This window comes from Callionymus lyra, chromosome 5, assembly GCF_982586985.1.
Source record: "Callionymus lyra chromosome 5, fCalLyr1.hap1.1, whole genome shotgun sequence".
NCBI classification, from domain to species: Eukaryota; Metazoa; Chordata; class Actinopteri; order Syngnathiformes; family Callionymidae; genus Callionymus; species Callionymus lyra.
Window position 1 is genome coordinate 15286489 of NC_141822.1, and position 72089 is coordinate 15358577.

The following is a 72089-nucleotide window of genomic DNA, read 5'->3' on the forward strand; positions in this document are numbered from 1 at the left end:
GGATCATCATTGTAAACTATCAGGAGGTTTCCTCACCATCATTTTTTCATCATCTTCGGCTTCATCCCTTCAGTTGTTACGATGCACACACTGTATGTGGGCCGGGCTGTTATTAATATATACCTTATACATTTAAAACATATTTTTTGTGTGTGTTCTCTGTGTGGTTATTCATGAAAGTGACGAGAAAAAGTCTAATCAATAAGTTCAAAACTGCAAAGATTCAAAAGTTCTTTAAAACCCAAACTAAAAAAAAACATTTTTAACCTTTGCAGGTTACAAGAGCATCTCATTAAATTACTTTTCCTCATGAAGGTGTTTTTTTTTCATCTAATGACCTTTGGGCTTTGTTGACAATTCCTGTTCCAGCAGGTATTTGTGAGGCATTTTGGGAGATGATACTGAGTAGGATATATGTAGCGACTACTGTCTTGACTTGACTTTTTCTTCTGACAAACTATTGGATTTACTTTTATGTTGATAATATATACAGTACAAATATATATTGTAGTTTGTAGTGATGGGCTGATGAAGCTTCATGAAGCAGTGTCATGTTGTTTGGAGGTCAGTAGGTGGCGCCATCAGTTTAAAAATAATGTGATGTTTCATTAGATCTGTTGTCCAAAACAAAGGAAAATATTGCAGATGTCGCCATCTAGTGGACTCTGAAAATAATGACACTGCTTCATGAAGCTTCATCAGACCATCACTAGTAGTTTGATTTGGTTTAAAATCTAACTAAAAGTCAATCAGAGGTTTTTATTTGTAATTAAAATTATTTCAATTATATGATAAAAAACTTAAAATAATCCTAAATAATTACTTTTTTTTTTGGCATTCACACTAAGACACATAAGACACATCTAAGGTTTACAGAAAGATTAATGAAGCAAATAATATTGAGGGTTAGTTTAGTGGAGATCTGTTTTCACTCCATGGTTAACATAAACTTATTTGAGCGAATCATATCTTATTTTTCTATTAAAATATTGTTTTTTTAAATGCTATATAAATAAATACTTCTGTAAATAATCAACTAATGTGATATTTCTGAGCATACCATATCATTTTCTCTTTTAAATATTTAAAAGCTGCTGTTCGGATATATTTTTTATTCAGAACAGTTATATTAAATATATAGGGGAGAACAAAATAGGAGCAACACACTTGCGTAAACAATAATGCATCGTGTGCGTCGTATACGTTTAACAAGCGCACTTTCGTCAGTTTCAAGAAGCAATTAAATAATAATATAATAAAAGTATATATTTGACTGTGAAAAATATACCTAAAAACCTTACCTAACTATATAACCTAAACAAAATGAAAAGTATAACTTCTCGACGGGTAGCATATTTTAGAATAATAAGTTGAGCCATTGAAAGTGACGAAAGTGCCGCTCAACCAGGCTCGTGTTTCAAACATGGCTGCCGACAGCGCTTAGAATGTGTGCCTGAGGAAAACATTACGGAGTTTTGTCGAATCTGGGCCACATGGATCTAACCAGTTAACTTCAAACGCTAGATACTGTTTTAACATTAATATACGTTTCCTTTTTGCGAGTCTTTTTCGCGATGCATCGCCGCGGGGGGACCAAGACGGACCCAAACAACAAGCCAGTGAAGAAGGATGTTGGTGACAGCGACAAGTACGCGGACCTCTTGGTGTTCGGATATGCCTGCAAACTGTTTCGGGAGGACGAACGGGCTCTTTACCACGATCAGGGCAAACATCTCATCCCATGGATGGGGGACAAGCGCATCATGATTGATAGGTCGGTTGAACATTGTGACCGAAACACTTATGCTAACCCTCTGTGTTGTGCGTTAGCTTGTTTCAGAGACAACTTGGCAACGCTTTTGCAAATGTTCTGCAAATATATATGACAAACCTGTGTTTTTTTTCTGTTCCCTCGCATGCACTGAAGAAACTGTGATATGCTCCAAATGTTCTGTAAATGTGTAAATGTTTATGCTAACATGAAATGTCCCCATGCCTTTGTTTGGCCCCCAAAACATTACACAAACAAACAATTTTAGCTGTTCAAACATGTCACAGGGCTTGTTTATTGACGATTCTACAAATAATTGACTATAAATCTGAATAACAAAAGTATAAGGAGGGCCTTTCATATTGGTATTTTGAAAGAATTATTTCTGGTAATAAAACACGTTTATGTGTTAATGTATAAACCTAAACCAGAGACAATTCTTGTCCAACAAAAATGCCACTGCAGCGTTTGAGGATTCAGACTATTCATTTTAAAACAACAAAATACTCTAGTTGGATACATGTAAACCTCCTAATGGCTGTAGATGACCCACAACATACTGCAGTGGCCCCCATCCCATTTTCTATGCTCAGCATCTACATGTGTCTTTATCACATAACCCAGTTTCCTCCACAGCAAGGTAGGCTTAAAGGGTCCTGCCAAACCCTGAATGCCAACCACAGCGTCCCGTTTCTTCGTGAAGAAGATGTGGCCTAGAGAGACGCAGCCAGGAAAATGCTGTCCATTTGAATTCTTACGGATAGGTATTTATGTACCCGGGTTTGTGTGAATGTAACTTTCTTTTCAGTTAGAAGTAATGATCAATGTTACAGGGGGGAGTTATCCCTGTAAGGTAAGGGGATGTTGCTTTGTTTGTTTAACTTTAGGACCACTGGTTTGTTACATGAAACAAGCTTATTAACTGCCCGAACAGTGTTTAAACACAGTTTATTATATCAGTTCTAAGATGTTTTACTTAGGCGGAATAGATGCTATTGATAGAATTATCTAGAGCTTTTTTTTTCCCCAAATCTTGGGTAAGTAGGTTCAAATGTATTCAAAGTTTTCTTCGTACCCTCTAATGCCGATTATCATTCAACAGGTATGACGGTCGTGGTCACTTGCATGACCTCTCAGAGTACGACAGCGGCTCATGGAACACCTCCTACCAGTTGTCGGAGGAAGAGGCAAGAATTGAAACACTGTGCGATGAGGAGAGGTACCTGGCTCTACACACGGACCTCCTGGAAGAGGAAGCCAGACAAGGTTTGTTTGTGTACTTAAGCTCGTCATTTAGCAAAAAAGCTTGTGACACTGTCTTTGTCAAACAGGGAAAAAAGTTAAAAGTGAAGATGTCATTTTTCAATACTAATCAAGCATCTTTGTTTGCTTATAAGTTTGTTTATCTTGCTCACTTTTGAAGAATGTTTTAGTTTTTTAGATTTGTGTTAATGCTGATTCCTCACTGGTATCAGTGCCAAAACAAATTACTCTGAAAAGCACATAGGATTATCTTGATTTATTTTAGCATAATCTCCAAATAAAATGTAAATAATGTGCTTAAAAGCAGCAAATTATTCGTGGGTGAGTTTTTAGCAATTGTAGATTCCTGCTATAAGTCCTTGTATTGTGTCTGCTACAGAGGAAGAATACAAACGACTGAGTGAGGCACTGGCTGATGAAGGGACCTACAATGCAGTGGCTTTCAAATACAGCGCTGATTATTACGACCCCTCTCAGCCCACCGAGGAGGATGGGGCAAGGAAGGAAGCTGGTAAGTATCTCAACCCCAACATTTTGAAATCACAGTCGATAAATCCTTCCTCTTATAAATGAGGCGCTATTTTTTGCTGAATATTTTTACACTGGGAGCTGCAAAAAATAGGCCGTATATAAGCTCTCTCTTGCCGACTCCATTCTTTGACCAGTCAGGAGGCTGATCAGGGAGAAGATCTTGACATCAGAAGAGCTTAAAGAAATGTCAAACTTCTTGTGAATATAAGATAGATTTCAGATTATGAGAAATTTACCCAAGAGCCCCAATATAAGGTTAGTAATATATGGTGGCTTTAACCAATAATTTTAGACTTAAAGTGTTTTTTTTAGTTTTTTTAGTTACTGGTTTAAAATAAAAAATAATAAAAAATTCTGATCATCTGATTTCTATCAAAATTTAATTTTAGCTGAAGCTGAGCCTGAAGAGAATGAAGAACCGTTTGTCGCTCCAGAAGGTTTAATGATTCCTCCGGATGTGGAACTGGTAAGTTTGACCTCCTTAATACAGTCACTTTGAAGCACATGTGTGATCACTTTAAATGTCTTTTTGAAGTTCTATAATATTCCTTATCGTTAGACTCATAACTTCAAAGCAAATGGAAATCTTTAAGATGGACCAGGTTGGGGGAAAGCTTTGTCTTGTTTTTTGTCAATGAAAGTTATTATTATTTTCAGTTTCCTTGCCTGAAATGTACTTGTAGTCGCTACACATTCGTTTGAAATCACAGGATGTGGTAGCCATTTCATTTAATGTATTTACATTTTTATTGAAAAACAGTCGGGCACATACGGGATTTGTCAAAATGTTGATTTATATTCTCATGCAAATGAAGCATAGTTGATATTCACATGACAACACAAGGCAATTAATGTGGCAAATAGCTTTGTGATAAAAAGTATTTTCTGTGGCTCGGTTTTGTTTGGTATTTTAATCATTTTCATCCCACGACAAGATCCCTCAAGTGCTTCTTTCTTTTATTATTAAATACCTTAACTTTCATAGACTTAAAGGTGAAACAAAATTAAGAAGTTCTTTAGCCCTTACTAATTATTTAATGATTTAAAATATCCATGTGTATTTAGGGTGAATTTCACTTTTTTGTGCAAATTCTCTGTTTACATGTTTGACAAATAGATACACTTGTACTTGCCATTATTTTGCATACCTCCGTTTCATTATTCCAAATTCATTTTGGTTACACTCCTGTTATAACCCTCAAGTTCAGTTGTTGTGCACAAAGTGCATTGTGAGGTAGTAGTTCTTCTTTTGCAAAATAAAATGGTACAAAAGAGTTTACCTAAAGTTTTGACTCCTGCAACATGGCTGGGATGTTTTCCTATATGCCACTCCATCTTATTTATCCAAGAGCCTTTTTTGTTCTGCTCGGTTACTAACCTGAGGGTGTAAAATAAATGCTTCTTTTTCCACCTCTCTTGTAGCCAGCGACTGTCAAAACACACAACATTATTGAACGGACGGCAAACTTTGTTTGTCAGCAAGGGGCACAGTTTGAGATTGTGCTGAAAGCAAAACAGTCCAGCAACTCCCAGTTTGACTTCCTGAGTTTTGACCATTACCTGAATCCATATTACAAACATATACTGCTGGCCATGAAGGAGGGACGCTACATCCTTCCTTCCACTGGAAAACAAGACGAGCAAGGTGAGCTGATCTTTCTTAGCTTCGCAAATGTTTAAAAAGAAGAATAAATGCAGCAACTTCCTACCTTGGGAGTTGCTGACAGTAGCCTAGAAACTTATACCAAAGTTTTTTTCTTACATTTTTGAGGCTTTTATTTGTGTCTGCAGATCAATCCTCAGAAGATTCTGATGATGATGGGGATGGCAGCTACTTGCATCCCAGTTTGTTTGCCCCCAAGAAGTGCTCTCGCTTTGAGGAACTGCTGAAGGTGATTATGAGAGAAAAAATATATATATACAAACAAAGAGATTAAATAAATGCATTCTCAAGCTGTATGATAACATTTCCTCTCCCAACTGCCTAACCTTAGTTTTCTTCTGCAGCCCCTTCGAGTGATGGATCCGGACCACCCTTTGGCAGCGCTTGTTCGTAAAGCCAAAGAACAAAATGGCACATTGCAAGTGGAAACCAAACCGGAAGAAGTGGAACAAGCTGCTCCCAGCACACAACCACCACCGTATACAGCTGAAGGTAGTTGTTGTTGGCACTTAAAACTTGCTCCGTATGTTGACTATTTTCAATGGCAAATGTTCCAATAGTCCAAGTGGAATGGTCAGATTTTGTTTGATTTAAGCCCAGAAGTCTTCTTGCTGTTGAGCGAACCATCTCGCACTGAATCACGGCTTCCTTCTCAAAAATCGCTCATAAAACTCCATGATCGTTGCCCTCATTCATTAATAGATGTCCTCTAGACGAGATGTCAATTCATACAACCTTTAGACGGTTAAAGTGGGTGCCCTTCAGCAGAATGCATGTCTGAGAAGCGGAGCCGTTAAAAATAGTCTGGTACCAACTGTATAGCTTGTTTCTGCCTACGGAAATTATATTTTATTAACTTTAAAAGAGAGTTTTGTTGAATTTTTAAATTCTTGGAAAAATGAGAAGTGTTTTCTATTTTTTACTTTAAAAATGCAGTCTGTTTGATGTTGGTGGGTAATTTAATATATGAGCTATAGAGTTGTTAAGGTCTTGAGACTTCAAGACTAGTAACCCTCGTTATATATCCAAAACAAATGTACTTGTGGTATCCCTTGTGTTTGGGTCAAGGTGAATGACCTCCCTGGCTTTCAGAAATACATTTGCAGTGGTGGAGGATGTTCATCTTGACCCAAAAGCACCACAATGGATATCTCAAACACATTTGTTTTCGGGCATTCCGGGCACCTTGACCAAGAGGTGAAACTATGGTTGATAATCAACCGTGTTTATTAAAAAATGTGATGTAGTTAGTAGTTTGTGGACTATTAGGTGATATATTTTATATCACTTTAGACAATTGTTGAAATAAACATTTCTGCATAGTAGTGGCCAAATAGAGATACGTTCTTGAGGGGAAAAAGACGTATATACCTTTTTTGGAAGTCTTCCTGGACTTTTAATGTCACAGTATATTCTGGATATTGTGAGCGTCTTTATTAGAATCTATTATTTAATGACTTTAAAGCAGGCCTGACACTAATTGCTTATCGACAACTCTTGCAGTCAATCCCTCCCCCCGTAGGTTTATGCTCAACCACCCACACGTATTATAATACAACTGAATGCTTGTTTTACAATTAAAGTGAAATCCGGAGCTGCCACATAATCACACCCACAACATAAAACGACTAAATACCCCTATTGATGTCAAAGTCATGTTGAAAGCTTTTTTCATTGTTCTTCTGATTTGCATGCTGAACTCAGAGAGCGAATGGTTTGGTCGTTAAAGGACCATATATATATATATATATATATATAAAATGCAATAATATGTGGGCTAAAGTAGAATAGACTGAATTGTCATGTTCTAATATCTAATAAAAACAACATGTATTAACAATGCGTTTTTTACACTGTACAGTATTGCTAGTAAGATAGTTTAGCAGTTTTTTTTGTTATTCATTCCAACATCATCACCAGGAAAAGGGGAACATTCACTTGGTATTAAAATGATAAGTGACCAAGTTTTCTCAGTAGCCTTAAGCTGGGCTCATACCAACGACCAGCTTTGCTTTAAGTGTGCTGCCATTAAAAAAAAAAAAGAGAAGAAGTTATTATAATAAAAGTAATTGCCACGTAAAGGGTCACTTTTCATCTTTGAAAGCTTTTCTAAAAGTCATTTTTGCCACACAGGGCTGAGTCTTCATTCAGCTCTTTTGTTTCCTGACTTGACAGGGCAATATCCGCACCGTGGCCGATTACAAATGTTTTTCTTTGTTTGGCTGCCGATTTTCCATTTCCAGTCACAGGAGCTGCTTTTTCTTACTTCATAACAACCACAAGTTAAATCCATGACTACTGAACATTTATGTGCCACATTTTCCCCCCCATTTTTGAAAATTGAAGGTTTTTCTTTGAACTTATTACAAACCACTGAACCAATCGTGGTCTTCACTTGAATTATTGTTACAAGAGTTTCCTTCCTTTTTCTACAGTGAGCGCTCCAGCCATGTACTATGGCTACTACATGCTACCTGATGGCTCATTCTGCTTGGCGCCTCCTCCGCCTGGAGTGGATGTAACCTACAACTATAACACTTCGGATCCAATGGGCCCTCCTACCTCATCTGGAGATGTTCCTCCTCCTGGAACTACTTCCACACTCACTGAACCCACATCACTAGTTACTCAGGTCAACGCATTTGCAGCCCGTGATACCAGGTATGAAAACACATGATGAACTCATGTTTTTATAGTCATGTAAATTGCAATATAAGGATTTTGGGTCAGCTTTGAAATAACTTTTTTATTTTGCTGTGGGCACAATACCTTAATCACTGAAGTTGTTTTAAACATTTGATGGTAAGCTGTGTTTCTAAAACTTCATGAGAAACAAGTACCTTAATGGAGTCTCTCTGCTTTACTAGAGTTTCTAATATGTTTTTCATCTAATGTTCTGCACATTAGCTTGCGTATTCTTAAATGTGATTATGACTCGTACAGTTCCAGGCTAAAAAACTAAGATGCCATAGGTCCTACAATTAATTTAGTCAAAGTTTCACGGGGTGCTTTTAAGCTTTTAGATGTATCAAATCATTGACTTAAGTGCCGTTAATCGACTTGAGCAGCAGCAAGTAAAAGCTTCGTAAAACTGGAATTTGTCAGGTATTTAGCCCAAAGGCTGTTACAGGGATTTTTTATTTCCAGCTAAGTATGAGTAAGCACCACTTTGAAGGAGAGTCTATAATGAAATTAGAGGAAATACGTTATCATTGATGACATGATGTTAATGTTTGAAGGTATTTAAGATGTTTTTGGTTTTTCTTTTATCCACCCAGCATTCTAAAAGCTAACGCCTCAGCAGCAGCACCAGCAATCATTCCTCCACCTCCGGACATCCAGCCAGTCATCGACAAGTTGGCCGAGTATGTCGCGAGGAACGGGGTTAAGTTCGAGGCCAGTGTGCGAGCCAAGAGGGATCCGCGGTCAGTCCTTCATCTAATAAATATGCTAAACACGTTTTTATTTTGTTTCCTGTTCTGATACTGTCATCTGTTCAAAATACTTTTGGTGTCTGAATTTAGATTTGTATCTACCGTAGGTTTGACTTCTTGCAACCTTGGAACCAGTTCAACAGATATTATGAGTATAAGAAGAATTACTTCATGCAGAAAGAAGGAAAAAGCCTGCCAGAGGTAAAGTGGATTTTTAATACGGTCTTTGGTCTGAGTTCATTTTTTTAAAATCTTCGTCACATTCGTAACCTTAGATAAACTTCAGTCCAGCTTGTGTCACAAATGTACCTTGCTGTTATGGTCCATCCCTGTGAAAGCCTTATGTTTGGAGGCCGTTTTTATTTCACTCACAATTCACATCACTTTTCTGTGTCCCTCACACCGTTGCCTTGGAACCAAACTAACAATCGACCAAAAAATGTTTCAAACATGGTTCCAATAAAGATTTATTTTTTTCTTTACCAGTTTTCATTTTTATTTGTATCACATGTATCAAAGCTGTCAGTCACTTGAGTTTTTCCTATTGTAATCTGGCATTAAACTTTCAAATTGAAACAACTTTTACAACATTAAACTGTTGTTGATGTTGTCGATCTTTTGAAGATGATGAGGCAACAAGTGACCATTGCAATGCCATTTATGGTCGATGAGCACTCATGGGCTAAATGAGCTTCTAACTGCTTAAAAAAACTAAATTAATTTGTTAATTTTTTTTTTACTGTTTCTTCACAACGAACACTACTTTGGTTGTTTTACAATACAAACTGGTGGTAAATAAGTGGTGCCATTGTGACCTACAGCATTGTTTGAGTGATAAATGCTTCAGAAAGATAGTTAGTACATGCTTGTCTTTATGCTTTATGGACTATTGTGTAAAAACTAAAACATAATCAGGGTATTGAAATAGTAGGTCACTTAAAACTGGAAAGTTTTAGATGTAAATCTTAATTAAAAAAAGCCGGTTTAAATTACCGTAACTAAATGTGTCGTACCTCCAATACATGAACTTGTAACTCTAGAATACAATCGTCACAAGTGTGTTGAAGTTGTTTTAAATGTTTAATTTAAGATTGTTTTAAGGAAATCTGGTCAAGTTAATAAAGGTTTGGTCACAACAACATTAACATCACCAATAACAACATATCAATTTGTTTGGTGAAATGGAAAAAAAACAAGCTTTAATATCTGATACGATTACAGTTGAAAATTGTGTAAGGTTAAATGTAAACCTCAGATATAATAGACATTTTATTAGTGATTTACAACATGACATCTATGTCTTGTTTTTTTTTTTTACAATACTATTCGGGTTGATCAATATAATTCCAATTTTTCTTACACTTTGTGGGGCTTTTTACAACGATTATTGCCTTGTTCAGCTTGCTAAAATAAACATCTACAGTATTCATATTCACACTTCACATCACCAGTAATGTGCAATTACTTTGTACTTTCTGTTAATTTCTGTGTTGTTGTTGTTTTTTTAAATAAAGAAAGAAAGTGAGCACAACACAGTTGGAGTTTTAATTAGGATGAAGCTGTATAGGAGACTTGAGAACAGCAAGGATTCACTTAACAGCCTATGATGATAAATTATATGAGCTGTGGTTGAGTGTGCCCTACAAATGTATGAACCTATTTCTGTCATTCTGCATTTGCATTGCTATGAGGAGCATGCTGGAGGACTCTATTGATTGTTTTAATGGGTCTATCGGCTTATAAAAGCCTCCTATTTTATGTTAATGACAGTCAAGTCTTCAAAGTTCACTTCTTAAATGGGCTGTGAATTCAGTCAATCCCTTTGAGGCAGTGTGGGCGGAATTATTTTTTTTTTTCTATGATTAACTTCTTGTCCGTGTACTCCAAGTGTAAAATTACAATTGAAAGAGAAAGAAGGCAATATATATATATATATATATATATATATGTATATATATATACAATTATTTTGTCTCTGCTTTTCATATAGGGTTGTCAGTCTTGCTATGACTATGGTAGTTGAGCTGGATTGTTTTCTGTATACTGCTTTAACTGTGTAATCTGTTCTTGCATTCAAGAAATATGCCCTAGTTCTGGAAATAGTCTGATTTAAAGCCTCACAAAAATCCCAAAATATTCACTGATTGTGACAGAAATGAGAAGGCAAAAAAAAAGCAGGATTGCATTTGGCCAATTAGATATAAATAATTCAGCGACGTGACAGCCTGGTTACGTGCACGGTTCACTATAGATGTTCGGATAAAACAAGGAATCAAATCGGGGCACGACAGCAGAAGCTTTTTATTGAGATACAGCGCAGCGATCTTATTCTTTCAGCTGTCAGATTATCCCAGATTTAAGTCAATAAACATTCCAAGTCAAGTCTCCTAAAAAATTTTCTCTTAGGCATCGCCGAGGTTTGAATACAATTAATTCTTCCACATCTCACAATAAGCATGTCTAGCAAACTGAGAAGCTTTGAATAGTTGTCATCATAGAATTGTGCCTTTTATTGAAGCAGGTCTAAGCATAGAAAAAAACCTTTTCCATATCTTAAGTTGTCAAAGTCTATACATTTTCCAAATGTGTATTCAATCATTTGAATGTAGACTAAAGTCCATCATTGAAAAGCCAAAATTTCCCCCACATTTTTAAAATATTAACAGCGTAATAATAAACTATTAAGCATGTTATTTGTACTTGTGCGTTTGTGGCACAAGTTAAAACATTTTTTTATTATCACATGTTTGTTTTAATGAGCAACTTGCTTGTGTGATAATCGTTACCTACCATTTCTGTTAAACAATTAGGGAGTATGAACGAAAACTGATGACTTTTCTGAATCTAATGGTTCCAATAGCCATTTGAAGGAAAACATGATTACCAAATGTTACTTCTCGACCTGGCTTGTGTTGAAGCATCTAATAAAATGACCACTACACATCTGCTGTTCTGAAAAAAAATGCAGTGTCCTTCATTTGAGAGCAATATGCTGGAATATATGACCACTTGAGGCAAGGACTGGTTGCTGTAAATGCAGTAAGCGTTCTTTATGCTGATGTTTACTGAAGAGTACAGATAATGGAAACAAGTTATTTACATGAATGTACAACATTTTTCTGCCCACACTTCTGGCCATGAAAAACAAATCTAAATAGATGTGGTAGACGTAAGCAAACCTCTTGCCTCCTTTTAAAATGTAAGAGAAGGAAGACATGAAGGTGCTTTTCCATTGCCAAGCGTATATTGCACTTCTGCACTCAAATACTCAACAAAGTGCTTTCTAAGTATTCCTCAGTCTGTAGCTGTCTCTGCCTGTTTTCTTCAAACGTGATAGAAATGTACCTTGTGGTTCAGACTTCATTGTCAGTCCTAAGTAAGCATGTCAGCAGTTTGAAAGAATTGGTCCAAAGGTTTTACAGTACAGAATTGGTCGGTTATCTCCGCGCGAAGGCAACAAAGGCTGCGGTGGGAGATATTTGAGTATTAAATATGAGAAGTAGGAGAGCATGAAATGGAATGTTTGGCTGTATTCACACAACAATAATGCTTGAATTGGGTCATTCCTGCCATGTCGTTTCCTCCCTTTCTCTGCCCCTTGTTTGAAATTGCAACCATACTGCCTTAAAAAATGAAGAGAGACAAATGTTATGTTGTCAGTTCTTTCACACCAGTGATTCTTAACAAGTCAGTCGGTAACCGATGGAATCGCTAAGTAAGGTCAAGTACCATCATTGTCATAGATAATGATAGACCAGACGTTCCCATTTTAACACTTACTCCCGGGCTATTATCACAATCGTTGCCTCCATCTGGCTGGTGCATGTTTACTTTAATAAAGGTCAGTTTCCACTTTACAACTTAATTGAATTAATATTTTGATCAAACTGACTTTTTAAAATTTTTAAAGCAACTGTTTTATTTCCAAAGTCGTGGGACTTGCAAAATGAATTCCACGGAAACTTTGCTGCTCCCACACATCCTAATTTGCCAGGAATGCAAGGAGTAATTTAACATCAACAAGAAACTGGAATTCTGTATAAGCAAAATACAATAAAAGTGTAGATAAAAATATCACGTCACGTAACACGTGTGTCGACCATGATCAGTATGGTCGAGGGAAGTCTCTGAGTCTTTTGGCAGGAAAATTGGATTTTGTGCGGAGGAAGTACAATACATACATTTTGAAAAAAAAAACAGACTCCGACTCATATAGCGTAATAGACACTCTCCCAATTATACGCCCACCTTCCCATTTCATAGAATTTCCTTTTATCCCTAATACATTTTCTTTTTTTATTTAAGTTTCCAGGCATTTATCTTCAGCTTTAATTTCCACTTTCTTTAAAACGGGTTTGAGACTATGCTCTTAGACTTTTATAATGGATGGATGGTTATTAATAATAGAATCATGTATATGTTTTTAATACCTTTTTATTCTTTTTAACAAACTAACTAATCAAATTAAAAACAACAACATTGGTTGAGGAAATAACGATGATGAAATAAAAAGCATAACAATAATTAGAATTAAAAAAAAACAACAACAAGTAAGCTGCTCTCTGACTTTATAAAGTTAAACTATAGAGTTTATTTTGTCCGAACCAATACATCAAACTGTTATTTATCTTTGAATCTGAGCTTTGCAGTTGTTTACGTTCTTTTGTTTCCATCTAGACTGGAGCTATTGCTCAACTACAACCTGAAGAAGCTGCACAGGATACAGGAATGTCCAAAGGTAATTCAACTGATGTAATGTGTTTTTGAACATGAGTCAGTCCTTGTGTTTATCTGTGTTTTTTTTACCAGAGTTTTGGGCTTTTTTTTTGGGTCATAGATATCAGACTATAGTATGAAAAGAAGTATAGATTCAAATTATATTAAAATTTCAGTATGAAAAGAAAAAATCTCCTTGAACTTGGAGAGTCCTCGATTCTGCGGCTTTCATCCTGCCTCACATAATCACCGCATTTAACTCGTAAAGCATTGTGTGACCAGACCATTTCACTCCGACATTCACACTCTTAAAGTGTTTTTAACATTTGCATATTGCTATGGTAACTATGAGCTAACATTACATCCAAGGTTTGCAATGCATTGCTACTCAGGTGTTTACATGGTAACTACTTACAGAACACCTACGATCCTACATAATACAATCATTTCTGTCCTTAAACTGTTAAACTTGTTGCCAATCCTGTTTTTTCTTTTTCTGTACATAGAAACTCTTCTGTATTTAGTTCGGTAAAGCATTTTGACGTGGAGGTCTCTGAGATTTCTTCTTGTATTTATGATTATTTCTCACCAATATGCAATTAAAATGGTTTTAAAGTTGCATAATTTTGGTCCTAAAAAAGTCTTACATGTGACTCATTGAAGCAAGCAGAGAGACTCAATAAAACAGTGAGTTGGCTCCATTTGTGGAGCCCCCCCAAAAAAGTGTGTTCATTTAAAATAGGCACAATACACTATAACAAACATATACCTGTAAATATGCAAGATTATAGCCAATGCCTCATTTTTATTCCCTTCGGAAAGTAAACGTTAACATGAGATTATTAAAACAACAATGAAAACAATTGGTCTTAATGGTCAGTATGAGCAGGAGTTATTACAGAGAGAGGAAAACAAATCTTTGAAAACATAGTAGAACAGCAAAAAAGGAACAATAAAACCATGCAGCGGATGAAGAAACATGCGTGTCAGGGAATAATATGGATTTTGTATAACATTAAAAATGCTCAATAGGCTAATTAAAGTGCAGAGATCTACAGTGTTGAAGTGTTATTACTATATAATGACATGTTAGGGATTGCATATTATGATTGCATATTGCATATTAAGTGCCAATACCTAATGCATGTTACATTAACCATGTTTTCATCCCTGTCCCTACAATAAAGGCAACTTCGCCCCCATTTGTTTCGCCATCAAGGCCAAAGACAACGACCTGCTGAGCCTGGAGAAGAACAGAGTTCGACTGGACGATGATTCTGACGAGGATAAGGTATGAATGAAACGTGTATATATTCATGGCTCAACTCATGAGGAAATGATGTTGGTTGTTCATTATAATTGTTTGAGATCGTTTTGATAAATTATTTTGTAAACAAGGATTACGCCTCACTCTTCTAAATCATTAAACTCATTAAGAAAGTTTAAAACTGGAATCATTTCTTCTATTCTATTAAGCATGGCTTAATTATAATGATTTTCTCAGCACACATCTTTGTAATTAATGTTGATATGTGAATGCCAATTTGTCAAGCGCTTTAATTGATTTTATATTTTCTTAAAGTTTCTAGAGGGTGTAATCGGTGAGGTGATTGAAAAGGAAGTGCCTGTAGTTGCCTCACCGGAGGACAAGAAGGCGACTCTAACGCTGGAGGAAATGGAAGCAAAACAAGGTACAATAATAAAGATTTATGTAATGACTTTACTGTAATTATAAAAAATAATTGTCTTGTACAGATGCGACTCAAGGTTCTTTTCACTTTTAACATTGTTTTTTCTCTTCCATGAGTGTCTTGAATGTCTTATCATTAACTTCACCGTTGAGGATATTGGATGATGGCTTAGTCAATTGTTCTCAAGTGAATTTCTCACTGATATCTTTATGTACGTGGAGTTTCTGACACTTTCATTCCAGCAGCCATTAATCTTTCCCTCTACACTTTGCTGTCTCATCCGTTTTAAGGGCATTGTTTTAAAACAAAAAAAGCTATATTCTGCAACATTTACAGCTAAAATGTCTTTCTTTAGTTGGATCACAATCTATAAACATGTATGGTCAGACTTTGTTCCAATTTGAGACAATGGAAATTGGATGCTTAAATTTCTCTGGCCCCAAATTTATCGTCTTATGGTTCAACTGTTGCAGATCAACCGTTTTGGGGAATTACTGACTTGAAAAATCTCTGTGTACAGTAGATTTACACGTATTGTGCATGTGTACTCGTTTCATGTCATATTGGAGTCAAATTATTAAAGTCTCCTTTTCTTAATTTTAATCACTTTTTTGCAGGGATTGGATTTTTTCCTATAGTCTCATTCTTCTGAATTTAAAATATATTTATAGTCTACAATTTACCCATTATATTATACTGCCTTTATCTTAATTCCAAAACATTGAAAGCACAGAAAGAAAACCCCTTTGCTGGTTTTAGAATTTATACATTCATCTTCATAAGAAGCTGTTTGTATGTCAATATTCCTAACCAAATGTATACAAAATAAACCAAATGATTTAATAGTCGTACTCGGTTATTTACAGGTATGAACTCGTTTCAGACTGTCCCGGTAGGCAAGTGGCAACTGGACTGTGTAGAGACTTTAATTCATGTTGAGCTTGAGCTCTGGAGTGGATAAGACCAGGCAGGGTTTTGTGACAGAAGCTTTTATTCTACTTTGCCAAGTCGCTGCACACTTGCAGAAATGATATTTTCTGATTTATTTACCTTACCCTGATGGGATTTTCCAGCATGTTGCTGCCTCCAGAGGCGCATGATTACAAATATATGTCATATGTTGTGAAAATGTCTTGTTGACGAAACAGCATTTTGCATTAACTGATGTCGGTTTTGACTGCGAAGACATCAATAGCTCATAACAGCACTTGCTTCAACGCAAAGGCAAAAAAAGATGTATAAATAGGTCTGGGTTTCTCAGTGTAATGTTTGTTTTGTTTAAATGCTTTCAGAGTAGCTGGGGAGTGTATCTGGCTCCAGAAATCTAATGCATGTCTGACTAAATAGGCCTTGCTTTGTGGTGAAATGACTGTCGCTTGGCAGGTCTAACTTGATCAGATAGCAGAGGGGGGATGAACATTCACGTAGAGGAACAAGGCTACAAGCACAAAATGAGGTTTAAGGTGATAACTACACCATGTGTTGTGAGAAAAGCATTTTCTGGTCAATGAAAAGTTTACATGTTATAAAATCCATCAATATGATAAGTTTTCCTGCTGCAGTGGAGGATGTATTCTCAAAAGAAACATTTCTAATTCAATTCGAAGCAATTTGTTATAAAGTGAAAAACATTTAAACTGTTATTCAATTAACTGCCTTAATTAGTGGTGTAACATAAATATATTGCGATATCATTTTAACAATATTGTATTGATATTTAACAGCACTGAAATACATTTATTTGGCTTTCTTATATATATGTTTTACAATAAATGTATGTCAATACATTGTGCAAAATAAAACAATTTAATTTACAACTAACATGCAAGTATTCACAGTCATTTTTTTAGTTTCAATTAAAGCGGTCCCAGTGTGACTGAGGACGAGAGGATACAGTCCACTCCAGCAGCTTTTAAAGCTAATATTTGGACATATTTTTGTTTCAAAAACCAAGGATCCCAGATATTCCCTATTAAGTGGAATTCCGCTATTTTTCAAGCTAAAGCCTACTTTTGAAACTATTTTAATTTCAGCATGAAACCAATAAAACATTTGGTTTGAGACCCACAAACCACATGCCACAATTGAAATTCCTTAGGCTTATATTTACACGTTTCACACATTTATAGCTATTTTGTTTAATGATAATAAAAGTTTGTCCTTTTTTGCGTAAATCCAGCCCAATCATGGAAGTCACCACACAATATCAACCAATCAGAAGCAACATACGGCGGGTCTTTCATTACACCACCACATTACGCAAAGATTGATTCAACACATAACTTTTAAGACCAACATCATACCGCTGTCAAGATATGTTCTTTGGGTTTCTCTTTCTTTAATTGGGAAACACCGGAGTCAAGTTCTCGGTCAATACCACAAATATATCCTTGTTCCTACAGTATCACAATATATCGACTCGTTGACCCTGTATTGTGATACGCATTGTATCGCCAGATTCTTTCCAATAAACCCCCCTAGTCTTGATGCCCTTGATGTCAACTCAAATTGGAATAATTTAGCTGAGCTTAAATACTGCTTGAGTGTTTGTAACAATCAATCTTCATTTCTGTTTCATCTTCGCCCGAAGCCAAGCAGAAGCTGGAGGACCGCCTTGCCGCCGCAGCACGAGAGAAGCTGGCTCAGGCATCCAAGGAGTCCAAAGAGAAACAATTGCAGGCAGAGCGGAAGAGAAAGGCTGCGCTCTTCCTGCAGACACTCAACGGCCCACTTGCGGGGGAGCAAGAGGCCAAGAGAGCGGAGCTAGACTTGGCGACGCAGCTGGAGGTGGGTAGATGAATGGGGGTCAGAAGTGGCTCATCAGCCGCCATGGATTTTGGATTTTCTTCAAAATTGTTTTAAAAGAAAATTAAACATGTGTTAATATAAATAGTATGTTAATAGAAGAAGGGTATCCAGAACCTTAAGCAGGGGAGTTTCATAGTTTAATCTGCACAGAGGCAACAACTTTACTTTATGAGATATGTAAAACCGGAGCCTGACATTTTAATCTTAATGACCAGAAATTTCAAAGATCTATACTTTTGTCACCATGTCAATATGAGCCTTTTTATCTTCGGCTTTAATAGAGGCTGTCTTTCTAGTGTTAATAGGATCCTTGGTTCGTTTTTGATATGTAGATTTATTGTCTTCTTGATGGGTTTGCATGGCGGCGCCTCTCGGGAAGCCAACTGTTGTGTGAACAACTGGCCCGCTGCCTTTTGACCAGATGGCGTGTGTCACTATGGCGCCATTTCTGTCACTCGTATACAGATGAGCTGTGGCAACCAGCGCCCGTATTCTCAAGCTTGTTCCAACAGCGAATACATTGTTGTGTGTGACGTTCGAATGCAAAATTTTCTTATCTTTTACGAAATCCTTTTTAAAATGATATTGAATTAAAAACAACTAATGCATCTGTGAGTAGTTTTGTATTTGACTGAAAGAGACGAGTCCTACAGACTCACTACGACATAAGGCTATCGTGTATTAATCGGACCATATACATTATGGATTGGTCAAATAATTAAAAAAAAAGATAAAACATTGTAATACAAAGTCATGTTTTCTTTCTGTTTCTGTTCAAAGGAGTCTTGGCTGAGATCTTACTCCTCCTTGTTTGTTGACCGTTCCTTCTAATCAAATACTGCAGCATGCCCGGTGTTTTGTTAGTAATCTTATCGAGGCCAATACAAATTAGATTTTTAAATGAATTTGTGATTTTCCATCCTGTTGAACCCCAACCAGTGAAACACGTTGATTAAGATAACAATTTACATTCTTTAATCGATATTCTTTATTGATCTTTGTTTAGTTTGGCAACATATTTCCGGAAATTTCAACTTATTTCGTTCAGAAATTTTTTTATTCTGGAGAAAATGCTTGTTTGAATTAAAAAAAAACAACAACTTATTAACGTGAATGTCCCTACGATAAATAAAAGTATCTATCCATCCATCATACCGCCGTCCACCATGTCACCAGCGTCCTGGCTTGAGTCGGTAATCTATGCGCACAAATGTTTGTTTTCCAGGATGCATGGGATTCCATACAAGACTGCAAAGTATTGTCCCTGTCACTCAACTGACTTGTATGTTACCAGTCCATGTATGAGATAGAATGAATATTTAACAGGCGGGAAGTTTGGGAAACACCTCTTTTGTCATTCCTAATTTAAAGCCTTGATTTTTAGCTACTCGTGTTCTATTCCCTCAAGCAGTACCCAAACATCTTTTGATGAGTGTCGAATTTAATTTCTCCCCTTCATCAAATAGCTGTTTAGTAAACGCTGTAGTTAGATGTGACGCTCTCCCGCTGTGCTTCTGTTCACGGCTCATTTTTTCTTTTACATCAGCCCATTCCATCAATCATCCTTTCATCCTGTTAACCCCTCTGCCTCGATATCGTCAGGCACAGCTGAGGCAAGAGTCGAACTCCTTCTTTACGGAGTTGAAACAAAACCTCTGATTTAATTTGAAGGTGTCTCACTTCAATCTTTATTTCCTCTGCTGCCTCAAGCATCGCTGGCTGATGTTGTTGGTACTTTTCATATTATAATATTAATATCTTGACCTTGACGATCAATCCTCTGATGGACTCATCTTTTCATTGACGCCAGCAGCCGTGAGATCTGATATTATGCAAACGGACCAAGTCAGATTTCAGTAATTAAAGGCTCTTTGCCGACTGACAGTTATAACTCAAACTAGTCTGACTGTTCATGGCATGTTCCGGTCGTTCAAAGATTCCCCGGATGAATCATTCTCCTAAGAGGCAGTTAAAAGACTTTGACTTTGTCTCAACCCGACGTCTGCTTTTACTGTCGAGCGCTTTTATTTACGATGCCTATTGAATTCCTTTTCAAAGTGTATACGTAGCCTCTCAACAGAGAACAGCCACGTTTTATTCAAATATCTATTCAATAAAACAAAAAAAGGAGGTTATCAAAATGTCCTTCGCTGTAAATGAGTTTGGACTGGTGTGCAGCACGGAGTACATACTGAGTAACAACTGCTTCAGTTATTATTATCTCATTAGAAAAACAGTCCTGTTATCATGTTTGCTGCAGAATTTTTTGACCAGAATGTTTTCTAAATGTGTTATTTGTTAGTGTCATGGTGTGACTAATTATGGATGTTTTTATGAGAAAAGTGTGTGTAGCTTGTATAAACAAAGAATGTTTATTTGGAGTAGATACTTCTGGTTGCCATCTGGACTAAGTGTATTTGTTTGAGGCATTCTTCAAGTAATGAAGAAATACAATCAAATAAAATGTGTTTTTGTTTTCTCTAAGAATAAATCAAAGGGCACAAATATGTGTTTTTACTAGTTTAAGAAATGTAAGGAAAACTTACTTATGAACAAACTTTATCGACAATATTGTAAGTTCATTAATTTAGTACATTTGTATTCTAAAGATTCAATTTTATTCGTTTTGACACAACTTCTTTATTTCTTTTATTTGTTCTTTTAGATGCAGAAAGCTCTGTCCATCCTGTCCGACCTGCCGTCTTCCTCGATACCAGCCTCGTGTCTCCAGAATCAAGGTTTATCCTCCGGACTCTCAGGGACCCATCGTGGCAGGGAAGCCCCCTCCTCATCCAGTGGAGCGGACCACGCCCGAGACCGAAATAGGAATCGAGATAGAGAACGAGAGAGGGATCGAGAGAAGGACCGAGACCGAAACAAAGGCAGGGATAAGGATAAAAAGAAGAAAAAGCACAAGAGGAGGTCGAGGTCGAGGTCAAGATCGAGGTCTAGGGGCAGACACGGTGCTACCAGCTCTTACAGGAGAGGACGCAGGTCCAGGTAAGACAATTAACTCAATTTGTTACATGTAAAACTGTAATTTACTCATTTATTTCAGGGCGTAGATGGATAAATTATATAATTTTAAATCATATACAGTATTTACAAAAGCTTCTTACTTAATATATTGCTAAATTGAATAGATTTGTCCTTGACTGAGGGCATGGGTCAAAATAAATTCATATATTACTCTTTTTTAAATACAATCTCTCGTGGTTTTTCCATTTGTAAAGTCCTATTATTTTTTTCTATGGTGCGTTTTCCGCTGCTTTTTAGAGTTAAGTTTGTATCTTCTATTTGTATTCACTAATAAATCATTTTGTTATTCGTTTTGAGCCTCTGTCACTTTTTTTTAATTATCATACACTGGCTTTTCTTTTTAAAGCCTTTTCGCTTCTAACCAAATAATTTTCTCTTGATTCGAAAGATCACGTTCCCCCGGGAGACGAGACCGGAGAGAGGCATCGGCAGAAAGAAGGCGCAGCGAGAGGGAGAGAGAGCGGGAAAGGGAGAGGGAAAGAGAGAGAGAACGGGAGAGGGAAAGAGAGAGGGAGCGCCACCACCAAAGACGTAGCTCGAGCCGGTCCAGACGACATTCTCGGTCCAGGTAAACCAACCATTTATTAAAGAATCCATTCTTCAGTCGTGAATGACATTTAACCATGACTAGCGAACAACTTGAACACAGTTGTCAAAAAATAGATATATGGTTTGACAAGAAACTGGCGACGGGACATTTTCCTTTTCCGCACATCCACAGACACTATTCCTCAACCTAGAGAGGGCGGGAGATCAGGCATTGATTGGCACTTCTGACACCCAATGGAGATGCATGTTACGTACCGTACATGATGTCACAAAAGGTCTTTCTATTGCTCACTCGGGCGCTCAAGTCAGAATTGTAAATGGTATATGGTGACCTTCAAAGATGTCAGTCTCTTAGATGAGATAAGAGATGATGCAAGTTAAACTGATGTTGAAGGAATTTGTTCGGTGTAGAAGGACAAACTCTGCAATCATTTAGATAAATTGGGCCTCAAAAGAATAAAAAGGAAATGTCAAAACCAGACTTAATGCTGCTAAAACATTTTGGTCCCTTGTGTGATTGAGTTTGAAACCCATTTCTTATGAGGAACGATGTAGTTTGAGAGATGCAGCACAGCTCAATCTGTCATACATTAAAAAGCGACTCTTGGAATATAACTAAGTAAGTAATTTTTATTTGTATAGCGCTTTTCCAGACCAAGGTCACAAAGCGCTTAAAAAATCAAAACAATATTCAATAAAGTATATATTTTAAAGATCAAGATAAAACTGATAACACAACAGGAGTTCCAGAAAATCAAGGAAAAGCCTGAACAAATAGAAACGTCTTAAGATGTTTCTTGAAGGAGTCAGTAGATCATCAAACACAGAGGGAGAGGAAGATCGTTCCAAAGCTTAGGAGCAACAGTCTGGAAGGATTTCTCTCCTCTGGTCCTGAACTGTGTTCAGGAACCATAAGTAGATTCTGATCCACAGACCTCAGAGCCCGAGCTGGGGTGTAAGGCTGGATCAGATCAGTGATGTAAGGAGGAGTCTGACCATGAATAGATCTGAAAGTAAGAACCAGAATTTTAAAGTTGATCCTGAAAGAAACTGGAAGCCAGTGAAGAGTTTTAATGATCGGAGAAATGTGAGTTCTTCTACTTGAGCGGGTCAGAATTCTCGCTGCAGAGTTCTGAATCAACTGCAGACGAGACAGATCCTTCTTGTTAAGACATGAAAACAAACTGTTACAATAGTCCAGACGAGAAGAAACAAACGCATGGATTACAAGCTCCAGATCATTTTCAGACAACATTTTCCCAAATTTAGAGATTTTTCTCAGTTGAAGTTGAATATGTTTTTCTTTTTCTCAATTTTGATTAAATACGTGTAATATATTCAGCTTCCTAACCATTTCATTCTTTTATAATACCATAAACAACCAGATTATGAATGATGTCTTAAAATCATCAGCGATTTGTTCGATTTCACTTCAGGGTTAATCAGTAATTATTTGTTGTCCAACAAAATGACTGAAAGTTGGCAAAGCATCGGTGTTCAGGGAGCCAAGAAGACAGGTAGCCTTCTTATTGTCATGTAAATGATCTTCTGATTCATTGGCAAATATATCTTAAATCATCCGCCAACAGCTGCCACTGCAATCCATTTCCTGTTGGTTGGCTGACTTGGGGGGAAATTGCTGTTTCACTTCTGATTGAATATTTGCAATTCTTTAAGTGATGGATTACACTGCAAAGAGCTTCCTGACACCTTTAGTGCCGCATGAACCTTGGAGCACGTTTTTTTTTATTTTTTAGATAGTCTGATTCTGGGTCCAATATGTGGACCGAGCAGATAACAGTGGGTTGTTGAAAAGGAATCAGTTTCGAGTGCAGGTGAGAGTTTTAAAAGACGAAGCAGGAAACGGATTTGCATTCGGCTGCTGCGTTCGCATTCTTACTTTTGTCAATACAAGTGTCAGCGATGCTGAGTGTGTTTGAGTTGTCGCGGCTCAACTTTTGCTTTTCACCTTAATTGTCAATAGCCTCAAAGAAACTTACTGACTCCTTTAAGAAACATCTTAAGACGTTTCTATTTGTTCAGGCTTTTCCTTGATTTTCTGAAACTCCTGTGTTGTTCTCAGTATGATATTGATCTTTAAAGTATGTACTTTTTTGAGTATTGTTTTGATTGTTTAAGCGCTTTGTGACCCTGGTCTCGAAAAGGGCTATATAAATAAATATTACTTACATATACACTGTATTAAAGTATGGATTAAAGCTGCATTTGCATAAATTGAAAAAGACAAATTAAATCTGCTGTTTTGATGGATTCATAATTCAATTAAAATCAATTTATTAATTAATAGAAAATTCAAGATTTAAACTCCTTAGCGAGGGAGATTCTCTAGTAGGGGAAATATTTGTCATGTGCTTGTGTTGTATTTTTAGCCTAACAGCCAACAAACCAATTAATTAATCACTTACTTTCCACAGGAGGAGCCGCCTTCAGCTGAATTAAATTGCTTGAATTTAAAGTAGCTAACTCCACTCCTGAATCGTGCTTTCCCACAACAACTCCTCATTTGAATCTTTTTTTTTTTAAATTCTCTTCCTTTAGGTCTCCAGCCGAGAAAAGAAGGAGCTTCATGCCGTCCTCAGGGAAGAGTCAAAAGGCCCGTTCATCCATCACGCCCAACTCCTCTCCTAGCAGAGTGCAGTCACAGTCGGCGAGTCCCACGTCCAGCCTGACCCTCTCCCGGTAAGTCTCCGGCGAAAAACGGTTTATCACCCCATCATTGATTACTGTCCTCGAACAAAGGGGCATAAAAAAGACAAACTTAAGCAGTTAAGCATTAAATGATCTTGTATATGACACGGAGAACCGTTTATCTTCTGCTAAAACACTCTTGTTCATGGACTGCGAGGTTGTTAAAAAGTGATCCGGAACAAAGTTCAGGTGATTCGTTCACATTTATGAACCAGTATTGGGATATTGTCACGTGACGAATGAAATCCGGATTAAGAAACTTGTTTTTCTTATTTTCCAGCTGGAAAAACTTATTTTTAAAATGTCTTGAATTTATAAAATTATTACAGAAATATGCATTTCCCAAATACATTTAAAACTATATATATAGATGGTTTATATCGAGTTATATGAAGTACAGCATGTCTTTGGATCAATACATTAAATATAAATATACAAGTTAGTGATTGACACTTAAATAGCCATGGAAATGTTAGATCGTAAAGGTTATAGGTTCCAACAAAGTCATCCTAGTTCATTGGCCGCAGTAACCTCCTCGTATGAAAAGTGTTATTGGTAAAAACATATTTTAATTAAATAAATGCAAAGGTTTGGCTGACGCCTCTGCTGGGGATTATTTTTCTCATTATCCATCATCAGTGTGTCAGCGCTCAGGTGATTACTGAGGCCAAATGTTTCCGTCCTAATTAATTAAGTGGCTGAAAATGTGGAAAGTGATATCCAACTGCTGCGTCTCCTCCTGTGCTTTCAATATACTCAATACTAATTCATTGTTTCGTTTCTGCACTCATTCGATGGATGCTGTTGCTCTATAGGCTTCTGCTGCTCTGTCTTTCTCTCCCTGAAAACCGTATTAATCGGAAAAAAAACGGCATCTCTTATGTTATATAATGATTAATAAATATCGTCTTTCATAGATATAATGCATTTTCTTCTCAGTTAAAGTGCCATAATTTAGCCTTTTTTTGGCCTTATTTTCTTTTTGACCGTCGGTCTCTATCTTTCCTACTTCACTGACTTCTTCTCTCTCTGTGTAATGACTGATTTTTCCTTCTTTCAAAGTTGTTTTATTCATTGTATTCCCCAGGGGAGCGTCTCAGGAGAAGGAAGAGACCGTGTCTGCTGCCATTGTTTCCTCCGTTCAGTCCAAAATAACTCAGGTTTGTTCTTCGCCTTGATGCTGAAAATGTGTTTTTAACTGGACGTTACAGCGTGTGATGTCTGGAGCTGTGGTTCTTATGTTGGAGGAAAGTGCATTTTATAGTCTCTTTTTAACCCGTTGTTTAAGGGAGCACTTTCTTCTTCTTATCTTAGATCAGGCCATCACACAAGTGGCTAAAATACATTTTATATTTAGCAAACTGTCTTTGACCCTTGGTTGTCACCCTGACCCAGAGGCCCAAAAACAAATGTGTTTGACCTTGACCCAGAAGCATCACAAGGAATTTGTTTTCGGGCCTTTGGGTCACCTTGACCCTAAGCTAAGACGAGGGTAAATGGGATTGGATGTTTAGTGATGGTCTGATGAAGCTTCATGAAGCAGTGTTATTATTTTCAGAGTCCACTAGATGGCGGCATCTGCACTGTTTTCTATTGTTTTGAACAACGGTTATAATGAAACATCATTTTTAAACTTATGGCGCCACCTACTGACCTCTAAACAACATGACACTGCTTCATCAGCACATCACTACTAATTCCATTTTTGACATCTGAAATATTCCTTATCTTATCATAATCACTGGTGTTTTTTGTAGATGCCACATGAAGTGACTTGGTGGGTGGGATCCACATCATCAAGCATTCTTGTCTTATGTTAATCTTGCACAGTATGTGATCAAGTCGAGGGTCTTCTGTGACCTTTTAGCAGCTTGGATTTTTCAAACTACAAACACCTTTTCTGATGTGAAGTTTTTTTTCCGTCGCTTATTTATGTGTAATAGCTCAAAAAAGGAAACCGAGTTATCTGAACAAATGCATTAATCACCATAACCTCACACACCATGGATCAATTCTGACCTTGGTACACGGACTCGGTTTCACCCTGTTTAAAAATTACAACGCCCAATTTATGGTTGCCATCAGGCTTGCTTTCAGAAATGCTCCATAATCAGATGCAAGTGCACACACACACACAGACACACACACACAAAGTATCAGCTGAACTGCGGTATAAAGTGGATTGATGGAAGGACGGAATATGTGTAAAGAGAAATCTAAATGTCTTCCTCCCGCTGACGTCGGAGCTCCCCGGAGTTGCCAGATGAACAAACGGCCTCCACAGAGCCATCAGGGTTAATGTGGGAGAAAGACTAAATGCGTCTCCGAACACTTTTTCTGATGTTTATTGACCAGATGTAGCGAAAATGCGAGAGCGCTCAGCTCTGGTCCGTTGGCGCCAACAAAAGACAAACAAACAGAATCACTGTCTTGATTCTTGATGATCTACGTCTGACGAGGACATGCTGCGTTTCCACCGCCGCAGCAGATCCGCCACATAAAACTATACGAAGCCCATCTGTGATGCCAGACGAACACATCTAGAATAATCTCGCTCTTCTTCCTCTTCTTCCTCCGACCACACCTCCAAGATTATTATTTTAATCCTGACTTTTCTCTTACTTTATGTTTGGAGTTCATTATGAAACACAAAGAAAAACAAATGTTTGTTGAGGGCAACCAGCTGCAGATATTCATTCTTGGCCATTGTCCGGTCGTTCTTTTTTCGTCAGTCACTGAATGGAAGTTTGTTGTGTTTTTATGTTGAACCCGATTTAATACCTTTTTAATTTGTGCATAAAAAGCTCATTTCTGACACTCGGGAACAGATTTTCTTTTAGCTGGTAGTTAAATAAATGTAACTTAGTCATTGTTCTTGCTGAAATAACAAAATATTTTGTCACGGGGATCTTTTAAGATCCATTCTCTGGATTACCAACTTTATTATCGTAGTTAACAAACACACACATGGCAACTAATTGGTTGTGGTTTAAGTTATATTTGCCAATTTTTTGGTATATTAATAAGAGCTGGAAACGCACTTGAATAATCAATGACCTTCGTCAAACCCCTTTTATTCATATGGAAGCTGAAGTTTTTTATTAGCTACAAAACTGAAAAGTACTCTAAATGGAAAAATACAGAGCCCATGTAATTTCGTCTTTAATATTTTATTGTCTTTTAACTTTTTGGCAAGGACTTATTAGGCTGGTCGCGACAGATTCGTTAAAATGAAGTTGTTTAAGCCAAAAGCATGGAGGACTTGCGACTTTTAAAAGGCTGTAACTTGTTTAATATTTGAGCTACAGAGCTGTAAGTTGGAAACCTTCCTTGGAATTAGACAAAGACTTTTTTGATTCACGCTAATAATTCCGGGGTTGTTAGCATAAGGACGTTTTTGGGCCTTTGCGGATGAAAAAAGGACAAAGCTGAAAGACCAGGTTTATTAGTCCAGGCATAAAGCTGTTCATGAGGGTCATTTTGAGTACAAGAAGATCTTTGTAGCGCCTCTGTAACACATGTTGGTACCAATATGACTTTACAGATATAGAAGTCTATATATTCAGAATACAAATGGTCAAGATGGGGGTGAGAGCAGCCATGCTGTATGGTCTAGAGACACTGAGGAAGAGGCAGGAAGAAGAGCTGGAGGTAGATGAAGATGTTGAGGTTCTCTTTGGGAGTGACGAAGATGAATCGGGAATGAGTCGATCAGATGTTTAGATGCTTTGGAGATAAGATCAGAGAGAATGAGATGGTTTGTTCATGTTCAGAGGAGAGATAGTGAGTATATTGGTAGAAGGATGGTGGGGTTGGAGGGAGGAGGTCTAGATGAAGAGCAAAGAGAAGGTTTATGGATTTAGAGAAAGAAGACATGAAGATGGTCAGGGTTAGAGAAAGGGATACATGGAACAGGGTTAGATGGAGGAGGTTGATCGTTGTGGCGACCCCTGAAGGGAGCAGCCGCCTGGAAAAGAAGAAGAAGAGGAAAAGAAGAAGAAATGTATACATTTCAAGAATGAAAGGTCACACTCTCGGCTTCCACTGCATCACAAAGAGTGAAAAATGTTCAGTAGAACTGGATCCAGATGGTAATCCTCGTCCACCAAAATGGAGACGTCTATTTCTTATTCTCCTGAAAAACCCTTTTTTTGGGTTATTCTGCAGACCAGATAAAAGCCAACGATACACGACAGCTTTGATTCCCTTACTTGGTTACATGCAGTCACTGTGATCCTGGACTGGAGCTGCAGCCCTTGTTGCCACGAGCGCCGGCAGGTCGTCGCCCTCAGCCATGAAAGTTTCAGTCGGCGAGCTTGTCCTCGCAAAGTCACGTCCGTCCTGAAAGGAAACGCGAGTGCCTTTAATCACGGACACATCTGTTAACACATCCCAATCCCATTAATATTTTGCGCGGCTGTATTCCCAGGCCGCGCGGCTCAAAAGCGGAGATCATGAGTTATTAGATATGGCAGCACTATCGCTTTGTGATTACAGTTGCTAATTCCTCTCCCGCCATCAGGGGAGGTTGGCAGTGGGGCGTGTGTACAAACGCAACATCAGGAATGTAAATTAAAATGTGCCGGCTCTACTTGACAAGTGCTCGACCCTGGAAATGTTTCATGAAGGAGAAAGAAGAAGGATCAAGTGGAGATAGTGTTTGTGCTCCGCCTCGGCCTCTCCACGTCAATTATATCGTACAAATCAACAAAAATACAGACAAGTATTGCGAAAATTGTAAGATATTAACACTTGATGGTTTTCAATATTAGTAAGTAAGTAATATTTATTTATATAGCGCTTTTCGAGACCAGGGTCACAAAGCGCTTAAACAATCAAAACAATACTCAAAAAAGTATATACTTTAAAGATCAAGATAATACTGAGAACAACACAGGAGTTCCAGAAATTCAAGGAAAAGCCTGAACAAATAAAAATGTCTTAAGGTGTTTCTTAAAGGAGTCAGTAGACTCCATCAAGCACAAAGAGAGAGGAAGATCGTTCCAAAGCTTAGGAGCAACAGCCTGAAAAGATTTCTCTCCTCTGGTCCTGAACCGTGTGCGTGGAACCATCAGTAGATTCTGATCCACAGACCTCAGAGCCCGAGCTGGGGTGTAAGGCTGGATCAGATCAGTGATGTAAGGAGGAGCCTGACCATGAATAGATCTGAAAGTAAGAACCAGAATTTTAAAGTTGATCCTGAAAGAAACTGGAACTACCTCGATACACCCTAAAAATGTGACTAGATGAGGCGTCATCATTGAACTCGACGCTATTCAGAAGAATTTTTATTAAAATGTTCAGTTTTCAAATAAGATAAATATCTATAGCAAGAAATTATTTGTCCTATAAACAATAAAAAAAACAACTTTGTCTTTAAAAAGTCTTGTATCTTTACTTACTTACCTTGTTATTATTAATAAATCATTAAATTAGCGTTAAATAACAATAGTGTGGGAAATAATATACATTTTACTTTATGAACCAAAATATGGATAATCTTGGCCTTCTGAGCGCCAAACTTTTCTTTTGTATTTTTGTTTTTTATACTTTTTTTTGTTTAGTTTCATCTCTGATTTTGTATAAGAATAACTTCAAGATTCTTTATTTTCATTATACTGCATTTGAAATGCATGATAACGAAGTTTCGTTTAGACTTCGGGCATTAAAACGTTACAAAAATAGATCTTTTGACTTTGCACTCCAGTTTTAAATTAAAACATTTACTTCAATTACATATATTTTTTATTATTACAAACAATTGTTGTGATGGGATTTAATACTGGGAAAAATATGTTGTTTTTTTGTGCATATACAGTTAAATTCAAATATAACATTTCATCTATGCTAGATACTGTATAAGTATTTTATTTAATGACTGCCGTTTGAGCAAAACTTTAAAAAAAAATAACTTAATATCGTCCTCATGCGAGAACAAAAGCATCTCTGGAGGTTAAACAAGCTTAAAAAAAAAGATTTAATTGGATTTCATTTTCTGCCTTCATTGGCAGAATTTGTGTCTTTTCGCAACCCGACATCTGCAAACACACAACAATTATAGGTGTAAATGTAACACAAAACCTTAATACCCAAATTAACAGTGCATACCCGAATTTCTGATGCACTAGTGGCTAATTAGACAAAAGATGTTTCACACACTATAAACTCTGCCGACAACATCCTTCTTTATTTATCGCAGAGAGATGGAATGTCGAGGAAGTTGTGAGCTTAAAAAAAAAAGTGGATCCAAGTGGTCACTGAAGGTGCGAGTCAAGAAGTCATAAAGGACATGATCCTCTGCTCAGTTATTCACGACTCGTCCAACTTTCTGCGGAAAACAAAATTCAGCCTCAGAAAATCTTGGCAAAAACAACAGTTTTTGTTTTTCTAAAAAAAAAAAAAAAAACCTCCCGTTAGGAAGTTTTGGAATATGTATTAGAGCGACACGCTGGCTGCTGCCCACAGAGCGAACATAAACCGCCGACATAAAACATCTGCAGGCTGCACAGAAGAGCATAACAGGGAGTTGATGCACAGTTAGAGAGAAAGCGATGGCAAATAATCAGAAAATATATTCACTTTGGATGTTTCCAATTAGACCGTTATAAGTGTGGAGCTTTTTTTTTCAGCTGTCATTCCTCCAAGTTTGGTTTCAGCTCGAAGCGGAACTGCTGTGAGGAACTTTAAAAAGTTGATGCTTCTCCACCTGTGTGTTCTCAGGACCTGATGGTCAAGGTACGAGCCATGCTGGCCAACTCCAAAGCCTTCCAGTCGTCCAACCTGTGAAGATGTTAAAAAACACCAGCTTCCGACGTCGGCCCTCCGAGCCTGGCTCTGCTCCTCGTGACCGGAGAAGGAAGAAGAAGAAGAAGGAGCTTCTCGTGCCTCCGAGGTGACGGCAGAACGGAAACAAAGCGAACAGACCAAAACGGTTGAAATCATGTTTCATGTTTTGACGATCATCGGGTTTTTTTAAACGCCGCTGCTTCCGCGTCTCTCCTTCTATGAAGGCCTTGCATGGTTTTGTTTTTTGTTTTTTTTTCTCTCATGGCTCGCGACCCAGCAGATCATCACCGTGATTCTCTTTCAACCCTCGAGTTTTAGCGTCGACGACTCACTTTATGTTTGTACTGCAATGAATTTGTATTTCAAATTGTCAATAAAGTTTCATTTATGGTTACTTTTCGTTCTTTTTAACACATTTATGTAATTTTTTTTACACAGAAATTAAATTCCACTGTGGGCGGTGTATTGGCAAGAATCTGGCGATACCATGTGAATCATGATACAAGGATATATTTGTAGTATTGTCGAGTATTTGACTCTGGTGTTACAGAATTTACAGACCACATGACTCTTGACGACTGCATCCCCTCGTCCTCAGTCATGGCCGGGATCTCATGGGATTTTAATTTTGATTTGGCTGTGTAGGACAGAATGACTGCTGCCATCTAGCGCCCGGAAGTTTAATTGCAACACAAAAAATGAACAAATGTGAATATTTGCATGGTTATTTGCAAAAAATATTTAGATAATTTTACAAGCATAGTATTGGACTATAAACTAGGGATGTTAGAGAATATTAATATGGCTAAATATCGCGATAATGTTTTCCATGATACTGTATCAATATTTGACAATACTTTATCGATAATTTAATATTTTCATTTTTGGCTCGCAAATCATATTTGTTAACATATTTTTTTAATAGTTTATAGTTTAATAATGTGTTTTCTTTCTACAATTACAACAATTGACCTTTTTAGTATATATTTTATTGAGTATTGTTTTGATTGTTTAAGCGCTTTGTGACCCTGGTCTGGAAAAGCGCTATATAAATACAAATTACTTACTTGTTTCTGTTGCAGTTAAACTTCCTGCCACTAGATGGCAGTAGTCATTATGTCCTCCACAGCTTAACATTGAATGATGGCTGAGGACGAGAGGATACAGTCAACTCTAGCAGCTTTTAAAGCTAATGTTTGGATATATTTTGGTTTCAAAACAACGTAAACAGTTCCGACTTCGTCAAGAGTCATGTGGTCTGTAAATTCTGCAACACCAGTGTCAAGTACTCGACAATACTACAAATATACCCTTGTTACTACAGTATCAAAATATATTGTATCGTTGCTCCTGTATCGCCAGTTTTTTGTCATGACACACTCCTACTACAATCAAAAAATGAAAATATTAAATTATCGTTGTAGTGCTGTCGTATATTAATACAGTATCTTGGTGAAGAATATCGCGATATATCCATATTTTCGAACACCGTAGTACTGACTCATCAAAACCAAGTTCTCTCTGGCCTTATGTAAAGTTTGCAATAACTTTTGTCTCTCACTCATGGCCCGTTATCTTCTCGCTCTAAATAACAGCCAGCAGTGTTTTTAGTTGAAGAGAAGGGAGAAAAAAAAAACTGCGGCTCGACAATTTAGGACTTGAGGGACGAAGGTTCACGGCGAGAGACGTGAGCAGTTGACAGCCTCCTCAGATTTATTAAAAGATTTATGACTCGCTCGGTTTTTTTTTTCCACCTCGCTCTCTTTCGCCGCAGAAAATACGGAACTTTAGCTACTTTGGCACTGACCTCTGCAAGAGTTTGAAATGTTTAACTGGTGAAATGCATATCGGATGAACGTCATCACTCGTGATTAACGACGATCGTGTCCACGCCAGTAAACGTTTCTATGATAATGGAACAATGACTTGAATGCAAATAATGACATCTAAAGTGTGTCTTATTAGACTTAATGATGAATTATTTTAAGATATTAACACAAAAACTACACCTGATTGCTTGTAAGTTGCAAAAATTCTGCCAAAATGTTCTTGTAAAGTTTCTTAAATTAAACCTTTAACACAGAATCCAACCTTTTTGAAAATGTTCTTTACTAAATATCAAAGCAATTAAGGCGTCAGTTTTTCCTTTCCATATTTTGAAATAATACATTTTTTGGGACTTTCAGATAGTGATGGGCTGATGAAGCCTCATGAAACAGTGTCATGTTGTTTAGAGATCAATAGGTGGCGCTATCAGTTTAAAAATGATGTGATGTTTCATTAGAACTGTTGTTTAAAAACAAAGGAAAATAGTGCAGATGCCGCCATCTAGTGGACTCTGAAAACAATGACACTGCTTCATGAAGCTTCATCAGACCATCACTAGTTTCAGGTGAGTTTCTACTTGTTATATTTCTCCAGACAAAAACAAAACTTGACACTTGATTTTAATTTCTAAAGTGTTGCTTTCAAACAGTAAAATTAAGGAAAAAACTAATTAAAATCTTTATTCATACAAAAATAAAAGAATATGTCGGGCTCGCTGAACCCAACAAATTATTTCGAGGTCAGAGGGTTTTTTCAAAATGAACAGCAACATCAGTATCTTATTCATCATTTAAAAAATAAAAGCTCCTCCATCATTACCTACTTGACCTAAGTTCTTCAGGGACAGAAAAACATTTTCAGTATCCAGGAATAATCTCGGACTAGATCTTGTCATAGAAATGTGTTTTTTTTTTTTTTTTAATTCTTTGGTTGATCAATACAGTTAATAAAAGTGGAAGCTTCGAAAGGGCCGTTAATGGCTACACTTTGAACAAATATCTTTCAGGTTTATATGACTAAAATTGTGTATTTGTAATAAAAAAAGGTACAAAAAGTCCTCTAACTAAATGTATTTCAACCTCACAACTTAATGGAACTTATGTCGTGTTTGAAATACTTCCTCCAGACGTGTTCGTGTTTTTTATTTTATCTGACCAAAATTCCTTCTTTAGATTTAGGAAGCCTCCTTCAGTGATGATCCCGGGGGCCTCTCCACTTCAACTAGACTTTCCCAGGAGACCTTGTCGGCGTTGATCAAGTCCTAAACTTAACTCTCTGCCCTCCTGATCCAAAGACACCATCCAAGTTACTTCCTCTGCGGCGCCGCACACGTATTTGAAACCCGGCGGGCGGAAGGTTTTTTGGCACGTTTGACCAAATCTTACAACGGTGGATGAGCTTCCAGCAAGTCCTGTAGTCGCCATCAAAGTAGTTTTCCTTCAAACTCTGGGGGAGAATAACTCATTTTGTCTGCTTAGACTAGAATCCTCAAGTCTTTGGAGGTTGTCACGCAACATTTACACGTTTCTTTGCTCATCGTTGTTGTTGAAAACCACGATTTAAGAGCAAAGACTCGAACTCAAGCTCCGATAAATCCATTAAAGTGAACAGAACCTCTCCTTAAATAGCATGTGTCTATGGTCTAAATAGCCTCAGTAAGAGGGATGAGCCATAAGCACTCACTCTTAATTTGTTTTGGGAGTCAGGTGATGCAGGATAAGGTTTTTTTGAGGTTTTTTTTTTTGTGGCTCTCTCATTAGAGGGGATCAGACGGCGTAATTGCGACATAAATGGAAGTGATATTTGCTACCGCCACGTTCAGGGGCCGGCTCCAATTTCCCAGCATGATGGAAAATCACAGCCTCTCACACTCGACATGACACACTTCATTAAACGTCCTCTTGTCACATTTAGCGGCTTCACTAAAGGTTCAGTATGAAACTCCGGCGATTAATAGAAACGTCAGTTTTCGGCAGAAAGAGAGAGAAAAACTATAATCACCATTTTAGACTTGGATATTCCGACAGATGGGTTCAAAATGTAGAAACAAAACTTCAGCAACAAGTCTTGACTCAGAGAGAGGGAAATCCATCAGGACCAGTTGACATTGAAGGTTCTCTTGAGGCCATAGATTGGACTTTAGATACAATTCTGCCTTTGGGTTTCTCAATTTTGACTTTTCACTGACTTTAGACACGCCAACGATCAGATTTAGACGTTTTTTTTAGACAAAATATTTTGCAGGAAACGATACACGAGTGCAACTTGTGCAATCTGCACTGATAATCGATTTAACAATTCATTCATTTCTCCAGACGCAAAAAAAATAAACTTTCTTAGATTTCTGTTTTTGAAGTGTTGCTTTCTTCTTGCACGGAATTCAAATTGTATTTATACCAAGATGAAAAGAAATGTTTGGATGAAAGAAGGAGCAGCCACTTCATGCCAAGGACTTTCAAATAAACCATAATCTTCAACCACTTCAAGACAAAACAGAAAAACATTTTCGGTGTTTAGGACGTGGCCAGATATGAATGATGAGTGTTTTCATTTGCTTGATAAGTGATTTTGAAGCAATGTGTTTTTTTTTTGCATTCCCTAATAATTTATACAGGTTCAAATCCCAGCTTCATAGGGCAAGAGGCGGGGGGCACCCTGAACAGGACGCCAGTCCGTCACAGAACACACAAAGACACACAACCTTTCAACACACACACACAATAGGGATAATTTCCCCAAGTTCCCCAATAAAACTCTGTACATTTTTGGTAGTGATGTGCTGATGACACAGTGTCATGTTGTTTAGAGGTCAGTAGGTGGCGCTATTAGTTTAAAAATGATGTGATGTAACACTAGAATAGTTGTTTAAAACTAAGGAAAATAGTGCAGGGACCGCCATCTAGTGGATTCTGAAAATAATGACACTGCTTCATGAAGCTTCATCAGACCATAACTAGTTTTTGGACAGTGGGAGGAAACCGGAGTGAGGATAATGGTTCTAATTCACTTAAGTTGGAGTGATCCCTCAACAAAATGAGGAATTTAAGTAGTGGTCTCATGAAGCTTCATGAAGCAGTGTCATAATTCTCAGAGTCCACTAGATGGCGGCATTTGGACTATTTTCCCTCATCTCTAATGATACATCACATCATTATTAAACGGATGGCGCCACCTACTGACCTCTAAACAACATGACACTGCTTCATGAAGCTTCATCAGCACATCATGAAATTCACCACCGACCTGTCGTCACAGTCGTGGTCAACAAGAACGCATCATCACCTGCAAAGAAGACAAGTTGTTGATGTCAACAAATCTCTCCATCAGTGACCGCATTAAATATTTTCAGTCCGTATTTAACGACGCCGCCTCAGAAAGTTGTCGCTCCATTTAACCACCGCTCGCGTCTCCTGGCATGGTTTCTCCATCAATCTTCAAAGCCGTGTTTACTCCCCTCGCCCCGGTGTGGTCTTCATCTACTGCCTCTCTTTCTCAGTCAGATGACTGTTTTAAAGGATATTGATGATGACCTCGGTCAGCCGGCAGCAGATCGCTGTTTTGGTCGAGTCGTGCCAGTCTACGGTCCGCATCGAGTCGACACATGAGGTTCCAAACGAAGGTGTTTCTTCTCCCGTCCAACCTTGAGCAAAAGAAAAAACGATCGTTGACTGAAGGTCGACTGCCGAACGTTATTTTTTGCTCCCCTGACTTCAACGTAAGAAGTGTTTCAGTTACTGTAAAGAAAGTTTTTGTCCTTCACCAGTCCTTCTGTCGCCCACAAAACAACTGTTTAGAACCCACTTGATAATATGAAGGTCGCGATTATTATCAGCAACATCAGTGTCACTTGTTTTAAACAAATACTTTCCAAAAGTGAATTCACGACAAAGGGCTTCGGTCAGTTTTCTTCAATCTTCAGGGCTATGGTTCTAACCTGACCTGCTCCTCGGGGGAAATCTTTTTTCACAGAGTGTTCTTGAGGAACATACCTTTGGTGTTCATTGGGCGGGGTTAACCCCTTTTGCTTATTCTTGGGGCGCAGTGAGGGTACACAGCTTTATTGCCAAAATGGTGTCATGAGAGTCAGCGAAAGGTAAACTTAACGTCTTATCCTCTTGGAGGAAGAACTCGGGTCAGTCGGTAAGACTACGTTTTGATACAAACTGTTCCTGATCTGTTCTGGGATCTGTTTTAAAAATGATACAAATTCAAGAAGCTTAACTTCTTGGAGGACATTTCAATGCAAATAAAAGTCTCAATTTAATTGGGTTTTTCTTCAAATACTTTTCCTCATGAGTTCCTATTAAAAAATTAAAGATTTAAAATGGAGGTTCGTTGCTTACATCTTGATAATATCAATTAACATGTCCCTCTAACAACTTAAACCAGGGCATTTTATTAAAACAGTAATGTTCATTTTAATTTCATTTCTTAATTTAAATTATGGCCCTAGAGCTATATGTTATTTTAAGTGTATATATAATGTAGATAGATAGATAGATAGATAGATAGATAGATAGATAGATAGATAGATAGATAGATAGATAGATAGATAGATAGATAGATAGATAGATAGATAGATAGATAGATAGATAGATAGATAGATAGATAGATAGATAGATACAGGTTCACACACCCAATAACCACTAGATCGGTAAACTATATTTAGCTTATATTATTAAGTTACTGTATACTAGGGCTGCCACGGTTAGTCGAATAATCACAATTGATAAATGGACTCTGCTCTCGTAACCTCTCATTCGCAGGGATTTTAGACGGGAAAGTTTTTTTCAGTGGGCGGGGCTTAAACACATTTTCTAATTTAAATATTTCAATAAACACAGAGTTGTTTTTTTTTCAAACATACTGATGATACAATAGAGTCCAAGATCTATATAAGACACAATTAAATCAACATCTTACTCTAAACCTATAACACTAAAGCCTGAAACTACTAATAATCGTATTACTTATAATTGTATTATCAGATTAGTCAAATAATGAAAAAGAATCTGCTTTTCTAGTTAGCTACAACTGCAGCTAGCACAGCTAGAAAAAACCCCAAATATAAACATTATAAAAGATTTAGATAATGAAGGATTGTGTGATTTCCTTCAGCGACTTCAGTGGCAAAGGCAACAACTTCACTTCCACAAATCAAACACAAGGTCAATTTCCCAGCATTATTTCCATGTTTTTAATCTCGTGCTTATGTCGTCAACATCTTGCTCCTTCTCTGATCTGTTCAGCATCTGCCTCTGATGTCCGTGAGGCATGTTCAGATGTTACTTCAAACATGAAAACCAGTCAAATCCCAAGGCCTCGCTGTTTTTAAGAGATATCGCAGAACATCCAAGTTTGATACTGGACGGATTTTGCTTCCTGGCGTTCTGCCTGCAGCTTTCTGTCCGAGCTTCACAGCGTCGTGTTTGTCTGAGGGGGCACATGGCCGACGGATATATACTTCGCACACACACGCTTAACCGAGCTGTGGGGAGATTCACTTTTTAAAAGAAAGCAAAGAGGCTACTTTTGGATCAGGATGCTTAAACAAGGAGAATTCTTCTGGGAGTAGAGCAGTTTCTCGTGAAACTTGGAAGCAGAAAACGAATCCGAGGCTCATTTGGACGTGAAGAAAACTTTATTGTGTGAATCCTGAAGGTATTCACAGCATTGAGATTTCTCTCTTTACGTGTTTTTATTTGACTTCTTCTGACATACATTTTGTAACGTATCTCCTCAACTAAACGCTGTTATTGCTTTGCCGTGAAAACAAAAAAAAAGGCAACGGCCTCAGTACCACATATTAAAAAGCCAAAAAAGTAAAGTGTGTTAAATAGGACAGCAAGTCTTGGATCCAGATGGTTATTCAGATCATCAACTATAAATGAGCTAATTTGCTCTTTGTCTCATTTTCGACATTTATCAAAAATTGCTTTGAAATAAATAATAGAATATCAAGTTCAACATTTTCACAAAGAAATCTCGAGGGTGGTTACGAAAATAAACCTTCAACCCTTTTTGGATGGATTTTAATCTCATATCAGAGCCAGGGGCCATTTGCGAGTTTCATATTCCCAACAGCATCTGTCATGAACGTTATTTTCTGTGTCTCTTCAACACTTTCAGCCATGAAAAAAAAAAAAATGCTAAAAGGAAAAAAGTGTCTGTGAATAAACTATTAAAGGTGGAACTAACTGTTAAATACTGAACATTTTCATATTAATTCCTAAGCAAACCCAAGCCATTATTGGACCTAAAACAAACATCTATATCGGGCTCCCCCTCAAAACCGTCACCACAGCTTCATCAACCCAGTAATATATGTTTTATATTCATTATTATTATTATTATTATTATTATTGTTACACACAACACAATATTTAAATGATTGACTTGATTTTGTTTAAATTTTATAAAAGAACATTTGAAGAATGTGCAATCTCACGCAACAAAGCAAAACAAATGACCATCTTCCAAAAAAAAGTAACAGTATACCGTATTTTCCGCGCTATATGACGCACTTTTTTCATTATAATAACTATTTAAATTATAAGGTGATTTAATCGAAACAAAAAAATCCAGATAAGTCAGTCACTCAAACTTTTTTAAACACATTCACAATAACTTTTCAACCTCGTTCAGTTGTAACAAGTAAAAAAAAACACACTGTCTGATACACAAAATCAAATGTAAGCGTATTCAAAACTAATCTCAAAATGGTTCAGTTGTAGCACATAAAATAAAACACAATACACTCATTTTTTCAGTTCATTCCTCGTCTACAAATTCTTTATCAAATTTAAAAGTTGTAGCGTGGCGCTGTCTCCCTGTCTTTCATGAGTATTCAACTTCTTCTAGGTGGCGCTCTTGGTTTAAGAGCAATATATTGTTTCATTAAAAAAAAGAGATGAAACCTGATATTCAAACTAATTCATTTAAACAGTTTTTAAAATAAAAAAGAGCAAAGAGTGCCATCGTGTGAGCTCTAAGAATGAAGCTTCTTGAAGCTTCACCAGCTCATCATTAGTTTTAAAAAAGCTAATTACGAAGCAAACGCACAACTTGTACATAAGCCACTAAGAAACCAACTTGTTGATAAAGTTTGTTAGCAAACATCAGGACGATGGATAGTTAAGGATCAGATTCTGCATAGTTAACACTTAAAGTCTGAATATATGTATGTACATACGCATTTTTTCATTTTTTTCGTACTGGTCGAATGATGTCCTGTATATATTAACGTCGAGCAGCTTCTCACAACATGGCAAAAAAAAATTCTGTTTGGTTGCCGTAGCAACCTAATTCCAGTCAATCTTTCTCCTGTGATTGTTCTTTCTGGGCAGAGTTGAAAAGGTTGCTTAACTTGAATTCATAACAAGACGATACTGTTGAATGTGTTTAAAAAAAAAAAGGTCTTCACACGTTCTGATTCACCCAGAACTGAGCGTGTTAGAAAACCTCTTATGGTGTCATCGATCCTGGACCTCTGAGGCTTTTAAAATGCACATCATTGTGACACATGCACACACTTCAGTTGAAGCAGACGTTATCGCACTTTTGTCTCTATAATCTAGTGCTTAAAATACTACCTTAATGTCTTTGTCGTTTTTGTTTTTTGACAATGTGGTGAGATGCCTTCACTGTATGTTCGTTATATTCGTCTTCGAAATCGTGACATTCCGCGTGTATGTGGGTGTCGACATGAAGAGCTCGAATCTCCTTCTCACAGTCGGTACGACTTCAGAGACGGTTGTTTGTTTGGAGGAAAGAAATATATGATGTGTGTTTTTTCCTGAAAACGGCTTCTTTCACTTAAATGCAACACGTTGTCTTCTAAAGAGTGTACGATCAAAAACAATATAATTTTGACCATTTAAATGAGCAATTAGCTGTGCCCCTGTGTTCTGGATTCTGTTTTTGCTTTTTCCCCAGTTTGAGTCCGTTTTCTGGATTTACCTTTGTCCATAATGGAAGTCTATAGAATTGATAAAACGTCATGCAAGCATGTGACCTGAGGCTGCATTCTTGGTTGTTTATTTGTCATGTCTTGTGATTTATTTTGATACACTTCCTGTTTATTGTACTTGTTTGACTTTTGTTCAGAACCTCCGCGTCTGTTGCTGCAGCAGCCGCGGCTCCTTCTGCAATCCATCAGGTGGAGAGTTTAAAGCCACCCCTTTCCGAGCAACAGGCGCCAGATTATAATCTTCATTACATGTCTTCCTTAGTTTGTTCTCCGCCCGGTTTGTGGTGCGCTTTAAGTTGACTTGGACTGTGAAATGCCACTGACGATTCTGGATGATTCTTCATGGAACTCTCATTTTTATTGTTATAATTGTTCTTTAAAACAAACTTGTGTGTGAACTCTGTTTATTTAAAGAACAATTATAACAATAATTAATTAATTACATTCCGCATTATTCCCAGGCATCACATTGTTCTTGTAAATTCTAACAATAAGTTATCCAACATAACTTATCTTACCTGATAGAGTCGGTGAAAATGAAGCTCTTGAGTTTAAAGAATACAATGTCGCGGCTAATTTACTAGAATTAAAGAAAAAAAGAAAGGAAAAGCTTATTATAAAGAAGAGAAGCACAATGTGGTTTTAAAAATAATAACTTTTGTGAAGCCTGTCACAGTGATTTTGAGGTGAAAGATTTAATCACCTTTAGTAGATTCTGTCAATAGAATTTATTCAAACGTACCTTGAAAAGTCAGTGTTTACATGAACCTCAGAAAAACTTAAAATTAGCTTCACACACACAATTGAAAATAAGCTTGTTTGAGTCCCTAAGAATGGAGTCTTGAAGCAGCGTTGACAGATGATTTTCTGCTGTTAAAAAGCACAGCAAGATATGTATTTTCAGGCTAGCTGGAAGAATAACTGTTGCTTAAACTATGGAATAGCAGGAGAGCCATATTAAAGCAACTCACCGCTTTAAATGGAAACACAGACAAAAAATAAATAAATGTATATATCAAAATAGGTTTAAATTAAAATAAACAAAACCTTACATACGGTTTTGGGGGAGAAATACACACAGAAACATGTATATACATTTGAAAATACCAACATATCCAATGTATTTCCCAAAAGTGTATTTTAATTACTGTGACACAGAGAATAAACCAATTTCTTTTTGAAAACTAAAGGAAAACTACTAAAAACCTGACCTCTGCACCAGGAAATCACCAAATTATAACAAACACACACACATACATTGCAAAAAATATATATATATATATATGCGACCCCCAGACAGACCGTATATGACGAATAACAGCACTAACCAAGATTATATTCAGAACGTGAATCAATGCAAATGTAGTTTATCAATGTGAAGATTTCTACAAACATACAAAATGATCACTGTTGATGATTTTTTTTTTGAAACTGAAAAATGATATATAATAAAAAAATGTAAAAAAAAAAATACATTTAAAGAAAAGCCAACTCGGTGGGAACGCGGCGCCTCATCGCCTTCTATGGGCCAGCCGCAACGGCTTATAGGCAAAAATGTTTGTATATTTGAATGTAGCGATTGGAACTTAGTTGGTCGTCATCTTCTTCCTAAAAAAAACAAACTTTAAAACATCCATTAACTTCCGTGGTCCTCGTCTACAATTTCCCTCTTATATTAAAGCCTTGATATTAGAAAATGTTAAAAATGTAGTCTATATTTTAAGCTTGTTTTTAGCAGAAGCTATTAGCTAGATAGCAAATCTAGCGAACTGACACTTGAAGCAGGAGCCTTAAAACAAGCTTTAAATATATAATTGTCTAATTTATTTCTGAACAAATCCTCATGTAGGAAGCTTCAATACAAGATGGACGTTCCAGACGAGCAGTATGGAGGTATTTGTATGTTTTTAAGTGTATTTTCGGACAAAGATAAAGACGAAGACAACTGAGCTCCAGTCGCTACATTAAAATGAACAAACATTTTTGTCTATAACTCTAAAAAAAAGGACAGATTACTCTTAGTGGACACGACGATGAGTAGAAAATGAATGAAATTCGAATTTTAGGTGAACTATCACCCAAACTATCATCATAAAAATAAACATAACTTTTTAGCTATTGTTGCAAAACTTGTGTCGACAAGAGAGTGACATTGCAAATGTATTACGAGAAGCAACAGACCGGCTGTAACTAAACAGTTCTACATATAAATAACTTATTCATACGCATGTAAACATATTTTTCTGTGTCTCTGTCTATATAAGAAATCATTTTTTTATGAGCTCATTATGGCACTCCTGGCTTTCCATATGAACCTTCGTCAGGTCGGTGTAGATACAGAACGCCGGCTCTAGTCCGGGTGGACGTGGAGATCACTCTTGTTTTGTTTGTAGACCTCCAGCTGTAACACACGCTCTGTTTAGCAGGGACGCCACAAAAACGGACCGCGAGTCCTTCCAGGTGCCTCTAAGCCTTGTTTATATTGTTCATAATTAGAGCACTACATCATTGTCTGGACTCGGGCACTGCTGGGGTTCACTTGGCAGAATGAAGTTGACCTTATACATACTAAGCAGAGCAGACAAGCTCACGTCACATCATTAATCCTCCTCCCCAAATATGTCCTGATTCCTGCTGATTCTGATGAAGCGTACGAGGCGGCCTCAAGTGCCGGCAGCCTTCGCCGTAATCAAAATGCAACCAAAAACCTACGTGGCCTTTTTTTTTTTTTCGCACGGACCCGCGAGATCGATGGGAAGTGTAATCTCCGCTGAGACCTTGACTAACCCTGTTTCCACTGAGCCGCGCTGAAAATATCAACTTATGCAGAATCACCATCGTTCGAGGTGGGTTTTATTTTTTTTCGGGAGCTCAGAGAGTTCCTGTTACCGGATCAAAGAACACGACGGTGTCACGGTCGAGGGATACAGCTTTCCGCGGCGCTGCAAAGGCGGTCATTTCGGCTTCTAATGCAATCTGCCAGGAGAGAATAAGCATAACATTCAGAACTAGTTTTCATTAAAGTCCTAATTTCTGTTTTGAGCATTCATTGAATTCTCTTTACCTTTACAACTCCATTAAAAATGCTTTGTTTTTCTGAATTAAATCTTGTTTACCATAGCCACGCCCACTCTGCTCTGATTAGTTCAAGCATCAAGGTTTGTCACCGCATCAATCCCGGTCTCAACCTCCAAGGGACTGGGACTCGTTGTATAAACAAAGCGGGGCGGGATTACAGCTGGCTGGAGGAGGCGTCATAATGGTTTTCGTCGTAATTATTACGTCACAATGGATTTCGCTCTCGTAGCCTCTTGTTCGTAGAGATTTTAGGCAAACATATATATATATATATATATATATATATATATATATATATGTGTGTGTGTGTGTGTGGCCTAAAATATCTTTTTTACATTTAGCTGTCCCTGTTTCAAAACACTCACTTTAATTACACTGAAATAACTAAAAAATAAAAAATAAAGAATTCCAATTCGCTATTCAGTCTGTGCTGTGAGTGCTGACAGCTACCTTACAAAAAAAATGAATCAAAGAATCTGAGCCAAGTCCAGACAGAAAGTGCCCGAAATCGGAGCCGGGGGCCATTTGCGAGTTTCATATTCCCAACAGCATCTGTCATAAACTTTATTTTCTGTGTCTTTTCAACACTTTCAACTTTAAAAAAAAATGCAAAAACACTCAAAGGAAAATAGCGTCTGTGAATAACCTATTCATGGTGGCACTAACTGTTGGAATTAATACAGAACCATTTAATGTTAATTCCAGAGAGTAATAAATGTCATATAAAATATATATCTTATATATGTTATATAACCTAGTACAATACTGCAGAAAAACTGACCAGAAACTGTTTCCCTCAACTGAGAAACATCTCTAAATTTAGAAAATTATGTCACAACACGATCTGGAGTTTATAATCCATGCATTTGTGTTTTCTCGTTTAAACTATTGTAAAAGTTATTTTCGTGTCTAAACAAAAAGGAGCTGTCTCGCCTGCAGTTGATTCAAAACTCTGACTTGCTCTGGTAGAAGAACTCACATTTCCCTGATCCATAAAACTCTTCACTGGCTGCCAGTTTGTTTCAGGATCAATTTTAAAATTCTGGATCTTACTTTCAGAGCTATTCATGGTTACTTCATGTGCAAAATATCATATAGTTTGTACTATTGAAAAATACAGATACATACTCTGATTAAATCTTATAGAATCTGAACATATTGGACCCCCTGGATCTTAATGTGAAATGAATAAAACCCCCTCAACATTTTCCGTAAATTCTTAATGAACTTTAAAAAAAAAATGTATTGACATTAATAAACATATTTTTAAAGATATAAATACATACATATCAGGAATTATAGGAACCACTTGCCAATCATCACCACCCTGACAGTTTCTTGAGTCCAGTTCATCCCCGGTGGACGCGGACCAGAGGGCTGGTGTATTAGTAATAACTAGAACGTCTCCCTGGCTGTCAGTGACGGTGATGGACAAGTCAGGGGTTTAGTGGAAGAAAAAAAAACTCCACAGTCCTCACCACGAATTCAACTGACTCCCGTTTCATTTCACATTTCACACGAGACTGAGTTCACACGTTGACGAATCGGTGACAGCGAGCTCTCTTTATGCAAATAAATTATTACATAATCGTCCAATAGTCGAGTGAAGACGTGAGATTTATAAAATATTCCTGAATCTGTGACTCGTTGTTTCCTGAAACAAGAGTTTCCACTGACTCGATGAGTCCACTTGTAGCATGCACGGTATATTGTTTTTGCACTTCAGGGAAGATAAAGCTCATGCATGTGTTCAGGCGTCGAACCATCAGCTCGCACACGGAAAAGTGCAGCGACATCTACACCAGCGCACGACAACATGAGTCACACATCTCTGACCAACGTTGATGCAATAGCACACTGAAAAACATGTCTTATCCATTTATAAGATCTAGAAAGAATCGTTCATAAACAAGCAGACGACGACGATAACTCTAAGTCCTAAAGTCACAAGATGGTGATAATATTTGGGTTGTATATGGTTTGGGTTTTTCCCGATGATGGTGCCAAACCTTTTGAAACAGTGGCCAAAACACACACTTGCTGGCAGAATTCTTGCTGCAGAGTTTTGTATTAACTGCAGGCGAGACAGCTCCTTCTTGTTTAGACAAGAATATAAACTGTTACAATAGTCTAAACGAGAAGAAGTTTAGAGATTTTTCTCGGTTGAAGGAAACATTTTCTGGTCAGTTTTCTGCAGTGTTGTACTAGACTATATAACAGATATAAGATATATTGTTATTTGACATGTATTACTCTCTGGAATAAGTTCTTGAATTAATGTTGAAATGGTTCTGTATTTAATCCGACAGTTAGTTCCAGCATTAATAGGTTATTTACAGACACTATTTTCCTTTTAGCGTTTGGTTTTTAAAGAAACTGGCATCCAGTGAAGAGTTTTAAGGATCGGGGAAATGCGAGTTCTTCTACTAGAGCGGGTCAGAATTCTAACTGCAGAGTTTTGTATTAACTGCAGGCGAGACAGTCATATAACCATTAACACCAGTGTTAATGGTTATATGAAGAACCTACATCACATATTTAACAATTTACCAATATTACAATAACAATAAAACTGAGGAATTTGATGTTTTTCGCGAAGGGAACCAAAAAATTAAGATATGTTGAACCTCAAGGAAAAATACAAACTCAGACTCATACTTAATTTTAAACACTTCTTGGTAGATATACATTTTGTGACTTAAAAGGTTAGAGAATTTAATCCGCAGGCGAGACAGCTCCTTCTTTTTTCTACATGAAAATAAACTGTTGCAATAGTCTAAACGAGAAGACACAAATGCATGGATTATAAACTCCAGATCATGTTGTGACATCATTTTCCTAAATTTACAGATTTTTCTCGGTTGAAGGAAACAGTTACTGGTCAGTTTTCTGCAGTGTTGTATTATACAATATAACAGATATAAGATATATATGCTTTATGAATATTTATTACTCTCTGGAATAAGCTCTTGAATTAATATTGAAATGGTTTTGTACTTAACCTATTAATGCTGGCACTAACTGTTGGATTATTCATAGACACTATTTTCCTTTTATCGTTTGGCAGCCAGTGAAGAGTTTTAAGGATCGGGGAAATGCGAGTTCTTCTACTAGAGCGGGTCAGAATTCTAACTGCAGAGTTTTGTATTAACTGCAGGCGAGACAGTCATATAACCATTAACACCAGAGTTAATGGTTATATGACTGGTAAATATACATTTTGTTTGGCATGTGACTTTAAAGGTTAAAGAATTTCGTCTGCTTGTGTGAGCCGTGTTTTATTAACATCATCCTGTATATGTTCAATCACCAACTTTTCAATATTTGCTAAACATTTTCAACCAAATTCAGATATAAAACAAAACATTTAACTATAACTGATGTATGGTATCTCAAATTATTGTTTTCCTTCAAACAAATCATTTAAACTCTAGATGATTAAGTCAACTTTCTGTCAGTTTCAGTTGAGTCTTTTACCCCTCGACGTAAAAATAATCCCCCAAAAAAGTTTTGAATCTGTTCAAACACCGTGACGCCTCCTCTTCACAGCTGCAGGACTCTTTTTTTTAATTTTATTTCCAACACGGGTGTTTTTTAATTGCATACCTAGAGGTTCACTGTGCATCTGTGCTCGTCGACATCAAACACTGTGTCTCCTCTCCCGGAGACAGACCAGAGAGTTCAGGACCCCGGCGACTGGACGGGAGCGTCCATTTTAAACAAGTCGAACGCCGTCCGTCTCAAGACAAGAGGCGAAACCCAGGTGTGACACGACACTTTTAGTGGAGGTGAAACTGTCAAATGAACGAGCCTAGAGTTCTCCTCTTCATAACAACCAGCAACAACACCAGCTGCACTCTCATGGTCTGGGAGTGGGACGTGAGCTGACTGTGAACCCCGGGAAAGCAGCAGGGCTGCAGAGCACACTCTGATGACCGGCTCGCAGAGATGTTCTCGGAAATGTACAACCAGTCCTGACGGCACAGACCGCTTCTGCTCCTGGTCTTCGCTCCTGGTCTTTTTCTATATAAAACTTTATTAGAAAAAATCAATTAATTAACGATTTTTGCAAGCTTTTCTTCAAGTTTAAGAACATGTTACTTACTTAAAATATGAATGCTTCTGTTGTATTATTTTACATTTTAAATGTTTAGTTGGGTATTGGGTGGCAACCCCCATTTGGAACTCCTGTTGTGTTATCAGTTTTATCTTGATCTTTAAAGTATATACTTTATTGAATATTGTTTTGATTGTTTAAGCGCTTTGTGACCCTGGTCTGGAAAAGCGCTATATAAATAAAAATTACTTACTTACTTACTTACTTATATTCTGAAATATTAGATTCTGAAAGATTAATCTTGACAAAAAATGATAATAATAAAAAAAGATTTTCATTCAAATTTACAAGCTGGTTTTTATATTTTATTTTATGAAACATAAATTAACCTTTTAAATAAAGAAAAGCCTTTAAAAATTAACTTAAATGCAATTTTTCTTTACTCAAATTTCAACCCTTTGTATTATTAAAAGACTTCCGCCGTCCATCAATTCTATCAAAAGCGGATCAGAGCCGCAGGGGGTCATCTCACTGACCCTCGTCCATCTGGAGCACTTGTACCATGTGACCTCGCCGCCGTCTAACACCGTCATCCCCACCAGACCGGTGACAGAATTCCTCCGTCCATCTGTCTCTGGATGACGGATTTCTTCCGAGACTTCCTGCTGAGAGTAAAAGTAGAACCCCACTCCCCCCCCTGCTCCCCTGGTGCTGAGCCAGCAGCTGTCACTCAAATTACTTTCCGAATGGAGGGCCCACCCATCAGGGGGGTCCAGCTCATAGAACTGGGGTTCAAACTTACACTGTGGGTGGAAATTAGAAACATCATCGTAGTGACTGGATTGGAAAGATTGGTTTTACATTTTCTATATATTTTTTTAACTTATTTATGCATATATTTTTGGATATTCTTGAACTGCTAGAATACTGTGTTGCCAGCAGAATTGAGCCTCTGCACTTGATTTAATTCACGGCGCTGTTGTTGCACTTTGATAATAAAATAAAAAAAATCATATTCTAAATAAGGTAAAACAGATGCTAAATAAATAACTTTACATTGTTTTAGAAATTAAATTAAATGTTGTCAATGATGTGTTAAGTTTAAGGTTGTTCTTGTTATTTATTGTCAGGTTTTGTTTCACTTCCTGTTTTATTTTAGTGACAGGTTTTCTGTCTTTCTTGTCTGTGTCTCCGCTTGATTCCCTAAATATTTACACCTGTTGAAAATTTCTCCTTTCAACGACTTCCTTTGTCTCTTGTCTTGTGCCGGTGCTTCAACTTCTTCTTCCAGTTGAAAGTTAAGGTATTTTTCTCTTACTTTTTGTGCAAAGATGATTTTGTTAAACTCTTTTTTTTGCCACAACCTGCGAAGTTTGTTTCATACTAGAGTAAATCCATTTGACTTCCTCGTGCATCTGTGTCCTGCTGTGTGTTCCAGCCTAACATTTTATTTTTTATTTAATCAATTAACGTCCATTAATGTCCATTTATTGTTTTTTCTCAATAATTTAACATTTTTCATTTGAGAGTCTTATCTTGTGGTTTGAGTTTTTGTGTAATTTCTTGTTTGTTTAATTTACATTTCAGATTTATAATCAGAAAACTTTATTGTCATTGTTCAACAAGTTGAGCAACCAGTTTAAAAAAGTGTCCAAATTCAGTGCCGGAGAGAATTTAAAGCGAGAAATAAGGTTTAAAGTTCCTCTAAAAATAAATGAAACTTTCCTTTTTTTTGTACAGCACCCTTTGGCTGGCATATGTTGTTTTTATTGCTTTATTTTTTTCTGAAAGTTACATTTAAATAGTGATGTGAATTTGAAGCGGAAAATCACAACGGAAGGTGTTTTTGTCAGCAGTCAGAAAAAAAGAGATCATTATTTATATCATTAGTTTCATGATTAAAGGTAAAGCTTTGTTTGAGCTTATCAGTAATTAGTACTTTTTTTAATTGATATTTTTATTGAGGTTTTTTTCAGAGTCGATTCCTACATTGAATAAAATGTTTGCCGGTGATGGATCTTCAGTAGTTTAATTAAAAAAAAAAAAAGCCCTTTAAGAGAACAAAATAATTATTGACTGCGTATTCATTTTAACACAGCAAAAACTAAAATGACTAAAATAAATTTAAACGTGTTTAGCAAACAAGCAAACAAAAAGGAAATGATTTCTCCTTTTTTCTTAAGACCTGAAATTTTCATTTTGTTTTTGTTTTTGTTTTTCTTACAGGAAATATGATTTGATATTTTCTTAGAGGCTCAATCCTTATTCTGTTTATCCTCAGTCATACAAACTCACTCTACTTATTGAAATTGTGTATCTTTATCTTGATAACTGTAATCTTTATGTCACCGTATCAAAAATAACTTTGTACTTTGATTTTAGACCAAATAACAAGTGTCCAATTTCAAGACTCGATCTTCCTTATTTTAAGATGTAGTGTCAAGTATTTACTTAAGGAATAATAAGACGATTATTTAACATGATCTGTTTGACAAAAGTGTAAAATATTTTTAAAACCGGATGATTCTAAGGTTAATAGAAAAATTAATTCAGGTCTCGTTTTGTATTTTAAAGGCTGCGCTCTTCCTGTGTGGCATTTCTTGTCTTTGTTTGAATCTCGATTCAAACGCTGTCCTTGCTCAATGGCTGGGGTTTCTTATCGCAGCACAGCTCATTCACTGCCACACTGCAGTCTGGACTTCAGATCTGCGCCAGCGATTGAAAGCGGTAAATGGAGACTCGACATAAAGGAGGAATATTGCCTGCAGTGTTCCACGTTTCAGCCTCGGGATCTTTACTGAGGGACCGATATGAAAGAAGCCATTACCTGCCGGTGTCACCAGTCAGCACTTCAGAGATCAGTGAATAGTGAAAGTTGCAATTTTTATGTCATGACAATGTAGCTACTGATCGTGCGTTTCCACTCACCCGCTCTCAAATGTGTTTCTGCTGAACGAAACGGTGAAGAAGTCGGCTGAAAACACACCGTAATCTCGCACTGGAAACGAACCCCGTCAGCCGTGATTGTCCCGAACAATCACTGCATTGAATCATTCGCTGATTATTGGGATGTGCTCTTGGAAAGGCCGGACGATCTTGACGCTGTTCGTTAAGCAGCTATTGTTGCTGGTGATAGTCGTCAGAGCTTATTGTGTGTCTCGTGTCGTCTCAAGTTCATCTTCATATCTGTGGTGTTCGTCAAATGATTGACGCGGAGACATGAGGATTATGATCGGCTGATGAATGGCTGATGAATGTCTGTGTGAAATTGATTTTTTTTTTTTAAGGTTACTTAAATCGAAGATTATTTTCATAATTTACATTCTGACAAGAATGGTGTGTGATCATCCGAGCTTGTGAATGATTTCTGATTTACACAGAAAGAAGGTTGAGAGTTTGCTTCCAGAGTGAGACGACCTTTAGCCTTTCTGTGAGTTTTCCTGGGTTAACTCCGTACACTTTAGTTTCCTTGTCATGTCTTGTCTCATGATTTTATTCTGTAACTTGTTTTGTTGGCGCCTGTTGCTCTCTCTGCAGCTGCAGCTCCTCCAGCAACAGGTGACGGATCAGATCTTCCAAGATTTCTCCTCTTTCTGAATATTCTTTTCTCTTTCGTTTTGTTTTTTTCTTCCTTTATACCAGTGACCCAAAGGTGACCCGGTGGTCTGAGAGCAAATCTGTTTCAGGAATCCCTTGTGTTGTCCCTGGGTCAAGATGAACGACCCAGAGACAACACAAGGGATACCACGAACACATTCGCTCTCAGGCAAAAGTTGTTACTTTATACAGGGGAGCCCATCAAGATTTAATAATGCTTTCCCAACCCTTGGTCCTTTTTCACAAAAAATCTACCGTATTTTCCGCACTATTAGACACACCGGATTATATGGCGCACCTCCAATGAATAGCTCATTTTAAATCTGTTTTCATAAATAGGGTGCATCGGATTATAAGGCTCATAGAATAAAAGATACAGTCAAACGTTCGACTGGGGTTGCATTATGCATCCACTAGATAAAGCTGTGCTAAAGGGAATGTCAACAAAACAGTCAGATAAAGTCAAACTTTATTAAGCGTTCTGACAACTCCGTTCACTCCCATGGTAACAGTTCAAATGACGTTTAAAGGGCTTGAGACTGGTTTTGTGAGCAGACAGCAGTGATTTTGAGTGTACAACAACAAAGACACAGTCGCTCAAAACGGTGGCAGTAATACCACTCCATAGCTGTCTGCTATGTTGTGAAGTGCGTCGTTGATCCCACCCTGTGATGACGCAATGACGTAATTCCGCCCACGGCGTGTCGGCTCAGTCGGCGCAGAGGTGGTAGTCAAATTTGTCATATTTTCAGGATTTCAAACCAAATTGGTTTTGAGTTAATTCCGTTAAATGTTTTGCAGTCAGATTCTTTGCACAACTTTAGAGGAAAACGATCAGCATAAACTGATAAATTCTTTTAAACTCTTCAAAAAAAAAAGGTATCATTTGTAACATGACCCTAAAGGGAGCTGCCCAAAAATGTACATTTCCCTTAATAAAAGTGACAGTAATGAAGGGGAAATTATGAAAAGGAAAAAGATGAATAATTAAATGTTATTTGAGGAGGGAGGGGGGGAGTTAAAACTCATTTGGACATTGATTATGTGTAAATATTCATTTAAAACCACAACAATTAACATTATAATTGCATCTGAAATGTTACACAGACAGCCCTTTATTATCTTCTCGCGTTCATTAGTCTTCTTCCTAGTTTGGTTGATGAACTTGAATCAAGCTTGAGTCACTGTATTTTCTAGATAAAACATTTGTTTATAAATCCAAAAAAAAACAATCTTCAATCATTCAAATATTTAAAAAAAAGGATGAATCATATTTGGATTTAGGAATACGTTTCAGTTGTGTTTATGTCGGGTGAGCCATTGAAAGACGATAGGAATTAAACGTAGAAAAGCTTCAGCCCTGTTCATTAAGGGTCACATGGGCAATGGGGGGATGAGAAAGTATTTGTTTGGGTTGAAAGACGATGAGTGGCTCAGCCAGGCGCCAAACAGGCTGGAACCACCACTGACTGTGATTAATGAAATTGCCTCTGCATCTTTTTTTTTTTCTACATCAATATACGGCTGTCTGGTCTGTCCTCTTATTTTATGACTCCTTATTCTGTCCGTTCAAGTTCACTTTACTTACTTGTCCCTTCAAATATAGTCTTGTGTGTTTTGTGTAAGAGGACGTGACCGCACATCATCGGCGAGGAGGGGGAAAAAAAACAAAAACAGGATCAAGTTTTTGTGATAAAAATGATGAGAGCGGTCCTGATGGGTAATTTGATAAAAGGTTCTGTTGAAAAAAAAACTTGATCACAAGGAGGAGCTTTAGGAAAATACATCCTGAAATACATCTATTGTTGCGAAAGGCTTTCATAACAACCTAACACAGCTTGTCATGAACAAAATGACCTGAAGAAAGAGGTCAAATGGATGTAAGGAGTCTCAAACTCAACTGTTCTCGGCAAATAAAAATCTGATTTATATTTTGGTTGTTTTATGGATTTTTGGGTGGTTTTGCTTTTTAACTTTGGTCGCCCTCCCCCCTTTTTTATGCTTCTTTAGGAAATCTGTTCCATCTTGACTGAATTCCCAAAGCTCTATAACGGATAATATTTCATGTAAGGATCTTTCTTCCTTTACTATCTGAAATTGTAAAGAGATTATCTGCCTCAAGCCGGCTTCTTAGAAACCTAGACTCTCTTAAATAGATCTTGGACTCTATTGTATCATCAGTATGTGTCTGTTTGTACAAAACTCTCTTTTCATTAAAATATTGACATTAGAAAATGATCTTAAGCCCCGCCCACTGAAAACACTTTGTTTTTCTGGAGATTAAATCTTCTTTACCATAACCACACCCACTCTGCTGTGATTGGTCAAGTATCAAGGTTTGTCACTGCACATCATTAGTCCCGGAAGTCTACACCTCCAAATGACTTGTTGTATAAACAAAGCGGGTCTGATTACAGCTGGCTGGAGGAGAAGTGAAGCCATTATTATGTCATAATGGACTCCGCTCTCATAGCCTCTTGTTCGCCCAGATTTCTGACAAGTGGGGGGGGGGGGGGGGGACTTTATAAAATAAGTTCAAAACATGGTCATGATGAGGGACTTGCTGCGTCTTGGAGAGGAAGACTTCAACATTTGAAACATGCGAGTCAGGAGAGTTGGGTTTTCACATTAGTTTAAGAAATATATAAAAAGTGTTCCATGAAACCTTATCCTTGATTTGAATGAAGATGATCTTATTCTGAAATCTTTTCATTATCGCTCTTCCCTCAACGATGGTCAGCTGAGAACCGCTAGGGTGAAAAATCAATACAAATACCCCGATATCTTGTTCTGTGTGTTTCTTTGAATGTTATTACGGTTGAATTATTTGTGTTTTCTTGTTTACACACAGAGTTGTTAGATATCCAACTGTGTGTAACAACCCTCAGCTTAAACTCGGCGGCGCTTGTGTGAGTCATCGCCAAGCCTGCTGGGATTTTTATTTCCTGTCTCTAACAAGGCCAGATAGCACTGGAAACACCCCTTGAGGAAGGCATCCAGTCGACATCTGTACGAGATCCCACAACAGCCCCAGATCTCAGGTCAAGAAAACGCAACAGAAGAATCGCATCGAAAACAATTTTCATTCACTTTCATTACTTGTCGACAATGTAGCCAGTAGCACAGTGGTGCAGCCACACAGTCGTTTGAGGAAAACTCTATCTAACATGAACCAGTGAACCTAATGTTAATATGGTGATCTGTAAAGCTGTCACTGTATAAGATAAGTTAAGGAACAAATGACAGATTTCAAAAGTAAAAGACAAGAAAATAAAAGTTAATAGATATTGAAGGAACTTGAAAGGATTGCATGAAGGTTAACAAAAATGAAGACATATTAAACTTCTAAGAAAATAAAATGGTATCTCAGAGTTAAACTCCCTGAAGGGGCGGCTTGGATGCTGGGAACTTCGGCCAGGAAAATAAATGGTTTGAAAACTAAAACGAAATCCAGCAATGACTAAGGTTGCTGACGAGAGGAGTTATGCGAGATTCTAAAGTGCATCAAGATACGAAGCATGAGAATTTACAGCAGTTAAAGGAAGTTATTGGCTCAACTTAAATTGCCTCAGTCCCCATAAAATAGTTATAAGTTGCTCACTGAGAGTAGAGTTTACGGTCTAATCACCACTGTGACAGGCAATTGGTGGTGACTTAGTGTATATTTAAAAATGTTGCTTTTAAAGTCGTTAATATATGAAAACCAATACGTCAAATGATCTTCTGCTTCAGAGAGCTGGTAATTCAAACCAAAAATGGTATTTCAAGATTGTGAGAGTGACTTTGGTGAAGTTGATAAAGAAAAGAACATGTACAGGATTCCATCTCAAAGGCAAATTTTAGTGGCGACACAAACATTAGCTGCCATGTGTATTTGCTGAGGGCAATAATAGTACTGGGGAGAAGATTGGGATTCTTATCTGCCCTTCACCGTTGACGGCCTCTGCCGTGAAAGGTGTGAAAGTGGTGTTTTATTAAAGAATCAGTAAAGTTAATCCCACTATTGCACCTTTGCTGTTTTTGTTTTATTCATCATTTCATTGAATTTGTCTGAAGTTAACTTCTGTTGTCTTTGGCCGGGTTTCCCAGATTCATTAAGAAGCTCTTTCTTCTTCGAAGTGCTCTTATTGGGATAGTTCATCCAAAATACAAACTTCAACAAACTCAATTTCTACTCACCCTCATGCTCGGCTAAGGGTTGGACTAAATTTAATAGATATCTGTTCCTTTTTGGGTATATAAGCACAATTGTTTTTAAATCTTATGTAGCAACTGATGCTTAGATGTCTTTATCTTCCTCTTAGCCAAAAAAAGACACACTTAAAAACATCCAAATAATAAACAATATTGAAGCCTCGACATGATGAAATGTTCAGAGGAAAACTGTAAAATGTTTTGTTTTTTTTGAGTCTTCAATACAAGATGGTCAAAGATGACACACTCGAACAATACACCATGGCCAAAGCAGAAAACGATTTAAGAATTTAACCATATTATATATAACTATAAAAAGCTGTTACCAAAATCTGGATGTGCTGTGTGTTGCTGATAAAGAGGCGGGGGATCGATTTGCCTGGCACAGTTTGATTCAGTTTCAGCACCACCATGTTGGATAGCTCCCACCAAGCTTCTTACAAAGCTTCTTTGGTTTGATCTTAAGGTTGTTCAGAACACGCCCTCTTACGTCCTTAATTTATCTAAATTATTTATGTGTCTGTTCTCCTTTCCCAACACATTCAAATGTTCTAGTATTGTTGTTGACATCAATTATCTCAATCCCTTAAACAGGGATATCGTTACAGGTTACCATAGCAACATGAACATTAATCTACTTTGATTTTGAACTAACCATCTGTTAGGCCACATCAAGCTACTTGGCGGGCAAGATTTTCCTCCCCGGTTCAACACAGGTCATTAAGACATTACAGCGAGTCGATTCAAACAGTGTTAAGATTCTGAATGGTTGCCTTTGTGAAATGTTAGTCATGGGGCAGAGATAGAAAGATTCTTGCTTAGAAAGACTAGTCCAAATTTCCATAAGTCGAGTTGCAATTTTTCGACATTTAAAAAAGAATATATAAAATTTGTGTTCGTCAGCCAAATAAATTGCCCATAGTTTCAAGGTAGAAATGCAGCTCATTCTGTAGTCGTCCAATGCCGTCTAACATGTTGAATCAATACTTACAATGGATGTTGATTTCAAATTGTGGTTGTGGCTGTTTTCACTTTATAAAGTCCGCTGTTAGAACCGCTGCTGGACAGGCAATGGAACAAAACGGCTTCAGGCCATTCAAGGCAATCTTTGATTTAGACATTATTTACCCGGAGCACTTTTAAAAATATGCCCAGAATCATACAACTTCTGATCTATGAAAAATTGGGTGGGGAGACCCACCGGTAAAGTTTCCTTAAAAAAGAAAACTTGCTTGAAAGTAGAGCGTTTGACATTAAGGGTTGATTCCTGACGGTTTATCCATAGGCAGATGTAGGTTTTAGTCCATGGTCAATTTTAATGCATTTTCATTAAACATTGTTCTAAGTATTAATCTGGTTTGTTGCTTAGGGGTGTTGGGCTGTAGTGTTTCACACTTTCTGTCTGTACAACAATTTACTACACTTTCCTCTGAACAAACAATCAATTGTAAATGTTTTACATCGGTTTGGAAGCCAAAATGCCATTTGATAATTAAAAATGTTGCCACAAAGTTTTGTTAATGATCACAAAGAGAATGATTACAAAAAAGAAACCAACAGAGTCCTGTGTTCACATGACAGTCTAGTTAATAAGGTAAGGTAAGGTAAGGTAAAACTTTATTGATCCCTCAGGAGGTCTCCTTTGGGAAATTGTTTTTTACCAATAGCCAGCAAATTTTCATAAACAATAAAAAATAATACATAAAAAATAAAATAAGAAGAACATAAAGAGGAAGAACAAGATGACACAATCTAAGTCTAAAGATAAAGACAAAGAACATAGGTCAAGGAAAGAAAAACAACAAAGACAAAGATACAAAGACTAACATGGAACAGAACATCCAGATACTCTCACTCCACTCCTGCCCCCGAACTCAGAATTGTACAATTTAATAGCCCGAGGGATGAATGAGTCCCTGAGTCTATTTGTTTTGCACCTGGGTAGGAGCATTCGTGCACTCATTCTGCTTCTCTGCTCACTGATGACAGTGTTCAGAGGATGACTGTCATCATCCATGATGGACAGTAGTTTGTTCAATGATCTCCTCTCAGCAACTGTCACCAGTGAGTCCAGCTTCATTCCAACCACAGAACCAGCCCTCCTGATCAACCTGTCCATATCTATATATAATTAATTAAACTCGATGTTCAACATAATGTGTTATATTTCATTTGAATATACATTTTCTGTCCAGTCTATTAAGTTTACATTACATTATATTGGTCCAAATAAATCTATCTATCCACTTACGCGTCCATCTTTCCATCAATATTTCAATCACTCAATCAATTCACTCATCCATCCATCTATTCGTCAATAGTCCATCCACTTAGTCATCCATCTATCCGTCAATGTTTTCATCCACTTATTCATCCATCTTTCCATCTATCCATCAATATTTCCATCCACTTATCCATCCATCTATCCATCAATATTTCCATTCACTTACCCATCCATCGATCGGTTTATCCATCCAGTCTTCCCTTCCATAGCCTTATCTCCTGTTATCTATATATCCATCCATATATCCATCTGTACTTCTATATACACATCCATCCATCAATATATCTATCTATCCGTCCATCAATCTCTTTCCATCACTATTCATTCCCTTATCGAAACTGACAAACGCACAGTGCTGTAGCACACAATTCTATTCAAAGCGGTCATTTTGAGCCATCTTGATTCCAAAAGTGAAGAATCTTTACCGATTCACATCTTATAAAAGGAGCATTGATTTCAATGCTCAGGAGCATAAGGCCACAGAGGATCGTAATTGATTTCCACACCTTGCAAACTTTGAAAAGTCAATGAGGCACACTAGGAGAGAATGACTGAGAATTCTATTTAACAAATACATCTTTGTGTTTTAATATCCGACCGCCTGCATATGGGACAGAGCCTACCTTGGACCAGACCCAGTATAGGGATTTGGAACAAATGTTTGAACTGTTTAATTGTTCTTTGCTGTCTGTTGCATCTCTAGAGACTTGGGTATCATCCAACGACTGTCGAGTGTCACCGGACAAGCTGTGGACAGCGAATGAATCGATAAATGAGCTCCACTCTCGAGGTAATCAGACACATTGTCTTTTTTCATGCGAACAAAACGGCCTCCTTTCACTTTTCCTTCTTTTCCAATAACAGCCAGCAGGAAATCCATCCAAGTGCACGCTTGGTTTGTTTAACGTCCCTTGGTGATGTCACACAGTGAGGGGGTGTCTCCCCCACTGATTTAAACCACTTACCAAGTTCTGCTCGCATGTGAAGTTTTGAAAGTTAATGGCTAGACTTTACCACCTACTGTGCTCAGACCGTGTTTACATCCAGGACATGGTGAATCCAGAACCCATCCGGTCTTGGAAGTCAACCTCACTGAGAGGATCATGACTTCTTCCCTAGCGTACAACTAACTCCCGCATTGGCCCCCTGGGTGGGAAATTATTTTTTCAATTTCATCTTACACTGCCCCTCAACAAGAAGGATAGTTTAGGTTTCTATTTTGCATTACAAATGCTAAATATATGTATTTATATATTATATATATATATATATATATATATATAGTACAAGTATATTACAATAGTTTAAACGAGGAGAGACAAACGCATGGATAACAAGCTCCAGATCGTGTTGTGACACAATTTTCCTAAGTTAAGATATTTTTCCCAGTTGAAGGAAACAGTTTTTGGTCAGTTTTTTGCAGTATAATGCATAATAGTATTCATATCTAGGAAAAATATAATGTACAGCGCTTCAAAAAATATTTCAATTAAATGAAATACATCGAGAATGTCCTGCATTTATCTATGTATGTTTAAATATATAAGTTGAAAATGAATCTTTCACTTCACACATCATCTTCAACACACCAACTTAGTTTTTTCCTGAAGATGGTCATGATTTTAATATTATTCATTGTATCATGAATTTTAATGCGGTTATTGCATATGTATAACCTCTGACATGTTTAATGACATGTCTCTTACGGAATCATGTTGCAACTCTGAATTATTCATAAGGAGGTAGTTGAAGCTGAAATAGCTGTCATTGCACTAGTTGCTCCTGTAAGAGCAATTGAATATTGAAGAATGTCATTCTTGCTTTTAAACGCTTCTGAGTTGGCAAACGTTTACCAATTCTCACTTTCAAGATTGATTCAACAGTGACACATTTTGGCACTTAAGTCTACTTTCAAGTAGCTTCATTTTTTCTTTTTTTGATAAGCGAGAGCTGCAACAGGAGATGTTGAACAACACATTGGTTTATCCTTGAAAGGATTCCTGAATCCAGATGGTAATCCTTGTCCAATTTCCTTTTCATTTTATTAGACACAACATTCATTATTGGGCCGTAATATGATTCATTGACGGACAATAGAATTAATAATCAGATACTTTCTTCCGACGCAGATTAATAAAGCCTGAATAGCGATCGTGGGAATGTCATGCACTATCAAATCCATAACCCTAGTGTAAACTCTCATACGCAAACACGCATTACAGCATTGAACCGTCTAAAAGCATCTGGGGATGGAGACAAAGCAGAATCTCCTGCCTTGTGAATCGCTGCCCTATGGTCAGGCATTCAGCCACGCTCATTAGAAGCATTTTCCAATTACTCCGGAGCTGCCTGCTTATTCCTCCGTCACGCTTGTTCAGGGGACATTGTCTACAGAGCTCTGCTGCAGAGTTAGCAGCCAGAGAGGATGAAGGAGTCCATGTTCAATCAGGAACAATGCCTCTTCTATCCAGACAGTATAATTCTTTTGTGTGTTGAAATTGCTCTTCACACACCAGGAATGGTTGGTACCATCGCTTCCCTTTTTTTTACAAGGACCAGCTGTTTAACCATGGTGTTACTAGCTAAAAAGAGTGTCACAACAAAACAGGAAATGGAGCAAATCACAGCTTGCTAAGTCTGTGTGCATTACATCACAGTGGGATAGATTTGATCTAATACAAAGAGAATGCTTGACTTGAGAGAGCAAAACATTAATAGAATGAATGAGATGGGAAACGAACAAAAAAAAAAGGTTCCAAACAAGAGGCGTTCTTGTAAACATCCCTTAAAATTACATTCTTTTAATCCAACAGATTTTAACGACCTGGGGAAATCTGTGAAACCAAAGCCCTCATATGGGCGCTCCAAAAAGTGCCAAAAGTGTCAGAATGTATTTTAAATAATTTATTTAACTGTAGTAGACATTATAAAGGATGTTTCAATCTCGGTTAATATGAAACTATTTCTTCATATCTGTATGGAATACAGCTATTTTAAGTTTTATTTTAATTTCTGACACAAAGTCAACCGATAAGGAAACCCAAGCACAGGAAGTTAACAGGAGGCGAGAGATAAAAGTTAAAAACACAATTTAGAAAAGAGTCACTATCTCAGTTCTATCGAGTCCAAACCCCACCACAATATGACATGGAGAACAAAAGTTTGAGGTACGAACTTACAAACAAAAGAACAAAAAAAATATAAAAAAATAAAGTAAAAATCCAACAGTAATCGAGTGGTTGTCCAGATCAAGAATGAAGAATCTGCTCGGTCAATCGAGATATAGATGACATCGACGATGAAAAATAAATCTTGATGCTATAAAGTAATGCATGTTTTTTTTTAAAATTATAATTTATTGTATACATATCATTTATTGTAGGTTTTACATACGATTTGGTTGTACAGATGACATCCCCTTAGAGCCAAGGTCTCAAGCAGGCAAGTTTTCTACATGAATCGATATGATTTTCTTTGCTCTTTTAGGTAGATTAAGTCCATTAGTATTATCCTTTACAACCCCTAACACATAATAAGAATAAATCATTTATAACAAAGTGCTTTACTGTAATTGCTAGCTTCAGTCAGAATATAAACACATCCTGATTTACAAGAGCTGTATTATTCATTACCTCTGCTAAGGAGGTTACCTGTTTAGTGAATCATGCTTCCTGTGGAAATTCCTTCTTTGAATACCAGATCTATTTCAGAGAACCTTGCACAAACCCAAAGCCATCTGCAATATAATTTTAACCATTGGGTCCTTCACCTGTGACCACCAAATATGCGGCCTGAGCAGTCGTGTAAAATTGGCTTGGAGGGTCTGAATATGTGACCCTCGGAGTCAGAAGTCTGTGAGATTTCTCATGTACCTTGAGAAGAATAAACAGATGTTCCCTGCTTCCAGAATTAGTTTGCTGATTTAAAAAAAAATTAAGATCACTTGAGATGTCCTTATGTATGAACATGTTTATATGTGTATGTGTACATGTCTGTGGATGGTTCTAAGTAATACAAAGTTTTTTATTTGTTGGGAAATGACGCATGAAGTATTAGAACAACTGCATTGTAGTGATGGAGGAAGGAGAGAGAAGTACATTACTGACTCCTTTAAGAAACATCTTAAGACATTTTTATTTGTTTAGGCTTTTGCTTTATTTCTTGGAACTCCTGTGTTGTTCTCAGTTTTATCTTGACCTTTAACGTATATATTTTAGTGAGTATTGTTTTGATTGTTTAAGCGCTTTGTGACCCTGGTCTGGAAAAGTGCTATATAAATACAAATGACTTACTTACTAACTTACATTCAAGGCCCCAAATAAGAAACTCAGCAGAAAGCTTGAATAGCAGCCAATCAACTGTGAACTATCCTTTTGTGACCCCTTAGTTTGTGGATAAATACTGTGTAAACCACTGTGTCGGGGTTAAATCTGATGGTTGTTTTTTGAGATTATTTGATCAGATTCTTTCCCTTAATTTCGGTTACAAAATGCACAATAGAAACTAATTTGTGTCATTCATCATCACAGGTTTTTTAATAGATCTATAAAACTTCACGTCGTTGTACGTGTACCCATTTTGGTGTGTAACTGTCAATTTAAGAGCCTCTTATTCAGTAAAGAACAAATAATCACGACAAACAAGTAGTGACTTCAGTTATTGAGATTGATTCAAACTAGTGTTTCCTAGTTAATTAATAAGGCCAAATTCATTATTATCCACATAAATGTAATAGTTTCCTTTGTACTATGAATCAAAGGTGTTACTTCAACTGCAGTATTCTTACCTAGTGAGGGGTTACAGGGGAGAAAACATTAATAAAGCAATTTGGAATGTCGAATCACAGAAGCTTTTTTATTGATTTGTTAGTATGCTGGATTTTAAGACGTCTGCAATGAGCTCTTAGGTCGAATTATCCTCTTCCTATGTGCCACATTTGAATGATTGTGTTTTTGTTTAATTTATTCAATTTGAAGTGATACAAATCACAGCATCCTGTTACGGAGGCTGTTAGTTCTGGACTGTGGCTTGAATTATGACCCCATGTTTGACTAGACAACAAAACAAGAAGCATAAATCTGAACTTCCACTTTAAGCGTCTCAAGTTGTGTATTTAATTACACAAAACGTGTGCTCAGAGAGGCTCTTTTTAATGTTACATCAATAAAGCAAAAGGTTCATTAAAGAAGAATGTGATTGATTCCCTCTCATGTCCCCCCCCTATGTTGTTTCCTTCCTACTTCCAGTACAGCTGACCCAAAACAGTTTCCCTAGTTCCCGTCTTCTTTAGTTTGCATCCACATGACAATTAAACTGGAGTGTTATGAATGCGCGATTCCCTATCATGGTTGTCAGCCAGCAGCTACAGAGCAACAATAGAAAGACAAGCCACTTGTAACCAGCGATGTGTTTCTGACACGCAGGGCCACCGAGGATTCCACAGCGTTGGCACTGCTTAATTAGAGCGGCAGACCAAAGGAATCTTCCTTATTGAAGGCTTTGAGCTCCGGATCTCCACATTTTCCCCGAGCTCAGCTGGTCCCAGACGTGGAGTTTTCCGGAGGTTATTCGAGGTACAACCTGTTGAATGAATCTGTCCATTCATTCATTGTTTTTAACCCGTATGAGGAGCAAGGTTTCCCAGTTTTATCTGGCAAAAGGCAGTGGACACCCTGGACAGAACGCCCTTTACAACCATTACACACACACACACACTCTTACCTACAGACAATTTCCCCAAGTTCCCAATCAACCTCAGTATGATTTTGGATTGTGGGAAGCAACCGGAATGCCAAGAGTAAACCCACGCAACACAGGGAGAACATATAACCTCCACATAGAAAGGCCACAAGGGAAGCAAACCTGCGACCTTAAATGCCAAGAGACGCTAACTACTAGGCTACCATGCGTCAGTAACTGTGTCCATGATGACATCATTTTTTGTATCCAGAGATAGAAGAACTTCCCATTGGGTCACCACTTGTGAAAATGACCAAAGTGATACAGTGTCAGCCAGACAGCATTCTGAGACGGGGACCTTGTTGATCCGATCATCGGCTACAGGGACATGGGATTCCAACTCTTTGATGGGGGAAGAAGCCTGAGCATGTTTAGGCTGAGAGATCTGGCTGGATATAGTTGGACAGTACTCTTGAGGAGTTTCTACTGGTGAAAGACGCAGTAGTAGGGTAGAGTTTAGGGAAGAACGTAGCATAAGACAGACAGTCCTGTAATGGTGAAAAGATGGCGAAAAAAACTCTATTGCAGCTAAGTTACGTCCCTACATGCCCTCGCCTAGGGTCACCAATGGTGGGCAGTGACCCACATAAAGGGTTGCAGGTACAAGTGGTCTTCTGGGACTTCCTGTTTTCTTTGTATTATTAAAACAACTGAAAAATGGCATCATTTAAATCCAGATGACATGTTGTAGTAACTCTACATTGCATCTTTAGCATCCACAACAAGTGTTTCTACAACGTGATACGAGGCTCTTTTCTATTTTTAACTTGTCTTCAGGGCAGGTCGCAGGTGTCACGGCAACAAGCTATTAATTCAATCCGGGATGAAATTACTGGCTTCAGGCAGATAAGGGTTCATTTAAACACGTATAATTTAAAAAATAGAACGTAAATGTCATGCGGTGAACAATCTCAGTGGGGATTAGCTTTAAATACTTTACTAAGTGATCAAAGCACACGGGTCAAAACTAGCCCTGAAGGCTGAATCAGGTCATACTTAAGGCTCAAAATAAAAGTGTGGGTGAACTCATTTTTTTCCTTTTTTTTGGATCAGATGCAGATATAGAAGTAAAAGTAAAAATGGTTGCAGATGGCAATACATTGAAATCAAATGGGAAAGCATGCTCTTTTTTTTATCTGGTACTGTAAAAAGAATGCCTGTAATAAACCATTTTTGATCTTAACACTTAAGTCACTTACATAATGCAGTTTGACTGGTGTGTGATTTGGTCAATAAGTAAGTCAATTAAGATTAAAATCTTAGTTTTTAGTCATACAATTAAACGCAAATATCAGGATATCATCAAGATTAAAAAACTAAAACAAATGTACCAGAGGTGAAGGGACCAGTGGGGTTCTCTTATACCAAAATAATAATTTAGAATGTAATATACAGTACAGACCAAACGTTTGGACATACCTTCACATTCAATGCTTTATCTTTGTTTTCATTATTATTTATATAAGTTTCTCACTGAATGTATCATAACTATGAACGAACAAATGCAGAATTATGTACTTAAAAGTGTACTTAAAAAAGGTAACTGAAAATTGAAATGAAGGGATGATGTTATTCTATCTTTGTATCCTTTTCAGACCTTTGTGTTATTCCCTTTGATCTATGCTCTTTATATTTGCACTTTGTTAGTTTAATTTGCATGTTTTCTTGGTTTTGCTTTAATGGAACTTCTGGTACCTTCTATTGTCTGCTTTGTACTGGAAATCTTATTTCCCAAAGAGAATGTGCAGTGGGATTTATAAAGTAAATCTAAAATGTGTCTTATATACTAATTTCTTCAATGTAGCCACCTTTTTCACTGATATATGCTATGCAGACTTTTTGCATTATTTTGACCTTCAAAAAATATACACCTGAAATGGTTTTTATGTTTTTTATGTGTCTTTTTACGGTTACTTAGTGGATTTGCTTTATTAATGGGGTTGGGACCTTAAGTTGTGTTGTGCAGAAAGGATGATACAGCTCTATTGGACAACCTTATAATTAATTTTATGGAAAGAGTCAATCGGCTCAATAAAGAGAAATGATTGGCCATAATTCGTTGAATGAGCCCAGAAGGTGTGTCCAAAAGTTTGGCCTGTACTGTATAATTTGAAAAATATGTTTTGTGGCTTATGCCTTTAACCAGAGAAATTAGTAAAGACTCATGATGGCTCAGACCTTATTGCTACATGATGGGTTTTCAATATTCCATTTCTTGTGCCTGTTGGAGATGGAATAGACTTTAGCTACAACCCTTGAAATTGAATGAATGCCTGATATACTTGTCTGAATCAGACTGAGTTACTCAATTGATAATTTCCTCCAAGGCTAATGATGGGAAGCTTGATCACCAGTTAATGCTGATGGAACTACCGTCCAAGACAAGCAAATGGCCACAACCTCTATTTGTCCAGGAAACTCAGGGACTCGAGTATCGTTATTTGTCAACATGTCTTGGTGTTTGAGCTCCAACTCTCGTCTCTGTGGCTGATTTCAGCATTTCCAGCACTCCAGCAACTTGGTTTATTTCGTGCAATGATGCGGAAACATGCCAACAGCAATAAACCCAATAACTCAAAACTTTCAATTTCTGCTCGCACTTCTTCTCTCCTGCTCCATAACCCACCGAACAACTGCTGTGTGTAATGACCCTCGCTCTGTTACTCTTGGCTGATCCCCCGCCGACACTGATGGGGCATTTTATTTTGTCAGTCTGAACGAGTTGGCACAGTCGATTGGACGATTCACACAAGCCCCGAAATTTGTCATCTCGACTCAGTGTTTGGCTTCATGGCTTGAATAAATTATCCGACAATCAGGGACGGTTGTGTTTTTTGCTAATGTCATGCTAATGCCAGTAATGTGGCCAAGGTGTACAGTAAATGACAACAGTCATGAATTCTAATCTTAATGATTATAAACTTTTCAAGGTGCATTTAAAAACAAGTGTTACAAAGTCTAATGAACACATTAACAAAAAAAAAATCTGAGTTAAAGATTATTTGTGATGCCTTTCAGTATTTTTTTTAATTTTAATTTTTACAAACTGAGATTAAAAAGTGCAAAAAGCTACAATTCATCAACTATCCACTAGAGGTTGGCTGCAAAAAGACTCAAAGTCACATCACACCACGCCGAACCTGACTTGGACTTGTATGTTTTTGTATGCTGGGTTGCAGGTACAAGTGGTCTTCTGGGACTTCCTGTTTTCTTTGTATTGTTAAAACAACTGAACACTCACATCATTTCAATCCAGATGAGATTTTGTAGTGACTCTAAATTGCATACCTAGCATCCACAAAAGGTCCCTTTTGATTATATTAGTTTTAATTAATTACCATAATAACAGGTATGGTGAACTTAACTGACAAGTGCGGGTCTTTTAGCCACCATAGTCTCAACTAAATGGGCTTGGTTTCATCAGTTATAATTATATCGGTTATTGATTCTAACTCTAGAGTAAATTCTTGACTTTTTCGAGGGTACACGGACCATGGTTCAGTGATGGGGAAGTCACTGATGATTTGTTCATAATTTATAGCCTATGACTAACTACACAGCAACAACAAGTCGTTGTTACTGTAATGGCCCCTCTTCACCGGCTTGTCTTAGCCCTACACTACTCGACACTACCAGACAAGATACTATTTTCAATACCTGTGTCACGTTCTCCTTCCCGGGGCTTTTAGTTTATATTGCTGGTTCCTGCCCTCCTCTCTCTCTCTCTTGACAGTTTGCGGGCGTGGCACTTCGCGATATCCACAGCTGCTGACGATCAGACAATCGGGATTAAGGGGATAAAGCCCAGACTCTTCTGTCAGTCAGCGTCAACAGGTTGTTCTCGTTACCCCGTGGATCTCACGCCTTGCAGCCACTCCCAATCTGAACTGTCTTTTTCCTCTCTCTTGGACATTTGTTGGACTTCACGGACAATTGTGATTTAACTGAGAAAAAGACTCACTTTGCACTTAAAACTCAAAACTGGAGTCCGTTCCGGTCGCTCCAACACGCTGTCACGTCCTGTCACCGGGTATTAATACTTCACTTTGTGGAGAGAAATGGTCAATGCAGAATGTCACGGGTCGTTTATTCGCCGCTTCAAGTCAAACAAAATACAAGCTTTAAGATCGATCGGGGGAACTTTCTCCCGACTTTACAGGTCAATAACCCCGGGAGAAACGGTCTCGAACTGTAGAAACATTGCAATATTTAAGGCAAATTTCCCCGGCCAGGGGGTCTTCTCTTTCCGGCAAATGGTTCTTTCAAGTTCCCTGTGTCTCGATCACCCGCAGAGCGAACTTCCTAACTTGCCCTCAAGATTCAAATGTTCTCGGGTGGGGGCCTCTGTCTTTTAGCCCCCCCCCTCCTGGATGTGTCCCGCTTAGTTCTTTGATCCACGACCCAAAAAGGCAGACAAACAGACATTTTAAATAACCGGTGTCATGTCTCTAATTCTGTTCCAAGCTTGTCTTGAGACAGTGAATCAGTCTGAGTAGAATTTTGATTGTGAATGTGTATTCAAATGTTTAAGCTCTTAGATGAAGCGATTAATTTATACTTTATATTTTGATTATCTTCTAGCGTTAATTTAAGTATGGCGTATATGTATAGTGTAAAATATTTTTTAATCCAACACACTGTATTCTATCTGATGAACTCAGAAAATGACTCCATTATGTTGATATTGGTTGTGTAGCAGTGTGTGCAGTTTTCGTGGTCCAAAAAGTGGTTCCAAAACTTTTTTAGTTTACTGGCCGATGATGAATCGAAGTTGGACGGGGAGAACTCGAAATTAATCAAGTACACCAGTGTTCATCTTTGTGTAAAATCCAAAATTACATCATTGCTGTTATGTTATGAGGGCCCCGTCCACTATTTGTAAGTAGCGGTGACAGGGAAACATCAGATCAGATAGGAGTCGAATCAAGTCTAGATGAAGAGCTGGAACTCTCATGTGGAAAAAAGTGCCATATTTGTCCTGGTGTTCAGGGACTTCTACTGCTGACAGATCAAGTGACTTAGAAAGCATGGAATGTTATTAAATGAACAAAGATGGACGTTTCTAAATAAAGCCTCAATATAAGACTTTTCAAGGTATTTCTCTGTAGAATTGTAGTTGTCAATGTTAGGTTTTCCACAAACGTAATAACGTTAACTTTAGCATTAACTTGTGTCATGGGAAACATCACAGTTGCGTAAGAATTCAGCAAAAGTAGTCTCCTGTCACCCAGACAAATGACTTCATCGAAGCTCTAGTTACTTCTGTCGTGGCTTTATTTTGTTGAGTTATGGCTTTTCCAATTGTGTCGTGCCCTAATGCTGTTGTGTGGAGGCTTTTGTAATTGTGTTGTATCTTAATGTCCTTGTGTTGTGGTGTTTGTTGTGACCTTTCTGCGCCAAATGCCTTCAGTAGAAAGTCATTACAGCAACAATCATGCACTTTTATACTCTACTTGTGGTGTCACTAGATTTCTATATGAGAACGCAAATCAGACTGCATGAAAAAATGATTCATGTAACATCAAGCCAAGAAAACAAAGATGTTTGAGGTAATACTGTATATAACAACTTCTAGTTCAAAGGCCTTTCAGTTCTAATCAATCATCAGCATCAAGTAAATGTGCATAAGAAAATCATTTTTATAAAAAAAACAAAAAAACTAGCAATTATTTGAAAAATATGTACATTTAAACTGTGAAAGTTGCATCATCTGTACAGGAAATTATACACTTAAATGCGAGCAGACTTGATGGATGTTGTGATCTATCTGAGAAACATTTCATGAATGCAAAGCAACACATTGGTTGTTTCGGGCTCACACATCATACACCCTCGCCAAGTGACCCAGCCGGGTCAAAGGAGCTTCTAATACGTAGGCTTAAAATTAAAGTGTGGGTGTTGAGATTTTTCTTGCATATTTTTTGATCAGAAAGCAGGTGTTCAAGTTAAAGCTTAAAATGATGCAGATGATATAACATGGGAAAGCAGACTCTATTTGATTCTGGAATGCATCCTCAATTATGTCTTATGTCCTAGGGTCTCAATCGGAGGTTAATCAAGTGCTGTCTTGCCTCAACGTAGTGGTCCACAGATCAGCACTTTTAACCTGAAGTCACATTGTGGTCTTCTCTGCGGTTCATTACTGCGGAGATATTTTGCCCTTCTTTTTTGCCGTCCCTAATGCCAAAGAGACTCAGGACCTTGCAGATTAAACGCTCCCACTTCAAAACGTCATAGAAGGTTTCCCACCTCTATTTCTGCACTCTTCCACCTCTTAGTACTTTGCAAGTTTCCTCTTATTAGCTTATACACCTGTGCTGCAGGAAGAAGAGAGTTTTGCCCCATCCCTGTGCTTTCAGGATATTTCATCATAAAAGATTTTATTTAGTGTTGTATATCCATCTGCTCTTGTTTTATTTCGTTTTTGCTTCTATACTTCCTGTCATTCCCTCTGCTCTCTGTTTCTGCTGAAAGTTAAAAACAGTTTAAGTTTCTTCACTGCACTTTTTATACGCTGGTTTGTGTGCAGACCAGCGTTAGCTCATTTTTCAGTTCTACCTGGTAATTCCCTGTCATTCTCTTATACCACCTTTTTTTTGGACCAACCTTTGTTTTTGGACTGATTCCTGACAGTAACAAATTGAAACAAAAAAGCCTGACAGGGAAAAAAACTGAGTTAAATTGACTTTATTATCTTTTCTTGTTTGTTTTATGTCAGTGGATCATGAGTCTCACTGTCACTCCATCTGGAATTTGGATATTGAGAATGTATTTAATTTTAATGTAGAGATTTGTGATTTAGGACTTTACGTAATCTTGTAGACATTTTGTCGCACTGTTTTTATTTGGTGTTGTACTATAATTTGTTTTAAATAGATTGCTCTGCGTTGCATTGTTATTGTCTTTTCCGAGGTCTCATAATAACTAATGACTACCTCCCCCCCATTTCTAAACTTTTGTATGTGTATTGTCTACCACTGCTAATTATTGTTTGTATATTTATCAGTACTTCATTATTTATTTTATTATCATTATTATTTTTAGCATTTATTAATCATTATTGTTTCTCTATTATAATTCTTCTATTGGGTTTAGATTACTTTATTTAATATATTTTAATTATCATTGTTAATTGTTTAATTTTTAATATGTGTACTGTGTCTGTTATTATAATGTGCTTGTATGGTAATGTTTTTGTAAACTGCTGTGACGACATACATTTCCCTATATGGAATGCATAAACACTTACCTTAATACCCTCTTTCATTGAGTTCTAGTTTAATCAGATGTCTTGAGGCCTCAAAATGAATGATCACTGGACAGCTGGGCACCAGCTCCAGTATCAACAACAGTATATTAACCTGCAATTGAAGGAAAACCCAGGTTCTATGATGTCACCCAACGTTTGTTCCAGCGACTCCGATTTGTGCTACATCCGGGAGAATCGGACTCTGAATGATGGATGACGTCCTCACCCACGTTGAACTGTAGAATCGATAGCGGTGTAACGGACACAAAAGTCTCGTCAAGTCACTCCAGTTTCTTTCTTACAAAGTATAATGTGCTCACAATGTGACAACGAAGAGTTGCGGTGATGCTGTCACCAAAACTAAAAGGTCACTTTCCACTTGAGAGGTTCAGCGTCAGGATCAACCGAAGTGGACGGATCAATTCATCACTGAGAAGCATTGAAGGGCAGAAAGAATTGTTGAGGCCTCGGAGAGTCGTAAACACACAGGAACTGCTGCGAGTAGGGAAAGTCCAGTTAAACAAGGCGATAAATATGATGAGTGTTTCCCAGATGAATGAGTCATTGAGGATTCATGCCGTACATAAGTTATCGATCCAGTTCTTCAGGAAAAAAACAATAAGTTGTTTGAGTATTAATTAGCAAACATAAGAAATCCAGGTTTACATAGAAGAAGTTTTACTGAATAACAGTTGGGTTTGTGCCCCTTCATCAATCCTACAGTGAAGGATTATTTCTAATAAAGTCATATTCTTGTATCTGTAAACATGGCTTCCATCAACATATACACAGGAATTGCTTGAAATATTTTATATACATTTTTTATCTTTCCCTTTTATTTAGGCTTTAGTCTGGTTTACGACTTCCTGTTTCTCCTGCTGTCTCCCCATTAACTTGAGGAACGGCTGGAACTAATCCATCAATCACCCTTTTCTATTCTTTTTCTACCTCCTGTTTCCAGACCAATGTGACTCAACAAAACTTTTGTATTTTACCTTTCGGCCCTGGTACCCTGTTGTTTCCGTTTCTTGCTAGTATTTTTACCTTTTTATTTTCTGTTTTGTTTCCAGTTTACCCGTTCTTATCTCCTTTACCATTTAATCACTGAGTTGGTGGACATTTTGCTTTTTGCACA

General features: G+C 37.4%; 1 protein-coding gene across 1 annotated transcript; it reads left to right on the top strand.

The window, feature by feature from the left end:
* Window positions 1-1426: 1426 nt before the first annotated feature.
* sfswap (splicing factor SWAP) lies at window positions 1427-31354 on the top strand. Its single transcript, XM_087791074.1, has 19 exons — window positions 1427-1774; window positions 2874-3037; window positions 3414-3545; window positions 3955-4031; window positions 4988-5210; window positions 5357-5457; window positions 5573-5720; window positions 7664-7889; window positions 8507-8653; window positions 8770-8863; window positions 13340-13400; window positions 14566-14669; window positions 14961-15069; window positions 17660-17856; window positions 20543-20877; window positions 21305-21484; window positions 24025-24165; window positions 25262-25334; window positions 30895-31354. Exons 1-19 carry the CDS (start codon window positions 1575-1577, stop codon window positions 30958-30960), a joined length of 2778 nt encoding a protein of 925 aa, XP_087647200.1. The 5' UTR covers window positions 1427-1574; the 3' UTR covers window positions 30961-31354.
* The last annotated feature ends 40735 nt before the right edge of the window (window positions 31355-72089 follow it).

Coding starts and splice junctions, on each gene's coding strand:
- sfswap (XM_087791074.1), top strand. CDS start 1,575: ATGCATCGCCGCGGGGGGACCAAGACGGACCCAAACAACAAGCCAGTG. Junction 3,038..3,413: donor GGAAGAGGAAGCCAGACAAG/GTTTGTTTGTGT, acceptor TGTCTGCTACAG/AGGAAGAATACAAACGACTG. Junction 5,721..7,663: donor ACCACCGTATACAGCTGAAG/GTAGTTGTTGTT, acceptor CTTTTTCTACAG/TGAGCGCTCCAGCCATGTAC.